The 72,089-nt window shown below is 35.4% G+C and overlaps 1 protein-coding gene and 3 non-coding genes across 4 annotated transcripts; all 4 read left to right on the forward strand.

The window, feature by feature from the left end:
* The first annotated feature begins 29,606 nt into the window (after positions 1-29,606).
* On the forward strand, positions 29,607-30,400 carry LOC116140568 (abscisic stress-ripening protein 1-like). The gene is made up of 2 exons (XM_031426184.1): positions 29,607-29,819; positions 30,197-30,400. The coding sequence occupies exons 1-2, from the start codon at positions 29,607-29,609 to the stop codon at positions 30,398-30,400; spliced, it is 417 nt and encodes a 138-aa protein (XP_031282044.1).
* Positions 30,401-40,295: 9,895 nt separating this feature from the next.
* On the forward strand, positions 40,296-40,367 carry TRNAH-GUG. Its single transcript has one exon. It is a non-coding gene; the product is annotated as a tRNA-His (tRNA).
* A 6-nt stretch (positions 40,368-40,373) lies between these two features.
* On the forward strand, positions 40,374-40,466 carry TRNAY-GUA. The gene is made up of 2 exons: positions 40,374-40,410; positions 40,432-40,466. It is a non-coding gene; the product is annotated as a tRNA-Tyr (tRNA).
* A 17,124-nt stretch (positions 40,467-57,590) lies between these two features.
* On the forward strand, positions 57,591-57,683 carry TRNAY-GUA. The gene is made up of 2 exons: positions 57,591-57,627; positions 57,648-57,683. It is a non-coding gene; the product is annotated as a tRNA-Tyr (tRNA).
* Positions 57,684-72,089: the final 14,406 nt, after the last annotated feature.

A 72,089-nucleotide genomic window follows, 5' to 3' on the forward strand; every position in this document is an offset into this window, starting at 1 on the left:
TAAAATTAGGTTCACCTGAGTCATTTCAAATTAATTGGATACCTTATGTGTTTTTGAAAGATTTAGAGAGATCAAAAGTAATCGAAAATTTTTGAGGAGTTTTTAACCAATTTGGAATGTAGACGTTTTGGATGAATTTGCAATCATTATAGTCTACCTATATTCAATATTCAATAATATATAGGAAAGGATTATCGTATTAACCATAATGTATGATACATATGGACTCACCTATGGTTGTGTGAACTATGGAGCATATCATTTGCATAATCGATTAATCGTAGATATCAAAGGAGATTTGAGCTGTTCATAGATGTGTGACAAATGGGGTCTCATGGGATTTTAAAAATGAATAGTTTTGAATCACATGATTGTAAAAAAATGAATCCCACACTAACTAGTGGGACTTATATAACACTTGGCATCTCCCAATTTATTCCTTTTGATTAATGTAAGAGTAGGAGGTGAACCTTTGATGTATCATGGGCTTCTCTATGAACTTATAAAACTAGGTTTGCTCATATTTTACATGTTAAGTAAATTATGATTTATGTAGAAACATATACCTGTTTCTGATTTGTCTGATGGTGTGTGCTTCTTTTGCGCTCAAAATTTGAGAATGACATTAAATATGATGTTCAAGTGAGCTTGCAACAGCATACAAGTTGAAATCACATGGAAAATGTTATTGTATTTGAAGCTGAAGGAAGTGCTGTAGGGAAGTTGAGAGTTTTGTAGGGTGGTCTCCTTTGGTGAGGGAGCAAATACAATGGTAGATTTACCGATAATATACTACTTTTACTTGGTGCACTGTGACAATAACTCATCTACTAACCACTTTATTACATGCTAAATTACATCTACTATCGGTTCTGTTTTCTTATTTGTGGTCTGATTTTCATCTTGGTAGGTAACCATAGAGGTGGATTGTCCGTTGGCATATAAAATTATCCTCTGGGTGACTGGGTGTAATGCTGCTGATCTTGTAATTTCTTGTCTGGAAAATTCCTCAGATAACTGAACTAGACGCTCGTGCAAGGATCATCTTTCTAGAGATAGAAGCTGTATATCTACTTTGTATTATGATAACTTAGTATTTCTTCTTTTGCCACCCTCTATCTTCTGTAGCTTGTAATATAGCAAGAGGTTTTAGTTAAAAATGTGTATAACATGTTCTCTCATTTGGATGGAAGTGAGAATGCTATTGTGTAAAACTTTTATTATGAAAGATAAAAGACCATTTTTAACATCATAGTCTTTCATTCAAGATTCTGTTAAGCATTTTGGCTTCAAACTATAAAATTCTCTTTTCAACTGTTTGCACTGTGAAGAAATATTTTCTTGTATATTCAAAATGATATGTACAATGAATTTATAGCAAAACAAAAAAACTAATCTAGGAAGTAAATTGTTACATTCCTATTATAATTCTATTTCCTATATTACAAAGAGAATAATTCTATTTCCTATTTTACATTTCAAATCTCCCCCTCAAGCTGGAGCATATAAATCATATGCACCAAGCTTGTTACAAATAAAGTCAACACGAGAACCCTTGAGAGACTTAGTGAGGATGTCTGCTAACTGGTCGTTGGAACTGACATAACTAAATGCAATATACCCTGATAGAACTTTCTCTCGACAAAGTGACAATCAATTTCTATATGTTTAGTCCTCTCATGAACACTGGATTTGAAGCAATATGAAGGGCGCCTGATTATCACAGAGTAACTTCATTTGTGATCTGACAAATCTCAACTCTTGAATTAGTTGTTTTAACCAAACCAGCTCACAAGTGCTAAGGCCATTGCACGATACTCTGCTTCAGCACTTGACCTTGCAACAACGCTTTTTCTTACTTTTCCATGAAACTAGATTTCCTCCAACAGAACACAAAATCCTGAGGTAGAACGTCTATCAGATGGAGAACCGCCCACATCAGCATCGAATATCCGACATATGCGAATGGCCCTTATTTTCATACAGTAAGCCTCTACCTGGTGCTCCTTGAAATACCTTAAAATCCGGACAACTACATCCCAATGACTATCACACGAAGTTTGAAGGAACTGACTCACAACACGATAGAAAAGGAAATATCCGTCGTGTGATAGTAAGATAGTTAAGTTTTCCAACAAGTCTTCGATACCTTCCAGGATCAGCAGAGGCTCCCCCTGTCCAGGTGAAATTTTAAATTGGATCCATAGGAGAGTCTATTGGTCTGCAATCTAACATCCCTGTTTCCTCTAGAATATCCATACATACTTCTCTGAGAAATAACAATACTAGATTAGATTGAGCGACTCTATGCAAGAAAGTATTTGAGTAGCCCTAAGTCTTTCGTCTGAAAGTGTTTGAACAAGTGTTGCTTAACTGTCCATGCCATCTTGATCACTTCCTGTAATAACAATATCATTGACATAGACAACCAGATAGATACACTACCTGATGATGTATGTCTATAGAAAACAGAGTGATAGACTCACATCAAATCATACCAAACTCTTGGATAACTGTGCTAATCGTCCAAACCAAGCACGAGAAGACTGTTTTAGACCATATAGAGAACGACTAAGTTTACATACCAACCAGACCCCCCTGACAACAAAACCAGGAGGTTACTTCATATAAATATCTTCCTGAAGTTCACCATGAAGAAAAGCATTCTAATAACCAATTGATGCATAGGCCATTTTGAATGGCAGCCATAGCAAAGAACAACTAGCGGAAGACATCTTAGCAACATGAGAAAAAGTGTCAAAATAATCTGTCCCATAGATCTGAGTGTATCCCTTGGCACCAAACGGGCTTTCAACCGATCAACCTTACCATATGGACCAAACTTTACAGTGTAAATCCATCGACAACCAACAGTCAAATGGCTCGGAGGTAAGGAAACTAACTCCCAAGTATGATTATGATGCAAAGCAGACATTTCTTTAACCATTGCCTGACGCCACCCGGGTGAGAAAGTGCCTCATGAACATTGCAAGGAACAAAAACAGAAGAAAGGTGGATACAAAGGCATAATATGAAGGATATAAACGTGATAACTCAAAAAATTGAGATGGGATGAGGGTTGCGTGTAGACCGCATACCTTTATGAATAGCAATAGGAAACTGATCAGCTGGAGACAGGACCGTGCATTGGAGGAATCGGCACAGGACCTGCAGTGACAGAGATCTCAGGAACGACAGCGGGAACATCAGAGCATCGTAAAAGGAAAAGACTGTTGTCGACAAGAAGAGTGGTATTAGTAGTAGACTGAGGTATCGAAACAGACAAGGTAGGAAAGCAACGTATGGATTGGGAGAACATCTACTACCGGATCATGACTCTACTGAGGATGAGGAAAAAAGAGAAGACTCAAGAATGTAACATCAGCAGAGATGAAGTAGCGATGTGTGGCGGGAGAATAACACTTGTACCTTTCTGGAAGACATGAATACCCTAAGAAAATACATTTCGTAGACTTGGCTGACAGTTTATCTTGACCAGGAGGGAAAATATGAACAAAACAGGTGCTCCCAAAGACACGCAAGGGAAGAGAAAATAATGGAGTATCAGGGAATAATATGGAGTGTGGAACCTGGTCTTGTAAGACAGAAGAAGACATGCGATTTATTAAGTAACAGACGGTTAGAACCGCGTTAGCCCAAAACCGGAAAGGGACGTGGCTATGTAAAAGAAGAGTGTGAGCAGTTTCAATGAAGTGTCTATTTTTATGCTCAGCAATGCCATTCTGTTGGGGACTATAATCATAAGAAGACTGATGAAGAATTCCCTGAGATGTCATGAATTTAGTAAAGGAATCAGAGAAATATTCACGAGTATTATCACTTCGTAATATACGAATGGTAGTATTATGTTGAGTTTTAATTTCAGCACAAAATGATGAAAATATAGAAAATAATTCAGAACGAGAGTGCATAAGAAATAACCAAGTGCAACGGGAATAGTCATCAATAAATGTAACAAAATATTTAAATCCCAAAGTGGAGTTAACACGACAAGGACCCCATACATCTGAATGCACTAACTCAAAGGGGGATGCAGCCCGTTTATTGACACACTTTGGAAAAGAACTACGAGTATGCTTTCTAAGCTGACACGACTCACAACTCAAGGACGATAATTTAGATAGACCTGGGATCATTTTCCTAAGTTTGGAAAGACTAGGATGGCCCAAACGACTATGAAGGAGATCCGGAGATAATGCATGCTGTAGATGGGATATGGAGATGATATAGACCATATGACTCACGTCCTGTGCCAATCATCCGTGCCGTGTCACGATCCTATATAACAACAGAGTCAGTATCAAAACGAATAGAGCAATTTAAGGAGCGGGTAAGTTTACTGACAGACACGAGATTAAATGGACATTTGGGAATATAAAGCTTTGCGCTCAAAATTTGAGAATGACATTATAATATGAGTTCAAGGAGCTTGCAACAGCATACAAGTTGAAATCACATGGATTAATGTTATGGTATTTGAAGCTGAAGGAAGTGCTGTGGGAAGTTGAGGATTATTTCGAGGGTGGTCTCTTTGGGATGAGGGAGCAAATACAATGGTAGATTTACCGATAATATACTACTTTTACTTGCGTGCACTGTGACAATAACTCATCTACTAACCACTTTATTACATGCTAAATTACATCTACTATCGGTTCTGTTTTCTTATTGTGGGTCTGATTTTCATCTTGGTAGGTAACCATAGAGGTGGATTGTCCGTTGGCATATAAAATATATCCTCTGGTGACTGGGTGTATGCTGCTGATCTTGTAATTTTTCTGGAAAATTCCTAGTAACTGAACTAGACGCCGTGCAAGGATCATCTTTCTAGAGATAGAAGCTGTATATCTACTTTGTATTATGATAACTTAGTATTTTCTTCTTTTGCCACCCTCTATCTTCTGTAGCTTGTACAATATAGCAAGAGGTTTTAGTTAAATAATGTGTATAATGTTCTCTCATTTGGATGGAAGTGAGAATGCTATTGTGTAAAACTTATTATGAAAGATAAAAGACCATTTTTAACATATAGTCTTTCATTCAAGATTCTTGTTAAGACATTTTGGCTTCAAACTATAAAATTCTCTTTTCAACTGTTTGTCACTGTGAAGAAAATTTTCTTGTATATTCAAAATGATGTACAATGAATTTATAGCAAAACAAAAAAAACTAATCTAGGAAGTAAATTGTATACATTCCTATTATAATTCTATTCCTATATTACAAAGAGAATAATTCTATTTCCTATTTTACATTTCAACTCTCCCCCTCAAGCTGGAGCATATAATCATATGCACCAAGCTTGTTACAAATAAAGTCAACACGAGAACCCTTGAGAGACTAGTGAGGATGTCTGCTAACTGGTCGTTGGAACTGACATAACTAAATGCAATATACCTGATAGAACTTTCCTCGAACAAAGTGACAATCAATTTCTATATGTTTAGTCCTCTCATGAAACACTGGATTTGAAGCAATATGAAGGGCAGCCTGATTATCACAGAGTAACTTCATTTGTGATACTTCGACAAATCTCAACTCTTGAATTAGTTGTTTTAACCAAACCAGCTCACAAGTGGCTAAGGCCATTGCACGATACTCTGCTTCGCACTTGACCTTGCAACAATCGCTTGTTTTACTTTTCCATGAAACTAGATTTCCTCCAACAAGAACACAAAATCCTGAGGTAGAACGTCTATCAGATGGAGAACCCGCCCAATCAGCAGAATATCCGACAATATGCGAATGGCCCTTATTTTCATACAGTAAGCCTCTACCTGGTGCCCCTTGAAATACCTTAAAATCCGGACAACTACATCAATGACTATCACACGAAGTTTGAAGGAACTGACTACAACACTGATAGAAAAGGAAATATCCGGTCGTGTGATAGTAAGATAGTTAAGTTTTCCAAAAGTCTTCGATACTTCAGGATAGCAGGAGGCTCCCCTGTCCAGGTGAAAGTTAAATTAGGATCCATAGGGAGTCTATTGGTCTGCAATCTAACATCCCTGTTTCCTCTAGAATATCCAGTACATACTTCCCTGAGAATAAACAATACTAGATTTAGATTGAGCGACTTCTATGCCAAGAAGTATTTGAGTAGCCCTAAGTCTTTGTCTGAAAGTGTTTGAACAAGTGTGCTTCAACTGTCCAATGCCATCTTGATCACTTCCTGTAATAACAATATCATTGACATGACAACCAGAGATACACTACCTTGATGATGTATGTCTATAGAAAACAGAGTGATCAGACTCACATCAAATCATACAAACTCTTGGATAACTGTGCTAAATCGTCCAAACCAAGCACGAGAAGACTGTTTTAGACCATAGAGAACGACTAAGTTTACATACCAAACCAGACTCCCCCTGAGCAACAAAACCAGGAGGTTTCATATAAATATCTTCCTGAAGTTCACCATGAAGAAAAGCATTCTTAAAACCAATTGATGCTAGGCCATTTGAATGGCAGCCATAGCAAAGAACAACTGACGGAAGACATCTTAGCAACATGAGAAAAAGTGTCAAAAAATCTGTCCCATAGATTGAGTGTATCCCTTGGCCACCAAACGGGCTTTCAACCGATCAACCTTACCATATGGACCAAACTTTACAGTGTAAATCCATCGACAACCAACAGTCAAAGGCTCGGAGGTAAGGAAACTAACTCCCAAGTATGATTATGATGCAAAGCAGACATTTCTTAACCATTGCCTGACGCCACCCGGGTGAGAAAGTGCTCATAACATTGCAAGGAACAAAAACAGAAGAAAGGGTGGATACAAAGGCATAATATGAAGGATATAAACGATGATAACTCAAAAAATTGTAGATGGGATGAGGGTTGCGTGTAGACCGCATACCTTTATGAATAGAATAGGAAACTGATCAGCTGGAGACAGGACCGTGGCATTGGAGGAATCGGGCACAGGACCTGCAGTGACAGAGATCTCAGGACGACAGCGGGAACATCAGGATCACCTGTTAAAAGGAACAAGAATGTTGTCGACAAGAAGAGTGGTATTAGTAGTAGACTGAGGTATCGAAACAGACAAAGGTAGGAAAGCAACGTATGGAATGGGAGAACATCTACTACCGGATCAGACTCTACTGGAGGATGAGGAAAAAAAATGAGAAGACTCAAAGAATGTAACATCAGCAGAGATGAAGTAGCGATGTGTGGCGGGAAGAAAATACACTTGTAACCTTTTGAAGATTTAGTAATCATTACCTTAACCCATCCCACTATAAATTGAGGACTTCTCTCTCATTTGAGGGATTAGATAATCTCTCTAAAATATAGCATACGCTCTCTCTCTCACTTGTAATCATTTGCAAATCAGCTCGCTGAACGCGACCTGATCACTATTATTAATACAATACCAGTGGACGTAGGATTTGTTTTCCTGATGAGCATCCAAACCACTTTAAACACTGTTCTCCATCTCTTTCACTCTCATTCTCCCATTCACGTGTGTCCTCTGGGCCAACTCAACATTTCACATGTGCGTTTGGTTGGTGTCAAAATCACGCATCAACAAAATAAAAGTAAAATTTCAAATTGAATGATGTTTTCGTCGAATAACGTTGTGATGAATGAAATGTGGAATTTTCAGGTTCTGCCAGACGAGTGGCTGTTGTAAGTGCTGGTTTTAGGTATGTTAATTGGTCTTTGCATTGCTCTGGTTTTCAGTTTTATGTGTTTGTTAAGTTTTTATGTTTTTAAATTTCTTAATTCGTACTGCTTATGCCTTACTTGAACTTATTTTTGTCACTTTAGACTGGTTAATGCATGTGTAGCTTAGATAAATCTTCTTGATTTTGTTAGTTTTATGAATGAAATTAGATATTAGAAAACTAAATAAATGAGAGCTCAATGTTCATACCCGTGGCCTCTACTATTTTATTTATAAAAAATTAGGTTCACCTGAGTCATTTCAGAATTAATTGGATACCTTATGTGTTTTTGAAAGATTTTAGAGAGATCAAAAGTAATCGGAAAATTTTTGAGGAGTTTTTAACCAATTTTTGAATGTAGACGTTTTGGATGAATTTTGCAATCATTATAGTCTACCTATATTCAATATTCAATAATATATAGGAAAGGATTATCGTATTAACCATAATGTATGATACATATGGACTCACCTATGGTTGTGTGAACTATGGAGCATATCATTTGCATTAATTGATTAATCATAGATATCAAAGGAGATTTGAGCTGTTCATAGATGTTTTTGAACATGTGGGTCTCATGTGGATTTTACAAAATGAATAGTTTTGAATCACATGATTGTAAAAAAAAATGAATCCCACACTAACTAGTGGGACTTATATAACACTTGGCATCTCCCAATTTATTCCTTTTGATTAAATGTAAAGAGTAGGAGGTGAACCTTTGATGTATCATGGGCTTCTCTATGAACTTATAAAACTAGGCTTATGCTCATATTTTACATGTTAAGTAAATTATGATTTATGTAAGAAACATATACCTGTTTCTGATTTGTCTGATGGTGTGTGCTTTCTTTTGCGCTCAAAATTTGAGAATGACATTATAATATGATGTTCAAGTGAGCTTGCAACAGCATACAAGTTGAAATCACATGGATTAAATGTTATGGTATTTGAAGCTGAAGGAAGTGCTGTAGGGAAGTTGAGGATTATTTCGTAGGGTGGTCTCCTTTGGGATGAGGGAGCAAATACAATGGAGATTACGATAATATACTACTTTTACTTGCGTGCACGTGACAATAACTCATCTACTAACACTTATTACATGCTAAATTACATCTACTATCGGTTCTGTTTTCTTATTGGTCTGATTTTCATCTTGGTAGGTAACCATAGAGGGGATTGTCCGTTGGCATATAAAATATATCCTCTGGGTGACTGGGTGTAATGCTGCTGATCTTGTAATTTCTGTCTGGAAAATTCCTCAGATAACTGAACTAGACGCTCGTGCAAGGATCATCTTTCTAGAGATAGAAGCTGTATATCTACTTTGTATTATGATAACTTAGTATTTTCTTCTTTTGCCACCCCTTATCTTCTGTAGCTTGTACAATATAGCAAGAGGTTTTAGTTAAATAGTGTATACATGTTTCCTCATTTGGATGGAAGTGAGAATGCTATTGTGTAAAACTTTTATTTGAAAGATAAAAGACCATTTTAACATCTAGTCTTTCATTCAAGATTCTTGTTAAGACATTTGGCTTCAAACTATAAATTCTCTTTTCACTGTTTGTCACTGTGAAGAAATATTTTCTTGTATATTAAAATGATATGTACAATGAATTATAGCAAAACAAAAAAAACTAATCTAGGAAGTAAATTGTTACATTCCTATATAATTCTATTTCTATATTACAAAGAGAATAATTCTATTTCCTATTTTACATTTCAACTCTCCCCCTCAAGCTGGAGCATATAAATCATATGCACCAAGCTTGTTACAAATAAAGTCAACACGAGAACCCTTGAGAGACTTAGTGAGGATGTCTGCTAACTGGTCGTTGGAACGACATAACTAAATGCAATATACCCTGATAGAACTTTCTCTCGAACAAAGTGACAATCAATTTCTATATGTTTAGTCCTCTCATGAAACACTGGATTTGAAGCAATATGAAGGGCAGCCTGATATCACAGAGTAACTTCATTTGTGATACTTCGACAAATCTCAACTCTTGAATTAGTTGTTTTAACCAAACCAGCTCACAAGTGGCTAAGGCCATTGCACGATACTCTGCTTCAGCACTTGACCTTGCACAATCGCTTGTTTCTTACTTTTCCATGAAACTAGATTCCTCCAACAAGACACAAAATCCTGAGGTAAACGTCTATCAGATGGAGAACCCGCCCAATCAGCATCGAATATCCGACAATATGCGAAGGCCCTTATTTTCATACAGTAAGCCTCTACCGGTGCTCCCTTGAAATACCTTAAAATCCGGAAACTACATCCCAAGACTATCACACGAAGTTTGAAGGAACTGACTCACAACACTGATAGAAAAGGAAATATCCGGTCGTGTGATAGTAAGATAGTTAAGTTTTCCAACAAGTCTTCGATACCTTCCAGGATCAGCAGGAGGCTCCCCCTGTCCAGGTGAAAGTTTTAAATAGGATCCATAGGAGAGTCTATTGGTCTGCAATCTAACATCCCTGTTTCCTCTAGAATACCAGTACATACTTCCTTGAGAAATAACAATACTAGATTAGATTGAGCGACTTCTATGCAAGAAAGTATTTGAGTAGCCCTAAGTCTTTGTCTGAAAGTGTTTGAACAAGTGTTGCTTCAACGTCCAATGCCATCTGATCACTTCCTGTATAAATATACTTGACATAGACAACCAGATAGATACACTCCTGATGATGTATGTCTATAGAAAACAGAGTGATCAGACTCACATCAAATCATACAAACTCTTGGAAACTGTGCTAATCGTCCAAACCAAGCACGAGAAGACTGTTTAGACCATATAGAGAACGACTAAGTTTACATACCAAACCAGACTCCCCCTGAGCAACAAAACCAGGAGGTTTTATATAAATATTTCCTGAAGTTCACCATGAAGAAAAGCATTCTTAATAACCAATTGATGCATAGGCCAATTTTGAATGGCAGCCATAGCAAAGAACAACTAGACGGAAGACATCTTAGCAACATGAGAAAAAGTGTCAAAATAATCTGTCCCATAGATCTGAGGTCCTGGCCACCAAACGGGCTTTCAACCGATCAACCTTACCATATGGACCAAACTTTACAGTGTAAATCCATCGACAACCAACAGTCAAATGGCTCGAGGTAGGAAACTAACTCCAAGTATGATTATGATGCAAAGCAGACATTTCTTTAACCATGCCTGACGCCACCCGGGTGAGAAAGTGCCTCAGAACATTGCAAGGAACAAAAACAGAAGAAAGGGTGGATACAAAGGCATAATATGAAGGATATAAACGATGATAACTCAAAAAATTGTAGATGGGATGAGGGTTGCGTGTAGACCGCATACCTTTATGAATAGCAATAGGAAACTGATCAGCTGGAGACAGGACCGTGGCATTGGAGGAATCGGGCACAGGACTGCAGTGACAGAGATCTCAGGAACGACAGAGGGAACATCAGGATCACCTGTAAAAGGAACAAGACGTTGTCGACAAGAAGAGTGGTATTAGTAGTAGACTGAGGTATCGAAACAGAAAGGTAGGAAAGCAACGTAGGAATTGGGAGAACATCTACTACCGGATCAGACTCTACTGGAGGATGAGGAAAAAATAGAGAAGACTCAAAGAATGTAACATCAGCAGAGATGAAGTAGCGAGTGTGGCGGGAGAATAACACTTGTAACCTTCTGAAGACATGAATACCTAAGAAAATAATTTCGTAGATTGGCTGACAGTTTATCTTGACCAGGAGGAAAATATGAACAAAACAGGTGCTCCCAAAGACACGCAAGGGAAGAGAAAATAATGGAGTATCAGGGAATAATATGGAGTGTGGAACCTGGTCTTGTAAGACAGAAGAAGGCATGCGATTTATTAAGTAACAGACGGTTAGAACCGCGTCAGCCCAAAACCGGAAAGGACGTGGCTATGTAAAAGAAGAGTGCGAGCAGTTTCAGAAGTGTCATTTTTATGCTCAGCAATGCCATTTGTTGGGGACTATAAACACAAGAAGACGATGAAGAATTCCCTGAGATGTCATGATTTAGTAAAGGAATCAGAGAAATATTCAGAGTATTATCACTTCGTAATATACGAATGGTAGTATTATGTTGAGTTTAATTTCAGCACAAAATGATGAAAATATAGAAAAATATTCGAACGAGAGTGCATAAGAAATAACACGTGAACGGGATAGTCATCAATAAATGTAAAAAATATTTAAATCCCAAAGTAGAGTTAACACGACAAGGACCCCATACATCTGAATGCACTAATCAAGGGGGATGCAGCCCGTTTATTGACACGCTTTGGAAAAGAACTAGGAGTATGCTTTCCAAGCTGACAGACTCATAAATCAAGGACGATATTAGATAGACCTGGGATCATTTTCCTAAGTTTGGAAAGACTAGGAGTGCCCAAATGACTATGAAGGAGATCGGAGACCGAAGACAATGCATGCTGTAGATGGGATATGGAGATGATAGAGACCCTATGACTCACGTCCTGTGCCAATCATCCGTGCCGTGTCCCGATCTGTATAACAACAGAGTCATATCAAAACGATAGAGCAATTTAAGGAGCGGGTAAGTTTACTGACAGACACGAGATTAAATGGACATTTGGGAATATAAAGCATAGAGTAATGCTAAGGAGGGGAGGGGTTTTGCAATCCAATAGCTTGAACATCGGCTTTAGACATTGGCTAAGTAACAGGGGAAAGAACCGTATTTGTAATCTGAGTAAGTAAACGAGGTTACCAGAAATATGATTCGAGCACCTGAATCTAGGACCCAAGGTCCTAAAGGTAAGACTGAGAAAGGCAAGCAACTGAATTACCCGTTTGAGTGACGGAGGCAATATATGAAGAAGACTGCTTACTAGCCTGATACTGTAAGTATTCATCATAATCAGTACCTATGAGAGTTAAGAGGGTTGAGCTGGATATAGAGGACTCAGAATGAAGATTAGAGTGATCAGCCTGAGCAATATTAGTAGCTTGGGTAGGTCGCCTTGTAACTTAAAACATTTCTCTCTAGTATGCCCCCACCGATGACAGTACAATACACTTGGGTCGATTTTCTCTGCCACTTTGATCGCCCTGTTCTGAAAAGTGTGGGATTGATAAACAAGGACTGAAGAGTCACCTGGGGAATGCACAGTAGTAGGTGAGGGAAACCGAGTAATCTGGCAAAACACTTCATCAAGGGAGGCACGGTGGATCGAGAAAGAATTTGATCTCGAACAGGTGCAAGATCTGGATGAGAGCTGCAAGTGTTAGGATATAAAGAACTTGTCTCGTTGAGCCAAATCTTCTGTCGTAGATTTACCAGTGGTAACAGCAGATTGAATTTGTCTTAAGGGAAGCCTTTTACCAAGGAAGTCCGACATATCATATCCTGTTGTTTGAGATGAACTAGGTTGGATACAATAAATATAAACGTTGAATGTCATTTGTATAGAGAAGTTAGCCTGACTCCAAATATCAACACAAGGCGGTAAGATTTATAAATAGGGTGAAGGGGGGATCAATAGTTTGCCATAACATATACACAACATAGCATCAATTTTAGTCCAGGAAGACTTATCTGACGTAATATCGACAGCTTTGGTGGTCAAGTGGATCCTCTAGACTTGACCCATACCTCATAATTCTAAGAGGCAGCCCATGATGATAATTAGCAGTCTAATTAATCGCTCAGTGGTGATGGGAGGGAGAGATACAAAGAAAAACCACTTGGATGGAAATGAGAGGCCGTTTTTTAAGAATCCATGAAGTCTTGAAACTGATAGAAACATAGAAACTTACGCTTGCTGAAAAACTGAACACTCGTCGAAAAACAGAAACGAGCAGAAGCTGACGGAAACACCTTGAAGGGGTTTGCCAGCGAGGTGGAGAGGAACAAGATGCCAGTGGTGGTGAGAAACTCACGTGCCAGAAAAACAGATCGCGCGTGTGAGGCGGCGCACAGTGGCGACGACGACGAAAACACCGGTTAGGACGACAGGAGAAGACGATCAATCCGTGTGATTGGACAGATATTCTGATCGTTGCTGGAAAAAAATCCGAGAAAGAGAGATTTTTTTTGAAATTCAGATACCAGCTCTGATACCATGTGAAGAAATATTTTCTTGTATATCATAATGATATGTATAATGAATTTATAGCAAACAAACAAAAAATAATCTACGGAAGTAAATTTGTTTCTTTTATTTTTTAATTCTATTTCCTATATTACAAAGAGAATAATTCTATTTCCTATTTTACATTTCAACAGTTACAAATTCAGTAATTGATTACTGAAATTCAGGTTACTTTGACAGGAGTTTAGTTCAATTTTATGATGGAATTTGATTACGTGAGTTTGGAGTTGTTGAGCTTCTCTATCACTTATTCTAAGCAATCACTCAAAGTTGTTTGGTAAATATTTCAAAGTTTGATTATAGCAAAACCTACAACAATTCAAAATACGCATGAGTAGTTACGGTTTGAAAGACTTGCTTCAATTTGAGTAAATGCATGCTAAGGGAAAAAAGAAGCCGATAAGATTCATGATATGTACAAATTATGGGTATTGAGAAGCTCAAACTTATAAGTGAGGGTAGGAGTGAGCATGGGTAACGGTTCTACCCAAAACCGAGGGTACCCACCCTTGATTCCGGCAGGAATCAGAAACCAGCCTATTAGGGTGGTTCGGTTCCGGTTCCAAATTTGGTGGAACGCTACTGTACGATTCCAGTTCCACCACTTCAGGAACGGAACTGGGAACCAAAAAAAATTATAGAAAATAATTTAAATCAAATCCACAATCACTGGCTTGCTGGGGCTTAAGAGAGTTGGTTGGGGAATTTGGTTGGCAGGTTGTGTACCAAAAAACTGCAAGTCTTCAAAACTTCAATACCAATTCAATCCAACCAAATCAACACAAACTATCAATTCAAGCACAATCAAACTCCAATCAACCACAGACACAAACTCCTTGTAAAAAACCCAAAATCAACCTCCATTAACCCAATTTCACCAAATCGCAAAAAACCCCAAGGAATTCATGGATGGCGAACGACGGCTAACTAAAGTTGCGACAATTAGGGGTTTTTTAGATGGGATGTCAGTGAAGCTTTGGTGGTGACTAGGTGGATTTTGACATCGGAGCAATCGGAAAAATGGCTTGAAGTGCAAAGATTCGCGGTGGTTGTCGATTCCGTGGGTTGATGGCGGGAGGAGGTGGGTGGCGTTTGAAGAGGAGGTTAAGGGGGAGCTAGTGGCCCTTGCGGCAGCCAAGTGAAGTGGTTGAACAAAGAGAAAGAAGAGAATAATTTACTAAAGAAAAGAGAGAAATAAAGTTTTGAAAAGAACAAAAAATGAAAGAGAAAAGAAAGGAGGGAGTTGGTGGGCCTTGCGGCAGCCAAGTGAAGTAGTGGAACAAAGAGAAAGAAGAGAAGAATTTATAGAAGAAAAGAGAGAGAGTTTTGAAAAGAACAAAAAATGCAAGAGAAAAGAGAGGAGAGAGAAAAATTAATAAAAATATAAATTTATATTATTTTTTTATTTTGTGAATAGTACCAGGTACCCTGCCTGGAATCGGAGCTTGTAGACATTTAAGAACCTGAACCGGTCGGTTCGGTTCCATGAGGTTAGGGCGGGTATCCGGATCCGCTCACCCCTAATCGAGGGGTATTAGGGTTTCAAAAATGGTAAATTTGTAGCATTAAATTAGTAGAGTAAACGACATTTTCCCACCCAATGTTTAGGGAATCTGCAGTTCCCACCTCTAGTTTCATAAATTGCAAAATCCTTAAATTAACACCATTACTTTTTTTCTCAAAATAACCACTACATCTCAAATATCTCTCAAATAACCCCTAGAGGATCCCAGCCAAGCCAAGAATTTGGCCTGGTTCCAGCACCATTGGACCTCCCCGACACTACTATCAGCATCCCTTTATCCTCTTCATTAAAACCCCTAATTTTTCCACTCGATTGCACCTCGGCGAGGTGCTAGAATTTGTCTGGAAAGGTGCGACAAAATGCGAAAACCTAAGGTAGAGGCGACGGCGATCAACAAGCAATTGCGGTTGGCGATGTTAGGGGTTTTGATGGGGGAAAGCTGGTGCTAGCTTTGGTGGTGTTGGGGGTTTCCAGTGCCAAGACCTGTCGAAATTTGGATGAAACGCCAACTGAAACTAAGAGCGGTGGTCAGTGATTGGGGGGTTCAATCAGGCGGGGAGGTTAGGGGTTTTGATGTGGGGGTTGAGGGGATTATAATGGTGGTGTCAAGAGAGGTCGATTGTGTTGAGAACAAGCTGGAATGGCCTAAAATCGTTGGTAGGGTGAATTTGAGAAGTTAATGGTTATTTTGAAATTTTTCGGTGAGGTGAATTTGAGAAGTAAAGGGTTATTTTAAAATTTTCATCTTTGAAATGATAATTTTACCATTTTAACTGTTAAATTAAATATTTATCTATTAATTTAAGGGTGAGAATCTATAATTTATGAAACTAGGGGTAGGAACTAGATTCGGCAAACCTTGGGTGGGAAAATGTCGTTTACTCAAATTAGTAATTTATGGAATGGTACACGTACCATCTTGTAGGTTTAAAAATTCACATTGAAACGAATATGTTATCCAACGGTGTAAGGTCTACCTTATAAAATTGATATCGTTATATCGGGAAAATGTCTTCTGTACGGTAGTAAGAGAATATATTCATTTACTTAGAATATGTACTTTTCAATTTAGTCATTGATCAGGAGAAAGGTTCTCATATCGAATATTTGGTTGTTGATTTGATAACCGAATGCAAATGTATCAAGGTAAAATGATTGAAGTTGACACTACTTCTGTACTTCAAACCTAATGAGATAAATGATAAAGAAGAGATTTAAATTGCACGGTAACCATATTGTTGAAAGGTAGCAACTTTGTTGAATCTCTGTTTGTTGGGTAATCATGATGCCTTGCTAGAGGCCAATCTTGATTGGTGTACAGATATCTAATTAGTTGGTGCTTAATTATGAATCTGGTCACTGCCAACATAATAAAGAGCCCATGGGTCACACAAGGAGAATAATGAAATGAAGGGTAATTTTTTCTTTTGGAAGAAATGGGCGTTTTGGTAATTTTGTAGTGCGATTAAATTTGCTAGGGTTGTTGGCAATTTCAATATTTATATTGAAGTTATTTTAGCAAAATTGTAAATATATTAATATTAATATAAAACATTAATATTAATATGGAATATATTTAATTAATTTAAAATATACTTAAATACCATAATTAAATATATGAATAAATATATATTTATATATTTATTTAGATTATATTTAATAGGAATGCTATTTCAGATACAACAAAGCTACGGACACCGAAAAATTTGCATCGAAAATGTGTACCGGCCTACGTGTATCAGGCGTCTGATTTTTTTATCAATTTTTTTTTCTAGTGAACGGCCGTCCATCAAATTTGAACGGCCGTTCACTCACATGGACCCTTGTCCATATTATATGGACGGGCATCCCCATTTAAAGGACGCCCGTCCATAAGTAAAATGGAATAAAAAATTTTTGTAAAAATTAGGGATGGCCGTTCATCCATTATGGACGGCCGTCCCTTCATTTTGGACGGGCACCCATAAATAAGGGACGCCCGTCCTTAACCAAAATATGAAAATAAAAAAAATAAAAATCTGTGGACGGCTGTCAATAAATTTTGGACGGCCGTCCCTTACATTTGGACGGGCGGACACCCGTCCATACTTTAAAAAAAAAAAAAAAACACCTTTCTTCGCTCTTCTTCTTCTTCTTCGCCAAGCCAAAAACCACAGCAACAGCTCTCACAACATAGCTCATTGATCTCCATGGATTCTTAACCCAACAATGCTTAGGAATAGCCGCTCTAATATCAAATAATTTAAAAGGAGGAGGCGCAGCAGGGTCAAACTCACCACCATCTTCTTCTTCGCTGCAGTCAAAGACGCCACCGTAGTTTGCCTTCTCGTATGGTCCGCAGCGTCTCTCAGTTTTGGGATCAAAAAACACGGGTTGGAAGAAGGTTGGTATAAAGGAGGAAGTATTTTTATAGCTCTCCTTTTGACTGTAATGGTTTTTGCGCTTAGCAATTTTGTTATAGGCGCTGAATCCAACGAAAGAACTCCATTACAAGCTCGGGTTGACAAATAAAGCTCCTGCATTGGAAGAGTAGGTCTCTCAGCGGCTTTCTTGGTTCTTTTATATCTTTTGGTTCATTTTTTCACTGGGAAATTAAAAGATCATGTGAATGGAAAGAAGGAGTCCAATGGTAGTAAAACTTATTTCCATGGTACACAAAAGCAAGCACTAACTTACCTGCAAATCACTTGACAAGTCCTTCACGACTGTAACTGTTGATCGACTGTTGCCGGTAGCATCTTTGAAAGCCTCCATAATGAAACGTAAAAACCCTTTTGCAGGTAGCTGAGAGTGAGACCTCCAGCTAATATCATGGTTGTTGCCGCTGATTCCATTAGTACTGGGATTTCTTCCCTGCAGCACCATGGGATTTCTGTTACTTTCTCGATTGACAGGTAAGTCTCGCTAAAATTCTAGGCAAAGAAGAGTTAAGGCAGAAAAGTCTGTTCAATGTGTTAGTAAACGGTCCCGTATACGCAGCAGAAACAAAAATTAATATATAACAGGATCGTTTACATGAGCCAAGATCAAGGGTATAATTTTACAATTCATATTANTTTAAGTATGGACGGGATTCTATTCCTAATGAATGCCCGTCCAAACATTCTTTTTTTTTTTTTTTTTTAAAGTACGGACGGCCGTCCAAAATTTATGGACGGCCGTCCCCAACTTTTTTTTTTTTTTTCATATTTTGAATAAGGGACGCCTGTCCAAAATGAAGGGGCGGCCGTCCCTAATTTTTATAAAAAAAATTATTCTATTTTACTTATGGACGGGCATCCTTTAAATGGGGATGCCCGTCCCTGGTATATGGACCCCCGTCCATATAATATGGATGAGAGTCCATGTGAGTGAACGGCTGTCCAAATTTGATGGACGGCCGTTCACTAGAAAAAAATTGATAAAAAAATCAGGCGCCTAATACACGTAGGCCGGTACACATTTTCGATGCAAATTTTTCGGTGTCAGTAGCTTTGTTGTATAATTTTTATAAACCAAAAAAACTCAACTACTCATATTTCACTGTAAATATTAAGCAATTTTATAACAAAGTTTGGAAAGTGTCATTTTCCAATAAACCCTTTCTAGAATGGCTACTGTTTGAACCCCACATATTTTATAAACAAATCAAGTGGCAACCAAAAACAGGGGGCATTTTATTAAAAGACCAAATCAAGTTCAAATTTAATTAAAAGGTCATATAGTTTTAAAGTGTTAAGTAAATAGTTTTACTATTGATTAAGGTTAACTAAACATGATTCGTGGTTAATTAGGATTAATAAAGTATTGTGTAATCTTTTACACCTTTTTCTTCTTCCTCCCGCCATTAACACACCTCCCTTGGTTGTTGTTTCTTCTAAGCTTCATCTACATCTTCTTCTTCCTCTCAATCTTCTTCTTCGTTTACATCTTCTTCTTTCTCCGCCATTAACATCTTCTCTGCCAAAGATCTGCCTCCTCCTCCTCCTAACATTTCGTCCAGGTATATGTATCTCCTTTTTGCATTTTAAATTTCGATTTACAAAGATTTAATGATGGGTTGGATTTGGGTTATGATTTTGATTTAGTTGTTTTGGTTGTTAGGTTGTGTTTGATGTAATGCAAGTTCAAATGAGTGAAATTTGTTGAATATTTTCTTACATTGTGGGTAGCTAGGGGTGGTAGCACCAATTGTAGATGGAGATAACCGAAAATGTGTTTTGGATCTGATGGATCGCTTAAGCGATCTGGTATGTGACAGAAGATCACTTAAGCGATCTGCTATAATTCTAATATATGGCAATAGATCGCTTAAGCAACCAAGGGTAAAAGTAAAGAATCGCTTAAGTGATTGTGCACCTGGGGTGACTTGATTTTGCCTTAGACTTGATCGCTTAAGCGATCATGAATCGCTTGAGCGACCAAGGGTAAAAGTGAAGAATCGCTTAAGTGATCTTGATTCTAGCTTGTATGTGATCGCTTAAGTGACTAAGGCTAAATATACTGGATCACTTAAGCGAGACTTGAAATCACTTAAGCGATCTAGTATATTCGGATGATCTTTATTCTGCCTTTGGCAAGATCGTTTAAGCGATAATATACATCACTTAAGCAACTAAGGCTAAATATACAGAATGGTTTAAGCGAAATCATACATCGCTTAAGCGATCAAGGGTAATTTACTTTGGTACTTTAAAAACATTAAAATTTGTATTATTTTAATATTTCTTTTCCATGTTTATCTACACATGTTAAAAAATTAGTTTAATTAAAATATAATTTTAAAAAAATCAATTAAGTGATATAAATAATCAAATCAATTGACACAAGACAGATCATAGTCCATTGAACTAATCGTACAGTTAAAATTCAAGCTTATTTCAATCTATTCCCCCCACATCGTACAAGATTTGATTGCATTTTGGTCAATAAAAAGAGCAAAATAATCATTCTCAAATACATCATCCATATTTGTGAAATGAGGTATGTTTCTACTAACGTGTCACACTAGTGTGCTATGACATTCATCCATATATCATACGGTTGTAAATAATCTTCTTACATGGCCTTAATATGTGTTGATGGAATTAGGTTGCAAATAATCCCTCTTAATATATGTGTTAATAACTGATATACGTTAACATTAACGTTAATCCAGTGTTTATAAGGTTTCATTGCTTAAGCGATAAAATAAATTGCTTAAGCAATAAATCGCTTAAGCGATCTTGTGAAAGGCATAATAAAGATCATCCGAATATACTAGATCGCTTAAGCAATTTAAGGTCTCACTTAAGTGATCCAGTCTATTTAGCCTTAGTCGCTTAAGCGATCACATACAAGCCAGAATCAAGATCACTTAAGCGAATCTTCACTTTTACCCTTAGTCCTTAAGCGATGCATGATCGCTTAAGTGATCAAGTCCAAGGCAGAATCAAGTCACCCTAGGTGCACGATCACATAAGTGATTTAAGGTCTCGCTCAAGCGATTCTTCACTTTTATTTATTAGTCGCTTAAGCGATCTAAGATCGCTTAAGTAATCAAGTCCAAGGCGGAATCAAGATCACTTAAGCGATTCTTCACTTTTAGCCTTGGTCGCTTAAGTGATTAAGTGCAAGACAGAATCAAGATCATCTCAGATGCACGATTGCTTAAGCGATTCTTCACTTTAAACCTTTGTCGCTTAAGCGATGATGGATCGCTTAAGCGATCAAGTGCAAGGCAGAATCAAGATCATCCCAGATACACGATTGCTTAAGCAATTTATGTATCGCTTAAGCGATTGTTCACTTTTAGCCTTGGTCACTTAAGCGATTTAGGATCGCTTAAGCGATCAAGACCAAGGCAGAATCAAGATCATCCCAAGTGCACTATCGCTTAAGCGATTGTTCGCTTTTAACCTTGGTTGTTTAAGGGATCCTAAATCGCTTAAGCGATCAAGTCCAAGGCAGAATCAAGATCATCCCAAGTGCACACTCACTTAAGCGATTTATGTATCGTTTAAGTTATTCTTCACTTTTAGCCTTGGTCGCTTAAGCAATTTATGATTGCTTAAGCAATCAAGTCCAAGGCAGAATCAAGATCATCCCAACTGCACGATCGATTAAGAAATTGTTCACTTTTAGCCTTGGTCGCTTAAGCAGTCAAGTCCAAGGCAAAATCAAGATCATCCCAAGTGCACAATCGCTTAAGTGATTTAAGGTCTCGCTTAAGCGATCAAGTCTAAGGCAGAATCAAGATCATCCCAATTGCACGATCGCTTAAGCGATTCTTCACTTTTAGCCTTGCCGGAATCAAGATCATCTCAGGTGCATAATCGCTTAAGCGATTTAAGTTCTCGCTTAAGCGATATATATAGTCGCTTAAGCGATCATGGGCAACTCTTGATCGCTTAAGCGATATATATAGTCGCTTAAGCGATCATGGACAACACATATTATTTCCAGCTTGTCTCCTGAATTTTGACAAACTAAAATCACCAAAACATATTAATTTCATCTTTGCTCCTGAATTTGACAACCTAATTGCATCAACACATTAATACTATTTAACAAGAATACTAAATAAACTCAAAGTCAAAAGAGGGAAAGAAATATTGAATTGCTTTTGTACAAATCTGAAATGTGTCAATTTCATTCAATTACAACATTATAAACAACAAATAAATGTCTTATATACACCCAAAATAAAAGCAGCGTCGGCAGCCTCCATCCTCCCTCTTTATCATTCTCTTCAGCCCCTTCCTCATCCTCCAAAATTATCTAGCACACCTTCAGTATCAGCAACAGCCTCTTCATCTTCTTCTATAGCACCCTTCCAACATTATCCAGCCTTGGTCTTGACCACAAAGCATACATAACACCACAACCCAAGTATCAACAGTCTGATGCCTAACAACACCAACTGATCCAATTCAAGATAATCCAATTATTCAAGACAACCCAATAAGAAATGCATTTCACATAAACTACAAAACTCTAAGTCCAACTTCCATACCTTTTGATGACAGTATCAACAATGACTTGGATTGGGTTTTGATCAGTCAAAAGGGATCTATATGCCCATGGAAGCATTCAACAGCCAAGCGCCCCTAAAAGTTGCTCGTTGTTTCATCATTCAACCTGTCCATTGAGGTGTTGGTCATGTCGAACTCAATAAATTTTAGTGCATATGCCCTACAATCAACACTATAATAGGAGGAAGACATTGGCATTAGAATCAGCTTATAGAATAATTGTATTATGTAAGTTTTATACAAAATTTATCTCGAGTCATTTATCGGAATGGGAAGGCGCTTGAGTGGTCACTTTCCTGTCAGTAGTTCATCACCTCAAGTGCTGAAACATCCCCCTATTGCGCAACAACCGTGGGAACAATATACACAGCGGTTGCAACTCCATCTCCAACTGTCTCTCTCGACAAATACTTAAGTTGTAATCAAGGATCTGCAGCAAGCCCTTCTCTAGTAGTCAACCGACGGTTATCCAATGCATATCCTTGATGTTCATGATGCAGTACATTCTTTTAACGTTTGCCCAACTGTTGTCATATTTGGGCATTTCCCCCTGTACATACTGCATCATCCTCTCATCAAACCAAAAATCATCAAGGACACCATCGAAGTCATCTGTGGCCAATTTTTTTCCGCTTGTTGCACCTTTACCATTGGCCTTTTTCATTAAAGTGTCATATGTAGTTACTAGGCTTTGGCCAAAGGCCACATCGATGATGGCATAGTGCGGATACAAAATATCACCATTACTACCTTGTTGTAGCCTCATAAGTGTCAATACCTCATCAATGTGCTGCATCAAATAAAAATAACATAATAAGTATACAATACCTCATGGAAAACATAAGCAAAAATAAGGAAAAATAAGGGAAAATAACTCCTGAGTCGTCGAGCCACTTGCCCATTGTCAACATCTTTTCAAACCACTCCCGGGGATAATCTCTGGTCTTGCACTTCACACACCCATCACTTCTAGAATCATTGTAATAGGCATAGAAGAGTTGTTTCCTTTTCCTCATCTATTAGCATATACAAATCGACATTTAACTCCTCCGTTTTCACTTGCCAACTTTCTTCACCTTCTTTCTCACCCTCCTCCATTTTCACTTCCCCACTTCCTTCGCATCTTACCTCACCCTCCTCCATTTTCACTACCCCATTTCCTCCGCGTTCCTCCTTACCCTCCTCCATTTTTGCTTCTCCACTTTCACGGACTTCCTCATTTTTTTACTTCGTTTTCCTCTTCTTCCATGTTGTGTGAGGAGATTTTACGTGCCTACTCTTTTGGCTCTCTCTTTTATGCTCGGGTTGTACTTCAACCACTTTCAATACCCCACCAACTTCCTCCTCCCTCTTACCAACTTTATGCGCCACCCTATCAACTTTCTCCTCCACCCTTTTCATCCGCTCTTCTATCTTCTCAAACCTCTCATAAACGACTATTGTAAAATTGTCAAACAGACTGTTTATGAGGTCAACCACCTCATTCTCCTAACCCCGATGCCTTGGCAAAGTAGTATTTGTTATACCGGTTTGCCAATTGGGTGGAGGCGTACGAACCTCTTCATCTTCCTCCTCCTCCTCCCTCCCGCCGATTAGAGCTTCATCACCCTCAGCCTCAACAGCATTCTCAAGCAATGGCCCTGCAGCTACACTCATATGCGTGACCCCTTCTAGGTCCTGCATTAGGCGGTCTATCCCTTCTAACTCTGAATGCATATACCACACTAGTCTCTGCATATAAAATCTGGTCAATTGACTTATTAACTCTCTGTTCTGACACTGATGGACATCACTGGAAAGCTTTCAACATGAGTAGAACTAGTGCAACATACTCGTTATTGCTTGCTGGTGATGATGACCATCTGTTTTAGTCCGAATCCTCCTGATTGCATCTGCTGCAAATTTCTGGGCAAATACAGGAGAGTCCTTATTAACGCTTGCTAGAAGCTCAGCATGGAATTTGCTTACGAAATCAGGGTTATCCGCTACAAAATTTTCCCTTCAGAAATCTAAATGCTCTAATTGCTCATTGATTGATAGGCTTGAAGTGAATTCATTTATACGTCAAGCTCAAAGTGCTGGTCTTAAGAACATATCCAATGAGTTTCTTGATTGTATCTCAAAATTGACTAGCAAGGTTTGGAGTTCCCTAATACATGGGTACCTGCACTTACAAGTAATTAAAGATCCCATTAATTTCAGCTAGATTGATAAATCTACTAATGTATCAAATTTTCGCACTCATTCAAACAAAACCAATAAGGTTCATGCTGTTGGACTGTGGAAATTATTTCCAGGAAGAAATCACCGAGGTATATGAATGAAGAAAGGGTGAATATCTTTCTGCTTGGTATTCATTGTTTATTTTATGGAGGATATCTTGCAAGCACATGTTATGGTGAGTATTCCCATTTGGCTTCTCGTATTCAAATGTTTTATATGATGAAGATAATTGATTCATGAAAGAATCTAAATTGAGACGAAATGTCATGTATGAATTGCTTCTGTGCATAAAACCAAGAGTCTTCCTAGTTAATTAGAATTGCCTTCTGGAATTTTAGTTTGCCATTGCTGTATATTAGATCGATAACTTCACAAATATGTAGAGTGAAGAACCATTATTAGGTGATTGAGTGATTAATTATGACTCTTGAATGTATTATTCAAGAGGTTTTAAGTTTAATCTACCTCAACCCCTAATAGAAGTGGTCATTGAAAATTTATTCGGTTGTTAATTTTAGAATCTCGAATGATTAATTGAAATATATGTAAATTGATTTGAACACCCTGATTATATATATATATATATACACACACACTTGTCACTTATACGCTTGTTTTATGTATTTATTTTCTTTTTTCTTCGTCTGGTTACAACCATAATTGATTCACATATTTTGAAATATATACCGATAAAATCAGATTTTATTGGAGTCAATTCAAAGTTCAAACACTCTATAATGATTACGAACATCTTTCCATGATTCAAAAAGTTAGTGTTTCACTGTAGAAGATTTTTTCTTGATTTTCATGTTGCACTATTAAACTACTTATAACTTCAATCACATCAATGATAAAATAATTGGCCTAATTATTGTAATTTCAGGACTGGAGACACTTGTACAATTTTGTAAGAATTAGGTTATTAATAATACTAACAAAACACCAACATTGTTGGCATTTTTAGCCTGATCTATTGACACCTCATCAAAGCTATGAAAACAATGGGGCCTGGGCTACTGACTGTTCTCATGCCTTCTTTATCAAATAGATAAACTGTAACGGAGGCACAATGGTGGGGGACGACATTGACAAACTTTTTTTATTAATTTTTTTTGTAAACGTAAAATATCAATTCATAATTAATGAACTCATAATAAATCTCGTTTGTCAATAATGAGTCACACATAATCAAATATAAATTAATTAATTATGAACTATTATACTATTTTTATAAAAAAAAATTATGAAAAACGTTTGTCAATCTCTCTTTATTCTTTATAAAAATGATGCATCTCATGAGGCATATATTATAAATGTATGAGTCTATCTTTAAGACATTTAAAAGACATCATCAAAAGACCCAAATATATATACTAAAATCTTTTTTTTTTTTTTTTTTTATAACAAGGTGTCTGACTAGTTTATGCACATTCTCAAATAATCTTTGGAGCTTATTGAATATCTTTCAAAATATAAACTTAATCTTTCAAAATAAGTCAATATGATAAATTATCTCAAGACTCAAAATCTATTAAACACTTTATAAACCTTATGTCCTAAGGTAAATAGTAAATATAGTAATTATCCCAAACCTAAAAGGCAAATAAAGGGAGTAAAACCTTTGGTGCTCTAAATTGAAGAAACCAATGTCCATTAGATACCGTGAAAAAAAGGTTACCCGAGCAACGTAATAACTCCATGGCAATGGGCTCACCCTACCACCCACTACCGAAAAATAAAATCTCATAATTGTGATATAGCCCACTTATCCATCTACATTCACCAGATCGCACGAAACACAAATAAACAAATTATGATCAAAACTTTTGACTAGCAGTTAGACGTGTCGGCATTCTACTTGCCACACTTTGATCAATCTATCAACGACACAAAGCTTATGGGGGTCCCAGCCCCACTAGCCATTAGCTGTCAATCGTTTTCCCGAATATAAACGTGGCCACGCGATCTTGGTTAAATGGGGCCCGTACTTTGTTACCCCAATCCAAGTCTAAACTCTCGTATTTAAAATGCCTCACAAACCTGTACACGTACCCCAAAATACTTCCACCTCCCAACTTTGTGGGTTCATTACAAGACATAATACCGTTAATTATTTGGATAATTTTTCATTATTTTTTCTGTAAATTTTGTTTAACATTGAAATTACAAATCCAATGTCATATTCTATGGTTTTTTTTTTTTTTATATAAATTTAGGATCAATTATTTGTTTTCCAAAATATTTAGAATTTTTTAATTGTATTTTAATAATTCAATTTTAAAATACTTTAACGTAATATTCAAAGTTTATTTTCAGATTGAAACCATTGAAAATGTGTTCTTACTTATTTCAAACAGCATATTTTTATAACATTTACGTTTTGTTTTTTTTTTAATTTGTTATTGGATTGTTTTTATTTTTTTGAAATTTTCAAAATATATATATCTTTTGATGGGGTCCACTTTAATTGTGGTAACATTATTACACATAAATGATATTGACATCTTATCTTTGCTCAAGACCTCATGTTATCCCACACTAACGTAGGGGACATCTAGCTATTGATGAATACAAACAAACAAAACTAAATTTAAAAAAAAAATTACATTATAGATTAGGGGAATTTATATTTTCACACTAGAAAAAACAGTTATTAAAATACAACAACCCGAATCATTCTATCATGTCGAAACTTGAAAGATACTGTATTCTTTATCTTATAAATTATAAAAATTATATATATATATATTTAAATATTCGAAAAAAGAGTTTACATGAATTACTCAATTTAATGAATTAATCAACACCTAATCAAATTGTAGTCGAAGAAAAAAGGGAAAAGTATGAATCACTTACTATTAGGTATATATGCTTCTCGTATAAGTTGATGATATATAAATTTTTTTTTTATTATCCACATTCATATCTAATTGGATATTGTTTGATTTAAACTAGTTCATACATATACCCATTTTGAGTTTCCATCAACATTTTAAATGAATTCAAATTCATTCATTAACTACGTGAGATATTGTAACCAATTATTTTAATCAACTTTTGCGGTACAATAGTTTTAATGTAAAAATTTATATAAAAAACTTTGTATATACAATATTATTATTTAATATTATTTAATTTAAGTAAATTTAAAGGAAGAATTAGTCTTGAGTCTTGCCGACAGAAACCCCAACTGCCATTGCAAAAGACCCTACCACCGGCCATGAGCCATCATATGAAATGTGAAGCGAAAAAAATGGAGCAATCTCAGCCTAACTTTATAAACCTTCCTTTTTTTAGGAAAAAAAAATCTGATTGAAATTCACGTCCCCTGTGTTAAATTGTAATTTAATACTACGAAAGTATTGGTTGCAAAAGTCTTCAAACACTTTACATGCAACACATGGTACCTTTTAGACCGGTCGATTCTCCCATTTATGAGATTCAATATTGTTTGGGTAAAATTCACTTAATCATCAGTCATCACTCACGGATGGATAAATTTAACCTTTTTTCTTTCTTTATTTTATTAATAATAATTCACAACACTGTAAATTAATTTAGCGTACGGGATTGATTTTTAATAATTAAATTGAAGTACGCTACTTCTATAGGCCAAATTTTATAACAATTTATTATGCGTTAAATTATGTATGTATCAAAAATAATATTGATACTTTAACAATAATATAATTGCGATTTTCAAACACAGATGATACATTGTATGCGAAATTCCAGGCAAAATGCCCACTATCACTATCTTGGCATGTGTGAAGTATTACAAATAATATAAATTCTTTGATTTCACCATTAAAACTTCACAGTTAAAACAGAGTCAACTCCGCAGATGTTACAAAAACTTGCAATCAGAGTATCAGTCAACTACGATAGAATTGAATAGGAGTTATACGTGATCATAGATAATCAGATTAGAGTATCTATAATGCAAGAACAAATAGACTTTTAAAGTAATTCGACGAGTTAGAACCAAAACCAACGTCCATTATTATATTATTACTTATGTGTGCCTTATACACATTGGTGATTACAAGAAGGAAAACACGTAATGACAGCTAAGACTCTTCCTAAGTGTTTCTTGTGCTAGTATAAATAATAGATCCCCCAAAATGAAGGTGGTGTCTCCCTTTTATGCACACCACTAACATTGGTTAGGGGTTGATTTACAAGGCGGATTACACGCATAATTCCCACTATCTGGATCTGAGTCAGCCATCTACCCATATTTAAGTCTAAACACCCATGCTTAACCTTGATGAGTTTTTTGTGAAGTATTTGTTATGAGAGCGACACGTGAGACAATTCTAAGTTTCTAGCTGCTAGATCCTGATAGTTATCTAAACAGGTGGCACGAACTGGCCATCGGAAAATCATGCACAACAGTAAACATACCAAAGATAGTTAGTTTAAAGTAAATTAATGATTTTCAAAAATTATAAAAATCAATTGAATATCAAATCCCAATATAAAAATACATAAACTAGTTGTGACCTTTAGATATAACGATACTTCTCAAGAAGCATAAAATTAACCTATTACAAACTCTTAAAAGAAACACGTTTATTTCACGCGTCAAATATATTATAATCAAACACTTATTAACTGATTTACTTGGATATTTATTACATTAGATAAAAAATTAATATCATCCACCAATTGCAAACAATAATAAGCCCAAAAAATGCATATATAACAATTAACCACCGAAAAGGTTGTCCCCCATCTCATGTGGTTTATATAACACACAAAAAGTTCTAGTGGTCTATTAATATCCAATCGACACGGTTTGTCATTTCGGATTTCTAAAATTAAAAAATAACACACAAATAAATATTATTGTCACAAACTTTACACGATAGCAAGAAAAATATTTACAAATTTTCCCACCAACGCTTATAAATACCCTCACTTCCCAGCTTGATCACACACCAAAACTCAAATTTCTTTTAATTTTATATTCTTTGTAAAATTTCTTGTATCAATTACTCTTTGCAATCAAACTTTTACTTCACCATGTCTGAGGAGAAGCACCACCACCACCACCTCTTCGGCCGCCACAACAAGGACGAGGACAGGCCGGTCGACGAAGGCGCCGTCTACTCCGAGACCACGCCTACAGCAGTGATAATGCTTACGGTGGCGACGGAAACCACCCTACTCCGGATAATGCTACGGTACTGGCGGGAACACAGCTACTCCGAGACTGCTACGGCAGGTGCCTCCGCGGTCTGACTATGGTGATCAGCGGAAGGAGGCGTTATTACAAGAAGGAGGGAAGCACACACAGCATCTTGAGCCACCTAGCGAGCTCGGAAACTGCTGCAGCCGGTGCTTACGCTTTGGTATAAATAACTTTCCACTCACTATCTTTCTTTTTTTTTTTTTTTTTTTTTTTTTTTTTTTCTCTAATTCAGAAATCTCCCACACTTGTTCTCAAGCTCGGCTTTTGGTATGATATTTTTCACTTCATATCTTCTTTTTTTCTTTAAGTTTAATTTGATTGATAATTTGAAACAATATTCATTCTCTCTCTGCGAAAAGAGACAGTAAAAATTGTATGATTTATTTGATGACTGATTGTGTGTATATTGAAAATATTTAAGCATGAGAAGCACAAGGAGAAAAGGACCCAGAGCATGCCACGACAAGACAGGATCGAGGAGGAGATTGCTGCGGCGGCTGCTGTTGGAGCCGGAGGATTGCCTTTCATGAGCACCATGAGAAGAAGAGGACCAAGGAGGAAGATGAAGAGGCTCATGGCAAGAAGCACCACCACATCTCTTTTAAGTGTTTTGCTACTTGCTTAGTGAACTAATTATTGTTAATTTTCTGTATTTTGTGTTATTTTGTTTGTTAATTACGTATGTATGTACGTTTTGTACCAGTAAGCAACTGCCCTAAATAATTCTGTGTGTTTGGGTCACTTTGTGAGTGCTCTACTGGGGGTGATTTGAGCATTTGCCCTTTGTTATGTGATGTTTATATATAATGATATTTCAGATGTTTTGTTATATAAATATTTTACTTCATTCCCGTTTCATCATTCCACTAGTAAAATGAATAATCACAATTACTATATTAATAACCTTTATATATAAAGGCATGCCCATTTTCATTATTTACTATATATTTAGCTTACAACAAAATTTAGTCAACTTTAAAAAAAAATGATAATTTAACTTTTAAAAATAAATGATAGTAGTAATACGTATATAGACCAATAATTAACAAAATAAGTTACTAGGAACCACACAACAATAATTTACCCATTAATCTTTAACATATTTGTTCACTGATACTCACATCTTTTGGTAATAACATTGTCAGAACCAAACACACCCTAAAAGTATATCCATGGATACCCTAATTTCTAAAGTGCATTATTGAGGATTATGATCAATTGTTAACTGAATAAAATACAAATCAAGCTAATACTTAATTACAACCTATTATGATACACACTTTGAAAAAAAAAACAAAACGTTCGCATCAGAGAATAATAAATAAATAATAAAATATTAAAAAAAAGGTGGAAAGAGTCATATGACTTTTATTGCAATGATTGATGGAAATTGCAGTTGTCACTAAGGTTAATGAGAAGTGTTAGTGAGATTATATTATTATTATTAAAACAGAAACAGACATCATGTCATTTTACCAAATAAAATGAACCCAATTTTAATTTAGTGGCCGTAATAAATTAATAATACAAATATATACAAAACACCTCACCAATTAATTAATAGCACCTTAATATTATGGCCAGCATTTGAATGTTAGGTATAGCCACTTTAATTTCCTGCATTAATAATCATTATATCTTATCCCATTAAGCAAAGATAAACCCCACTCAGATTTACCCTTCTATATTCAAAGTAGTTGATTTTTTGATTACCATTTGACCCTAAATTAACCTTTGAGTTTTTCGCTTAAGACGAATCACCTCAGCTTGAACATCAATTTTTACTTGTGAGAGTCTTATATATGTTTACTAAATTAGCTTTACATAGATAGATTGATTCCGTGAATTGTCGATTTCATTACATTTCACAGTATATATATACGTAAGAGATCACTTGTATCTTATTTTTCCTGTTGGGATTTTAATGTTATCGGCTCAAAATCTGGTGAAGATTGGAGATGAGATTTGAAATTGCAGGTTCTTGTCACTCCAAACCCAGTTAGTGACCCACTTCACCGAATCAATCATTCTTCTTTTTGTTTTCTTGTTTGGATATTCTGGCATCTGCTGCTTTAGATTCCTCCACTTTTGCTTTCTTTTTTTCATTAGAAATGAGTTAAACTGTTTTCGAAAACAGTTTCAGATACAATTATAAAAATTAGTGTAAAATTAGAACATATAATCATTGAAAGTTGTTTTCACAAGCTTTCCATAGTTTTTAATATGAAAACCGTTTTAAAGATTATATCAAATATAAATATTAAGATATATTATTTTATTTTTAAAAATTTTGTTTGATACCAATCATTTTTTTTTTTCTTTGAAGAACTACAAGTAATACAGCAATAGCAAAAATTATTTCATCACAGAGTTTTGGAGAAGTTATTTTACTTTGTCGAGATTTCTCTATCACTTGTTGAAGCTTATTCGATTCAGATCAATTTCGCGGACAACCAACGCTCCCGTCAGTATTTGGCGGCCCAAAAGAAGCATCCATAGCAATTAAGTTTTTAAACTTGAACGTATTGATTTTTATTTCATTTTTTTTTGAATGATAGAGGTGTTCGGTCAATTTACACACACTTTAATTAATTTTTAGGACTCTGAAATTATCAGTCAGATATAACCTTCAACAACTATCCCTATTAACAACTAATGAGGAACTTAATGATGGTTCATAAATGATAAATTATTCACTCAATTTAAAATTACTATAAAAAAGCTACAATTATATAATTAGAACTTAAAATTTTAATAATAAGAAACTGATATAACTCAACCCTTTATTATTATTATTATTTTGCATGTAAAACTATATTATGATTACCAAAGCAAATTACTATTCTAAGGAACCAAGTCCATAGAAAGAAGCTGTTGCGCTGCTCAACCACCCTAGCACTAGCAGCCTCCGCGACGGCGCCCATGTGGCGGTTCACTATCACAGTAACCTTGAAGCACATCACTCTCTTCAGCGGTAAACCCTAGCGTGCCGATCATGGCTGGCCAGCATTGGTGACTAATGGTTCGTATGGCTTGGCAGCAGCCAGGGCCGAGATTAGTCTCCCCATTAAGAAAGAACATTATAAGCTCGCCGGAGCAAGATTGAAGCTGTGTCAAAGAGTCCACAGCTCGATGATTCATTATCCAGTTTGAGTCGAGCCAGACAGGCTTGACCTACTACTGTTCTCAAAAATGGTCGAGCTTCGGTTATGGACGCAATGGACAAAGCAGGAGAAGAGTTAGGAAGAAGAGCTTAGAGTGGGAGGTGGTGATGATAATTTTAGCCATTTTGTGTTGTGTGTGTTGTGTGTGTGTGAGAGAGAGTTTTGAAGCGTTTTATTTATAGATGGAAATTATCGAGAATTTAACGTATCAGCAGGGTGGGGGGGTGGGGTGGGGGATCCAAGAGTCTGAAATGATTTAAGGAAGTTATTAATTATTATTGAAAATTGAAACTCCTAACAGAGGAAGCTGATGAGATCATCATAATTAAGAAAGGCAACGACGTGTTCCACCAAGGTTTGGCCACCAACTTTCCCACCCTTCAAGTTTAAAAATGGCACTTTCCATCATTTATTAGGTTTTGTTATGTTTTTTATTAATTTTATTAAAAATATAAAAATACTCTTAATATTTGTTTATAAATTTTTCATTATTTTTTATTAGTCAAATAATCAAATATTAAAAAAATAAAAATAAATTAACATTGTCTAAAAGTTAGAGTAATGCTACCAAATTATTAAGTTAAATGTTTTATTATTTATAATGTCATCATATTTCATCACTATTATTCAATAATCTACTATATTCATATGTTTTTAATTTTTACTAATTAACATAAAAAAACAATATTCCAAATTAATAATACGAAGGAAAAAAAATTTACACTTGAACGAATAATAATCAAGTAAAGACTTTGAATAACCAAATTTAATATATAATAAACTAATAAGAAATAAACTATTTAGGGTATTTTTGTCTTTTCAATTAATATTAGCAGAAAACACTAACATAATCTAACAAAGGGTGGAAATAGTCATTTTGAAATTTGACGGGTGGGAAAAGTGTTGCACCAAACCTTGGGTTGAAAATGTTGTTCTCCCTTAAGAAAAAGTAAGACCAAAAATATTTACCACTTCAGGTTGAGTAGAAGTAATCTGTAACTTAGGTAAATGAAGGGAAACTTAAAATCATAAAACTAATTACGCTCATTGGTGTTTAAAAAATTTAATTACTTATTTATTATGATATAGAAATAACCAACAAAAAGATAATTGTCTAATTATATTTTCTATTTTTTATGAAACACTGAGAACTCATTTTGGCCTAAATTATGAAAAATGTTGATGCCTGATTTTCATCATAGGAAAATTGGCAGAGCATATTTTTTTCCGCTGCAAGACTTAGGGGGTGTTTGTCTAAGCTTATGAAAATTAGCTTATAAGCACTTTTCATAAGCTTATAAGCAACAAGTGCTTATAAGCTAATTTTAGCTTATAAGCATTTGAAAGATACTACATTAAACAAGGTTATACTAGGAATTTTAAATTAAACAAGGATATGTGGTAATATACTTGGTCAAACTAGCTTATAAGCAGAGTGCTTATAAGCCCAAAAAAAAAAGTACCTCCCCCCCAACTTATTTTTTTTGGCTTATAAGCTTAACTTAAACTAAAAAATGTTATAAACAAACAGGTCAGCTTAATTTTAGAGCTTATAGCTAGTTTGACCAGCTTATAAGCTTAGACAAACCCTCTTAGTGTTTACTTTAAAACTCTCATGTTTTTATTATAGATTGGGAGTAAAAGATATATTCCCACCCAAGGTTTGATGAAATCCCAAGTTAGTACCATTGGTTCCATTTATTCCAAATTCTCATCCTTAAAGTGACGGAAAAACGTTTGATGTAACGGTAAGGGGGTAAATTGGTCATTTTATATGGGTGGCACACGTTAGCAGACCACCCCTCTAACAGTCCTTCGACGCACATTAGCAGCCGTCATTCCAACGTTTTTCGCTCTTTTTCGGCGATTCTTCCACCCAAATCACCTTTGTCACCACCATTTGAACCCTCATCCTCCCTCTACAAAACCATACAATTCAAACCCCTATCATACTCGCCGATCTCCGCCACGACAACGAAAAATGGTTGATGAACACGAACTCTCGGCTGGCGAATGACGACGAAACGGTTGCTAGGGACATAGGGTTTTATAGATTAGGGACGGTGGTTGCATTGGTGGTGTCCAATTGGATTTTCACCACCGGAATCCGGTAAGAACACCGAACCCTAAGCTTAACGGTGCCAACGATTGGAGAGGTAAATGAGTCAGAACCAGAGGGTTTTGACGACGGACTATAGGGAAGGTGATGGAGGTGGCCGGGGGTTCGACGTCATCGGAAACAGCCCAGATCAGGCTGTTTCCAGTGAGGGTGTATAGTGATCGAGGTGTTTTGATATAATTTAAAAATAAATGGCAAGTTTTGTAATTCTACTAATTTAGGAGTGAAAATATAATTTATTAATTTAGGGTTAAGGGTTTATGGTAATTGCACTCTCATAACCCTAAAATTCATAACACTGTTCTTTAAGGGTGGAAATCTAGAATAAATGGAACCAATAGTACTAACTTGGATTTCGTGAAACCTTGGGTGGGAATATGTCATTTACTCTAAGATTGGAATATGCATGTTTCGGTCGCCTAAGTCCTAAGAGTGTGCCCCAAGTCTATCAGATAAGGAAGGTTGGATGGGCCGTGTCACTTAAAATATCTTTATCTTAAGTACTCCTTACCTAATCTAGATTTCTATACAAAGAGGTTACCAAATCAAAGGTAATCACTCACACATAAAATGACAACATAACACAAGTTTTATCATTTTAAAATCCTAAATATCTGAGGCTAAAGAAGACTAGCTGTATGGCAGAGGTTAGCTATTTAGAGTGTCATCCGACATATTCTAAGGCTAAAGAAGACTATATTGTATGGCAAAGGCTAGCTATTCAGAGTGTGTCCATACTTATCTGAGGCTAAAGAAGACTGACTGTATGACAGAGGCTAGAGATTGGAGTTGTCAACCGTATGTTGACTCGAACTTAACATACTAAAGCGTTTCAGAAAGGTGTTTGTTCTTTACTGTAGATGTGGGAATTTGGCTCAGGCCCAAGGGAGAGGGACGGGGCCCATTATTTTTAACCCATCCCCCAACAAACAAATTTACATAAACCCTCAGAGTCCTTCAGGATTTGGGCTCGCTCTTTGAGGGCCCAGGCCTAGAATCGACTGGACCCGGCCTTGCCACCTCTCAGTTTCGGGGATTTTGTTAGGGATTGAAGTTGTCATTCGTACGTTCACCGGGGTTAACATGCTCAAGGGCATTTTAGGAATTTCGAGTTTAGTAAAAAATTCTGCATCAAAAAATTTAGAGTAATCTATGTGCACTAACCAATTATACTAATCCAAATACTAACACTGAAAATTTAAATTTTTTTTTAGGGAGAATTTCAAATTTCCAATGTTATTACTTGAATTAGTACACATTGGTTAGTGCATATAGTTTTTATCAAATTTTAATAGTGAATTTTATTTTTTACAAAAAACAGTTATTGAAGAAAGAAATATTTAATATTCCAAACCTAGTTACTAGTTAGAATTAAGTTGGACCCTTAGATTACTGACTAGTAAGTAATTATCCATGGCGATTCTTTTTTCCCCACTCAATTCAATTTTAAATTTTTAATCACTTGGGAATCCAACAGTTGTTTCCCAATTGAAAGCCATTCTTCTTGGGGTGGTATCTAGGGTTTAGTGTTTAACACCAAAAATTGTGGAGGAAGTGATTGATGGAGGCCAACGAGATATCATCAAAGAAGGGACTCCATTCGATCCATATTGCGTGAAAAAAGATGGATTTGAAGAGTTTTGAGGAGAAAGAGATTGCTTGCATTTTTTATTTTAACCCTTATGAGTCTGCTGTTTTGCCCTCTCCTATCCCAAGGGTCATCATCATCCTCATATGTCAAGACATCTCTTCATTGCCGAAAAAGGCCAGGTTTTTATTTAATTCTTTTTCCGTTGATTGGAAATTTTTATTTTTTTTTTTCTGAAGTCGGTGATTTTGATTATTGTTAGTAGGTTGCTTGCAGAGATTACCCACATTCAGACATTTGTGTTTGAAATTACCATTTGAAACCACCCCTCACGAGAAATACTGTAAATCGGTAATCAAGTTTAACTTTAATTAATCCTTTGTTATTATTTGTGTAGTTAATGATTATGATAATTAGAAAAAATAATTTTTAAAAATTATCTTGCTTTCAATTTTTGATTATATTATATTTGAAATTGTGTTGGATATGAATCTGTTTTCAGATAATTAAAGAAAAGTGTGAAACCGACTTTTATCATTTTTGATATCGTTTTCGAAAATATTTCGACTCATTTCAACTAAACACATTTTCATAATTACATTTTCGTAAGATTTGTTGTATTGTTTTTTAATATCAAACAAACCTTAATCAAGAGTTTTTGATGATGAGATGCAGTGTTACTGTTAGTTTGCGAATTGGCTGCGCCATGCAATTTCTGGACAAAACCTGTTGAAGCTAAGGATGGAAGTAAAATGGCGCATTGTGATGCCTCAGAGAAGCGATCGCAGTCCCTGAGGAGGGTTTTGACGAAACAAAATCTGCAAATCAGAAATAGAAACAAGAATTAACCTGACTACTTGTTGATGACATTAGACAATGTTTAGTTTGATCGTAAAAATTGGGAAATGCCCTTTTTGGCTATTGTAAAATCAAATTCATTCTTGAATTTGGATTTTGGGTAATTGAAATGTCACAAAAACATTTATTCTCTTCATTTAGTTATTTCTTCGTATTTATTTGCCTTGAATGGCTTTAATTTGTTTTAATTGAATACTCTGATATTAAATACACAAAATTGTTAGTATTACAGACATTTATTATTGAATTTCAAAATATATAATTGATGACTTTCTTATTTTTTTTCTTAAATATCAAACTCGATTTTATAACATCTTTTCATGTAGAAAGCATTTTTTTTAATGTGATTAATGTGTTTGGAGAACAATATTATTAGGTTTGAGATATTTAAACTTCAAATTCAGTATATGTTCTATTAGTTAATTTGAATATTCAAAATTATAATCTAATATTTTCCTACCATATCTAAAATCACTTATCATGATATTATAATTTAATCTGTATTTATTAAATTGATTTTCTTTTAATCATAATCTGATACGTCATTTTGTAAAAAAAAACTTTATAAAAGTTTTATAAATATAGTATTATTCTAGTATAATTAAACAAATTTAAGTTATTTTCATATAAAAAACATTTAAGTTTCATTACTTTTTGACATTGACTTGAAATAATTAATTCGATTTTTAAGTGTTGTATATATTAAGAAATTACCTCAACGCACCAAGGTCGTCCAACAGTGCTGTTCAGCAATTTTTCGGCGCATGTTGAGCATTATTCCGAATATGAACCAAAATTTCAATCTTAATTAATTTAAATAAAACATACTTAAATATGGTGCTTATATATAATCAAGTCCACTATACATAAAACCGAAGATTTTCTAATTTTTGATTCACTGTTTATATAGATCAAACCAAATTTATTAAACAAATACATAACTTCAGACCCACAAAACAGAACACAATATTATATAATTAATCACTCTGACTCAATGCAAACACAAAATCAATAAAAACGTAAAATTAAAAATAACAGCCACACATAATTATTCAAATAATCTTATAATAACCAAAGAAAATCCAAATCCCAAGCCATGCATGCATGCACTCATGGAACCTGAGTCCTCATCCTCATCGTAGAAACCCTAGCGAGTCCAACGGCCTGCTGCGGTGGAGATGTTCATGAACACAATAGCCTTCGAGAATATCTCCTTCTTCAGCAGTAACCCCAGAGTATCCATCATGTTCGGCCAGCACGCTTCGCGATTATACGAATGGCTTCGCACATCCATGGCCAGGTATGTCTCGCCGTTCACAAAGAACAGTATAATTTCTGAAGAGCACGCTTGAAGCTGAATCAAGGAGTCCCACAATTCGATGGCTGATCGTTATCATTAGCCCCATCCAATTTCAAACGTGCGGCGAGAGTTGATGAGCTAAGGTTCAAAGTGCCGTGCAGTGGCCACTGGAAGCCAGGAACAAAGCCGAAAAACAGCGATTAAGAAGAGCTTGGAGTGGTAGAATAATATCCCTTGTGTGGGAGTACTGGTTAATTGATTGATTAATTACTAAATGGCTTGGTGAAGCTAGGTTTTATAGAGAGTTTTGCATCATTTGACATAATGTTCTTGAACGTTATGAGGACTGAAAACCTGAAGATTAATTAATTAATTTAATTGCTTGTGGTTATGGGAAGTTGATGAGGCCATCCATTTATTGTAATAGTATTAAACTGTTGATCATCATATCGTTCAAAGCAAATCTGTATAGCTTTCTTTTAATTATCATTATCATTTGTTGATGAGCCATCCAATTAATTAATTAATTACACAAATTGAATTATTAGACTTTTCTCTCACCCATTTCTGACCTTTCATTATCTTCTTCGTAATTTCTTTGGGCAGTTACCTATTCAACCCTGAATTAAGTATGAATTGATTATATAATTATTAGTACACAATAACAAAATTGGTGTCTCTTGTTACAGCAAGTATTTGATTAAATTAACATGAATTTCGGTTAATACGTTGTCACAAAATTTAAGATCAAATTTCTGTTAAGAACAGAGATATATAACATGAAACTCAGTTCCCTGATTCTTATGTGGTTGAGTATAAAATTATTACATTTCTCTATATACAACGATGGTTAATTTGCTTGCTCAAACTTAATTTGTAGGTATGTTATGTTAGATTTTTGGGTAAACGAGGGAATCCAGATCAGTTTGCGCGTACCTCAACTAATCTTCGGAATCTATTAAACACCTTATAAGTCAAATGACCCAATAAGTTACAAAGTGATAGATGACCTTTAGATTTAACCCAAATGCTCAATGAATAACGACAACATCTTTAACCTTAACAATCCCTTGTAATTCATGTTATGTTAGTTTTCTTCTTTTAATAAATATAATTATGAATCCTCTTGAGGGTCACTCTTGATCTTGATTAGCTACCCTTCCTTTCTCAAACAAAGAATTAAAACTTAAAACAAATAAGTTAAATTACGAACCCAAAGGAAGATCTAAACCTTTTTCTTCTCCTACCCTTTGAACATTCTTACGCTTGTGGTAACTTTGCCTCAATTTCTCAAAGTCATTGGTTCAAACTCACGCTTGGGCAAATTTAAGAAACAAAATATGTTCCTAATCATTAAAGTATGCTTCTCGGAATTAGTCACATTAATCAGGAGAGTCTTGGGTTAAGTTTTGTTTTACCAAATTCCATGGGGGGCTAGATTGAATGTTGGTTTATTCGTTAGTATTTTTGAGAATCCATCATTCAACAAATGTGGCTGTAGTTTAGTGGTAAGAATTCTACGTTGTGGCCGTAGAGACCTGGGCTCGAATCCCAGCAGCCACAGCTTTTCCGACCTTAGCTCAGTTGGTAGAGCGGAGGACTGTAGTGGGTACAACCCTTGGCGGCTATCCTGAGTCGCTGGTTCGAATCCGGCAGGTCGGACCTTTTTCTGATTGTTTACTGAGATCGGATATTTTTTTTTTTTTTTTTGATTGTTTACTGAAAGTGGAGGAGAGAGAGTGAGAACTGTACACTGCACCGAAATATTATTCCTATTCCATTTCACTACATAGGCACCTACACTCCTACAGCATTAATTCCATTGCTTCTTCTTCATTCAGAATTAAAATAGTTTGATAGGGTGTAAGTTTATATCTTCTTCATATCACAGGTATATTTTTAGATTCTACCCAGTACACAAATCACTTCACATGTTAATTACAGTGGGAGAAATAGTTGTTCTGGGCCCAGTTCTTCTTGAATTTGGGCTGGAGCTATAGAGCATAAAGGGGCCTTTATTCACATCAAATGTAGTATGGCCTGGCTTACATAATTGCTATGCTGGTATTGTCTCAATTTCTTTTTTGACTTGTTGGTGAATGTAATTTGCTCTGTTTCATTCGGCATTATGACACTTAATAACACAAGTTTAATATAACAACATACTACTTATATTCCTGACAATCCTTCTCTATTTTCTTGAAACCAGAGAGATTTATGACAATGAAGCTCTATTTCTGATTCTACACACAGTCACAACATAAATGTGTGAATTTATGTGTTAATAAACAAAGGACTAATATTAAAAAGTAAAACTTCTGCCTTCAATTATGCAGTTGCAGGTAATTGCTCTACGCATTTACACCAATATCATCAAAAGTTCAAATATTTCTGGTAATTTTATTTATTTATTTATTTGAGATTTTAAGATCAAATTACTCTATGAAGAAGGTTTCATTATCTTTTCTTTTTCTTGCTTTGTTTCTCTTTTTTCCCATCTTAGGAAGAATAAAGATAAAGCATGAAACTCAATTCACAGAATCATGTGATCCAAGTACTAAAATACCAATTTCTCAATGCACAAAAAATGCTTTACTTGTTGCTTCTTCAACATTGTCGTAAGAAGAAACTCTTTGTTGTTTTATTCTACCTTTAAGCCGCCGGCCCTCGATTTACCAAATCTAATTATGAACCCTTGAGGCTTAACTCGTGATCTTCGTCACCTAGCCTTTCTGAAGATTAAGAAAATTACAAATACCAATTTGAAGATCTTGACCTTTTCCTTCTCATAGGTGTTCATCATTCTCAGACTTGTGGTGACTTGACTTCACCTCAATTCTCTCAACCTTGGTTATTTAATAAACAAATTTTACTTTCTAATCATTAAAGTGTGGTTCTTGGAATTAGTGACATTAATCAGGAGAGTCTGGGCTAGATTTTGTTTAATCAAGCTCCAATGCATCGCACGTGGAGACCTGGGCTCCGACACACCACCCACAACAAAAGTTAGTCAAACCCTGGCTCAACTGGGTCAATTTTACTATTATACCCCGTAAGTGTCACTTTTTGAAACCTGTGTTTCTCGATATTTTAAGCCTTAATAATAGTTAGGCTACTTATTTTCATGGCCGAACGACATGTTCCCACCCAAACTTTGCCTCAAAGCAAGTTAGTACCCAAAAAATTTCAAAACAACAATACCCACTTTACGTCCACGTCTTTTAGTGAATTCCGTCTATAGTAACTGAAAATACTAAACACTCTTGGGTGCGTTTGGCTCCCTGTTTTTATCCATATTCCCATCCTATTCTCCAAATAATGTTTGCGCCACTATTCCAGAAATATTACCCTATTTTTTTAATTACATTTAGACCCCATAAAGTTTTAATTTCACTAAATACCCCCTAAAATTTATTTTTTAAAAATTAACAAAAACCCCCCCCATCAACCCAATTTGTCAGATTCCGGCAACCACCGCCGGTGTAGCCGGATCTGTACAACGCTAAATTTCGACCATAAATGGCCGGAATTACACCGATCTGCCGTCAGTGACGCCAAAGAAATGGCCGTCGTTGACGGTCAACGACGTCCACTTGGTCTCGTTACCGAAAACGACGGCCACATCTTTGGCCGTCGCTGACGCCAAAGATGGCCGTCGTTTGGCCTTTCCGACCGTCGACGCCATAACAGCCCTTAGATCTGGCCTTTTCCGGCCGATCCTGGTGGATCTGGCCGAAAAAGCCATAATGATGCGTTAGCACAGATCCATCGGTCTGTGCCGTAACAATTTTCCTACTAGATTCCGACGGTGCGGCCGGAATCTGACACTGCAGGTGGTGGGGTGTTTTTGTCATTTTATATAGTAGATTCTTTATTAAATTAGTAAACCTATGGGCTGTTTCATAAATTTTTCAAATTTACCTCGTAATACTCCCCTATCCAACAATCCAATATTATCCTCAAAATCCTATCCAAAATACTACATCAAACGCACCCCTTATTATTTTCTTCTTTCTCCTCTTTTCTTCTTCTACCCTTTTTTCTGCACCACCGCTTTAAACGCATCTCCTTCTCCATGACAACAAAAGTGCCCCACCAACAACCACCACCACCCCGGCAGTAACCACCACAACAACAATCGTCCCGCCAACAACCACCACATCAACAACCACCCCGACAGCAGCCACCACAACATTAACCACTCCAACAACAGCAAAATGTTCTTACAAATATTGAAGATTAGCCAAAGATCCAAGCTCAGGGACAAGAAATCATTGGAGTCCATAATTGCCAGGATCCCTTCAAGAAGCAAATTGAAATTTCACTTTCAAGTTAAAAAAATTGAGTTCTCAAATAGCCAAATCTAAACTCAATAATCTTTAAATAAACTAACGAAAGGTGGAATATACATACAGCCTTGTGACTTTGTTATCATCATTGCCTGTAACGTGAAGCCAGGTGCATGGATCAACAAATGCTGCATCCCAGCTTTGAAACCCACCGTTTGGATCAACCAAGGCGTATGTCAAAGCAGAAAGAGCGTCCACTATTTGGCAAACAATTTAACAATCACTTAAGCAAATATCATAGATTCATCGCATTATTAAAGAGCTGAAGATCAAATTTCAGAGAAAAAGGGTGATATTTCAATAATTTATACAGGGAGCATGACTGAATTGAACTGCTAAGAAAACTTCAAGGGTGGTTAATGTTGTGGTGGCTGCTGTTGGGGCGCTTGTTCATGTAGTGGCTGTTGTTTGGACGATTATTGTTGTGGTGGTTACTGTCGGGGTGGTGGTGGTGGTGGTTGTTGGTGGGGCACTTTTGTTGTTGCAAATGAAAAAGCTGAAATCTCGGAGAAGGAGATGTGTTTAAAGCAGTGGCGAAGAAAGAAAAGAGGAGAAAGAAGAAAATAATAAGGGCGTTTTAGTATTTTCAGTTACTATAGATGGAATTCACTAACAGATGTAGACAGAAATTTGCCCTATTTTCATCCTTCAGGTTTGAAGTATATAACTTTGCCCCAGTTTCATGAGATACAAACACTAAAGTCTTATTAGATGACCGTTTTTTTTTTAAGCTTTATTTAGAGAAATTTTATATATTAATGGAATGTCAACTTTTCCCTTATAGCGTTAAGAAAGTAGGCTAATGACACTAACGTCAATCACTTAATAAGATTGAAGTATTTGTATCCCATAATACTAAAACTGCAACATTTATGAAAAGTTATGGATGAAAGAAATATCACTTAAATAATTTTTCAAGTAATATGTCACTGTTTTTAGCATTACGATGTATTTACAATATCATTTTTTTTCATTTACACATCAATACAACATAAGATAATACATTACTTGAAAGCAAAATTTTACAATAATTCTTGAAATATGTAGTATTATTCATACTAACCACACATACCATATTCCGAATTCTACGTTTATTACTATTATTTTTTATTTTTTATAATTGGGATGTTTAAACTAGTTTGTGCGTATCTCAGTTTATCCCTAAGACTTATTAAACACCCTGTTAACTCAATGTTCTAAGTAAGCCATGAATGTGTTAAATAACCTTAAGGTGATTTGAATCTAAAAAGTTAATGAATGAAACAAACTTTTTTGATCACCAAACCAATCTCTTGGGGTTATTAATTTTCATTATTTTGGTTAATTTGTTTTAAAACTTTGAAAAACCAAAAAAAAAAAAAAACCATTACCGAATTAATATCTAAAAAGTACCCGCAAATTATTCCCGCGTTATTTTTTCCCTTAAAATACTGGCGGGCTTTTCCAGTTCCCAATTAAATTTAAATCCCACCGACCAAACACTAATTCAACTTAACAGATCATCAATCAAACTATATTATAAGGCCATAAAGAAGACTATATTGTATGGCAAAGGCTAGCTATTCAGAGTGTTGTCCATACTTATCTGAGGCTAAAGAAGACTAGACTGTATGACAGAGGTAGAGATTGGAGTTGTCAACGTATGTTGACTCGAACTTTAACATACTAAAGGGCGTTTCAGAAAGGTGTTGTTCTTTACTGTAGATGTGGGAATTTGGCTCAGGCCCAAGGGAGGAGGGACGGGGCCCATTATTTTTAACCCATCCCCAACAAAAACAAATTTACATAAAACCTCAAGAGTCCTTCAGGATTTGGGCCGCCTTTGAGGGCCCAGGCCTAGAATCGACTGGAACAGGCCTGCCCACCTCTCAGTTTCGGGGATTTTGTTAGGGATTGAAGTTGTCAATTCGTACGTTCACCGGGGAGTTAACATGCTCAAGGGCATTTTAGGAATTTCGAGTTTAGTAAAAAATTCTGCATCAAAAAATTTAGAGTAGCTATGTGCACTAACCAATTATACTAATCCAAATACTACACTGAAAATTTAAATTTTTTTTAGGGAGAATTTCAAATTTCCAATGTTATTACTTGAATTAGTACACATTGGTTAGTGCATATAGTTTTATTCACAAATTTTAATAGTGAATTTTATTTTTTACAAAAAACAGTTATTGAAGAAGAAATATTTAATATTCCAAACCTAGTTACTAGTTAGAATTAAGTTGGACCCTTAGATTAATGACTATGTAAGTAATTATCCATGGCGATTCTTTTTTCCCCACTCAATTCAATTTTAAATTTTACACTTGGGGAATCCAACAGTTGTTTCCAATTGAAAGCCATTCTTTGGGGTGGTATCTAGGGTTTAGTGTTTAACACCAAAAATTGGTGAGGAAGTGATTGATGGAGGCCAACGAGATACATCAGAAGAAGGACTCCCATTCGATCCATATTGCGTGAAAAAGAAGATGATTTGAAGAGTTTTGAGGAGAAAGAGGATTGCTTCATTTTTATTTTAACCCTTATGAGTCTGTGATTTTGCCATCTCTCTATCTCCAAGGGTCATCATCATCCTCATATGTTCAAGAACTCTATCATTGCCGAAAAAGGCCAGGTTTTTATTAATTCTTTTTCCGTTGATTGGAAATTTTATTTTTTTTTTCTGAAGTCGGTGATTTGATTGTTAGTAGGTTGCTTGCAGAGATTACCCACATTCAAGACATTTGTGTTTGAAATACCATTTGAAACCACCCCTCAGAGAAATACTGTAAATCGGTATCAAGTTTAACTTTAATTAATCTTTTGTTATTATTTGTGTAGTTAATGATTATGATAATTAGAAAAATAATTTTTAAAAATTATCATTGCTTTCAAATTTTTGAATATATATTAATATTTGAAATTGTGTTGGATATGAATCTGTTTTCAGATAAAATTAAAGAAAAGTGGTGAAACCGACTTTTAATCAATTTCTGTACGTTTCGAAAATATTTCGACTCATTTCAACTAAACCATTTCATAAGATTACATTTTCGTAAGATTGTTGTATTGGTTTTTAATATCAAACAAACCTTAATCAAGAGTTTTTGATGATGAGATGCAGTGGTACTGTTATGTTGCGAATTGGCTGCGCCATGCAATTTCGGACAAAACCTGTTGAAGCTAAGGATGGAAGTAAAATGGGCATTGTGATGCCTCAGAGAAGGGCGATCGGCAGTCCCTGAGGAGGGTTTTGACGAACAAAATCTGAAATCAGAAATAGAAAACAAGAATTAACTGACTACTGTGTGATGACATTAGACAATGTTAGTTTGATCGTAAAAATTGGGAAAGTGCCTTTTTTGGCTATTGTAAAATCAAATTCATTCTTGGAATTGTGATTTTGGGTAATTGAAATGTCACAAAAAATATTATTCTCTTCATTTAGTTAATTTCTTGTATTTATTTGCCTTGAATGGCTTTAATTTTGTTTAATTGAATACTCTGATATTAAATACACAAAATTGTTAGTATTACAGACATTTATATTGAATTTCAAATATATATATGATGACTTTCTTAATTTTTTTTTTAAATAATCAAACTCGATTTTATAACATCTTTTCATGTAGAAAGCATTTTTATTTAATTTGAATTAATGTGTTTGGAGAACAATATTATTAGGTTTGAGATATTTAAACTTCTAAATTCAGTAATGTTCTATTAGTTAATTTGATATTCAAAATTTAATCTAATATTTTCCTACCATATCTAAAATTCACTTATCATGATATTTAATTTATCTGTATTTATTAATTGATTTTCTTTAATCATAACTGATACGTCTTTGTAAAAAAAAAACTTTATATAAAGTTTTATAAATATAGTATTATTCTAGTATAAATTAACAAAATTTAAGTTTATTTTCATATAAAAAAAACATTTAAGTTTCATTACTTTTTGACATTGACTTGAAATAATTAATTCGATTTTTAAGTGTTGGTATATATTAAGAAATTAACTCAAGCACCAAGGTCGTCCAACAGTGCTGGTTCAGCAATTTTTCGGCGCATGTTGAGCAATTATTCCGAATATGAAACCAAAATTTCAATTCTTAATTAATTTAATAAAACATACTTAAAATGGTGCTTATATATAATCAAGTCCACTATACATAAAACCGAAGATTTTTAATTTGATTCACTGTTTATATAAGATCAAACAAATTTAATTAAAACAATACATAACTTCAGACCACCAAAACAGAACACAATATTATAAATTAATCACTCTGACTCAATGCAAACACAAAATTCAAGTAAAAACGTAAAATTAAAAATAACAGCCACACAATAATTATTCAAATAATCTTATAATAACCAAAGAAAATCCAAATCCAAGCCATGCATGCATGCACTCATGGAACCTGAGTCCTCATCCTCATCGTAGAAAACCTAGCGAGTCCAACGGCCTGCTGCGGTGGAGAGTTTCATGAACACAATAGCCTTCGAGAATATCTCCTTCTTCAGCAGTAAACCCCAGAGTATCCATCATGTTCGGCCAGCACTGCTTCGCGATTATACGATGGCTTCGCAACATCCATGGCCAAGGTATGTCTCGCCGTTCACAAAGAACAGTATAATTTCTGAAGAGCACGCTTGAAGCTGAATCAAGGAGTCCCAGCAATTCGATGGTGATCGTTATCATTAGCCCCATCCAATTTCAAAGTGCGGCGAGAGTTGATGAGCTAAGGTTCAAGGTGGCGTGCAGTGGCCACACTGGAAGCCAGGAACAAAGCCGAAAGAACAGCGATAAGAAGAGCTTGGAAGTGGTAGAATAATAAGCCTTTGTGTTGGGAGTACTGGTTAATTGATTGATTAATTACTAAATGGTTGGTGAAGCTAGGGTTTATAGAGAGATTTGCATCATTTGACATTAATGTTCTTGAACGTTATGAGGCGAAAAGCTGAAGATTAATTAATTAATTTAATGCTTGTGGTTATGGAAGTTGATGAGGCCATCCATTTATATGTAATGTATTAAGCAACTGTTGATCATATAATCGTTCAAAGCAAATCTGTATTTAGCTTTCTTTTAATTATCATTATCATTTGTTGATGAGCCATCCAATTAATTAATTAATTACACAAATTGAATATTTAGAACTTTCTCTCACACCCTTTCTGACCTTTCATTATCTTCTTCGTAATTTCTTTTGGGCAGTTACTTATTCAACTCTGAATTAAGTATGGAATGATTATATATTAATTAGTACACAATAACAAAATTGTGTCTCTTGTTACAGCAAGTATTTGATTAAATTAAACATGAATTTCGGTTAATACGTTGTCAAAAATTAAGATCAAATTTCTGTTAAGAACAGAGATAATAAAAACATGAAACTCAGTTCCCTGATTCTTATGTGGTTGAAGTATAAAATTATACATTCTCTATATCAAACGATGGTTAATTTGCTTGCTCAAACTTAATTTGGGTATGTTATGTAGATTTTGGGTAAACGAGGGAATCCAGATCAGTTTGCGGTACCCAATAACTCTTCGGAATCTATTAAACAACTTATAAGTCAAGACCCAAAAGTTACAAAGTGATAGATGACCTTAGATTTGAACCAAAGGTCAATGAATAAACGACATCTTTAACGTTAAACAATCCCTTGTAATTCATGTTATGTTAGTTTTCTTCTTTTAATAAATATATTATGAATCCTCTTGAGGGTCACTCTTGATCTTGATTAGCTACCCTTTCCTTCTCAAAAAAAGAATAAACATTAAACAAAATAAGTTAAATTACGAACCCAAATGGAAGATCTAAACCTTTTTCTTCTCTACCCTTTGAAAATTCTTACGCTTGTGGTAACTTTGCCTCAATTTCCTCAAAAGTCATTGGTTCAAACTCACGCTTGGGCAAATTTAAGAAAAAAAAATAGTTCTCTAATCATTAAAGTATGCTTCTCGAATAGTCACATTTAATCGGAGAGTCTTGGGTTAAGTTTTGTTTTACCAATATCCAATGGGGGGCTAGATTGAATGTTGGTTTTTCGTTAAGTATTTTTAGAGAATCCATCATTCAACAAAATGTGGCTGTAGTTTAGTGGTAAGAATTCTACGTTGTGGCCGTAGAGACCTGGGTCCGAATCCCAGCAGCACAGCTTTCGACTTAGCTCAGGTGGTAGAGCGGAGGACTGTTGTGGGTACAACCCTTGGCGGCTATCCTTAGGTCGCTGGTTCGAATCCGGCAGGTCGGACCTTTTTCTGATTGTTTACTGAGATCGGATATTTTTTTTTTTTTTTTCTGATTGTTACTGAGAAAGTGGAGGAGAGAGAGTGAGAACTGTACACTGCACCGAAAATATTATTCCTATTCCATTTCACTACATAGGCACCTACACTCTACAATCAATTATTCCATTTGCTTTCATCAAGAATTAAAAATAGTTTGATAGGGTGGAAGTTTATATCTTCTTCATATTCACAGGTATTTTTAGATTCTACCCAGTACACAAATACACTTCAACATGTTAATTACAGTGGGAGAAATAGTTGTTCTGGGCCAGTCTTCTTGAATTGGGCTGGAGCTATAGAGCATAAATGGGCCTTTATTCACATCTAAATGTAGTATGGCCTGGCTACATGAATGCTTGTGGTATTGTCTCAATTTCTTTTTTGACTTGTTGGTGAATGTAATTTGCTTGTTCATTCGGCATTATGACACTTAATAAACACAAGTTTAATATAACAACAATCTACTATATTCTGACAATCTCTTCTCTATTTTCTTGAAACCAGAGAATTTATGACAATGAAGCTCTGATTTCTGATTCTACACACAGTCAAAACATAATGTGTGAATTTATGTGTTAAATAAACAAAGGACTTAATATTAAAAAGTAAAAACTTCTGCCTTCAATTATGCAGTGCAGGTAATTGCTCTACGCATTACACCAATATCATCAAAAGTTCAAATATTTCTGGGTATATATTTATTATTTATTTGAGATTTTAAGATCAAATTACTCTATGAAAGAAGGTGTTCATTATCTTTTCTTTTTCTTGCTTTGTTTTACTTTTTTCCCATCTTAAGGAAGAATAAAGAAAAAGCATAAACTCAATTCACAGAATCATGTGATCCAAGTACACAAAAATACCAATTTCTCAATGCACAAAAAATGCTTTACTGTTGCTTCTTCAACATTGTCGTTAAGAAGAAACTCTTTTGTTTGTTAATTCTACCTTTAAGCGCCGGCCCTCGATTTACCAAATCTAATTATGAACCCTTGAGGCTTAACTCGTGATCTCGTCAACTAGCCTTTCTGAAGATTAAGAAAATTCAAATACCAAATTGAAGATCTGACCTTTTCTTCTCATAGGTGTTCATCATTCTCAGACTTGTGGTGACTTGACTTCACCTCAATTCTCTCAACACTTGGGTTAATTTAATAAACAAAAATTACTTTGCTAATCATTAAAGTGTGGTTCTTGGAATTAGTGACATTTAATCAGGAGAGCTTGGGCTAGATTTGTTTATCAAGCTCCCATGCATCATGCACGTGGAGACCTGGGCTCCGATCACACCACCCACAAACAAAAGTTAGTCCAACCTGGCTCAACTTGGTCAATTTTACTATTATACCCGTAAGTGTCACTTTTGAAACCTGTGTTTCTCGATATTTTAAGCCTTATTAATAATGTAGGCTACTTGATTTTCATGGCCGAACGACATGTTCCCACCCAAACTTTGCTCAAAGACAAGTTAGTACCCAAAAAATTTCAAAACAACATACCCACTTTACGTCCCACGTCTGTTAGTGAATTCCGTCTTTAGTAACTGAAAATACTAAAACACTCTTGGGTGCGTTTGGCTCCCTGTTTTTATCCATTTCCCAATCCTATTCTCCAAATAATGTTTGGCACACTATTCCAGAAATATTACCCTATTTTTTTAATTAAATTTAGACCCATAAAGTTATTAATTCACTAAATAACCCCTAAAATTATTTTTTAAAAATTAACAAAAACCCCCCATCAACCCAATTGTCAGATCGGCAACCACCGCCGGTGATAGCGACATCTGTACAACGGCCTAAATTTCGACCATAAATGGCCGGAATTACACCGATCTGGGCGTCAGTGACGGCCAAAGAAATGGCCGTCGTGACGGTCAACGAAGTCCAAATCTTGGGCGTCGTTGACCGAAAACGACGGCACATCTTTGGCCGTCGCTGACGGCCAAAGATGGCCGTCGTTTTGGCCTTTCCGACCGTCGACGGCCATAACAGGCCCTTAGATCTGGCCTTTTCCGGCCAGATCCGGTGGATTGGCCGAAAAAAGGCCATAATGATGCGTTACGGCACAGATCCGATCGGTCTGTGCGTAACGAAATTTTCCTACTAGATTCCGACGGTGGCGGGGGCGGAATCTGACACTGCAGGTGGTGGGGGGTGTTTTGTCATTTATATAGTAGAGTCTTTAATTAAATTAGTAAACTCTGGGGCTGTTGCCGAACCTTAACTTATAAGCTAAAAAATGTTATAAACAAACAGGTCAGCTTAATTTTAGAGCTTATAAGCTAGTTTGACCAGCTTATAAGCTTAGACAAACACCCTCTTAGTGTTTTACTTTTAAAACTCTCATGTTTTATTATAAGATTGGGAGTAAAAGATATATTCCCACCCAAGGTTTGATGAAATCCCAAGTTAGTACCATTGGTTCCATTTATTCCAAATTCTCATCCTTAAAGTGACGGAAAAACGTTTGATGTAACGGTAAGGGGGTAAATTGGTCATTTTATATGGGTGGCACACGTTAGCAGACCACCGCCTCTAACAGTCCTTCGACGCACATTAGCAGCCGTCATTCCCAACGTTTTTCGCTCTTTTTCGGCGATTCTTCCACCCAAAATCACCTTTGTCACCACCATTTGAACCCTCATCCTCCCCTCTACAAAACCATACAATTCACAACCCCTTATCACTCGCCGATCTCCGGCCACGACAACGAAAAATGGTTGATGAACACGAACTCTCGGCTGGCGAATGACGACGAAACGGTTGCTAGGGACATAGGGTTTTATAGATTTAGGGACGGTGGTTGCATTGGTGGTGTCCAATTGGATTTTCACCACCGGAATCCGGTGAAGAACACCGAAACCCTAAGCTTAACGGTGCCAACGATTGGAGAGGTAAATGAGTCAGGAACCAGAGGGGTTTTGGACGACGGACTATAGGGAAGGTGATGGAGGTGGCCAGGGGGTTCGACGTCATCGGAAACAGCCCAGATCAGGCTGTTTCCAGTGAGGGTGTATAGTGATCGAGGTGTTTTTGATATAATTTAAAAATAAAATGGCAAGTTTTGTAATTCTACTAATTTAGGAGTGAAAATATAATTTATTAATTTAGGGTTAAGGGTATTATGGTAATTGCACTCTCTAAACCCTAAAAATTCATAACACTGTTACTTTAAGGGTGGAAATCTAGAATAAATGGAACCAATAGTACTAACTTGGGATTTCGTGAAACCTTGGGTGGGAATATGTCATTTACTCTAAGATTGGAAATATGGCATGTTTCGGTCGCCTAAGTCCTAAGAGTGTGCCCCAAGTCTATCAGATAAGGAAGGTTGGATGGGCCGTGTCACTTAAAATATCTTTATCTTAAGTACTCCTTACCTAATCTAGATTTCTATACAAAGAGGTTACCAAATCAAAGGTAATCACTCACACATATAAATGACAACATAACACAAGTTTTATCATTTTAAAATCCTAAATATCTGAGGCTAAAGAAGACTAGACTGTATGGCAGAGGTTAGCTATTTACGAGTGTCATCCAGACTATATTAGGCTAAAGAAGACTATATTGTATGCAAAGGCTAGCTATTCAGAGTGGTGTCCCTACTTATCTGGGCTAAAGAAGACTAGACTGTATGACAGAGGCTAGAGATTGGATGTCAACCGTATGTTGACTCGAACTTTAACATACTAAAGGGCGTTTCAGAAAGGTGTTTGTTTTACTGTAGATGTGGAATTTGGCTCAGGCCCAAGGGAGGAGGGACGGGGCCCATTATTTTTAACCATCCCCCAACAAAAACAAATTACATAAACCCTCAAGAGTCCTTCGGATTTGGGCTCGCTCTTGAGGGCCAGCCTAGAATCGACGGACCCAGGCCTTGCCCACCTCTCAGTTTCGGGGATTTTGTTAGGGATTGAAGTTGCAATTCGTACGTTCACGGGAGTTAACATGCTCAAGGGCATTTTAGGAATTTCGAGTTTAGTAAAAAATTCTGCATCAAAAAATTTTAGAGTAATGCTATGTGCACTAACCAATTTATACTAATCCAAATACTAACACTGAAAATTTAAATTTTTTTTTAGGGAGATTTCAAATTTCCAATGTTATTACTTGAATTAGTACACATTGGTTAGTGCATATATTTATTCAAAATTTTAATAGTGAATTTATTTTTTACAAAAAACAGTTATGAAGAAGAAATATTTTAATATTCCAAACCTAGTTACTAGTTAGAATTAAGTTGGACCCTGTGATTACTGACTATGTAAGTAATTATCCATGGCGTCTTTTTTCCCCACTCAATTCAATTTTAAATTTTAATCACTTGGGGAATCCAACAGTTGTTTCCCAATGAAAGCCATTCTTCTTGGGGGTGGTATCTAGGTTTAGTGTTTAACACCAAAAATTGTGGAGGAAGTGATTGATGGAGGCCAACGAGATATCATCAGAAGAAGGGACTCCCATTCGATCCATATTTTGCGTGAAAAAGAAGATGGATTTGAGAGTTTGAGGAGAAAGAGGATTGCTTCATTTTTTATTTTAACCCTTATGAGTCTGCTGATTTTGCCATCTCTCTATCTCCAAGGGTCATCATCATCCTCATAAGTTCAAGACATCCTATCATTGCCGAAAAAGGCCAGGTTTTATTTAATTCTTTTTCCGTTGATTGGAAATTTTTATTTTTTTTTTCTGAAGTCGGTGATTTGATTTATTTTAGTAGGGTTGCTTGCAGAGATTACCCACATTCAAGACATTTGTGTTTGAAATACCATTTGAAACCACCCCTCACGAGAAATACTGTAAATCGGTAATCAAGTTTAACTTTAATTAATCTCTTGTTATTATTGTGTAGTTAATGATTATGATAATTAGAAAAATAATTTTAAAAATATACATTGCTTTCAAATTTTTGAATTATATATTAATATTTGAAATTGTGTGGATAGAAATCTGTTTTCAGATTAAAATTAAAGAAAAGTGTGAAACCGACTTTTAATCAATTTTGTATCGTTTCGAAAATATTTCGACTCATTCAACTAAACACATTTTTCAAGATTACATTTTCGTAAGATTGTGTGATTGTTTTTTAATATCAAACAAACCTTAACAAGAGTTTTGATGATGAGATGCAGTGTTACTGATGTTTGCGAATTGGCTGCGCCATGCAATTTCTGGACAAAACCTGTTGAAGCTAAGGATGGAAGTAAAATGGCGCATTGTGATGCCTCAGAGAGGGCGATCGGCAGTCCCTGAGGAGGGTTTTGACGAAACAAAAATCTGCAAATCAGAAATGAAACAAGAATTAACCTGACACTGTTGATGCATTAGACAATGTTTAGTTTGATCGTAAAAATTGGGAAAGTGCCTTTTTGGCTATTGTAAAATCAAATTCATTCTTGGAATTTGGATTTTGGGTAATTGAAATGTCACAAAAACATTTTATTCTCTTCATTTAGTTAATTTCTTCGTATTTATTTGCCTTGAATGGCTTTAATTGTGTTTAATTGAATACTCGAATTAAATACACAAAATTGTTAGTATTACAGACATTTTATTGAATTTCAAAAATATATAATTGATGACTTTCTTAATTTTTTTTCTTAAATAATCAAACTCGATTTTATAACATCTTTTCATGTAGAAAGCATTTTTATTTAATTTGAATTAAGTGTTGGAACAATATTATTAGGTTTGAGATATTTAAACTTCTAAATTCAGTATATGTTCTATTAGTTAATTTGAATATTCAAAATTATATCTAATATTTTCCTACCATATCTAAAATTCACTTATCATGATATTATAATTTAATCTGATTTATTAAATTGATTTCTTAATCATAATCGATACGTCATTTTGTAAAAAAAAACTTTATATAAAGTTTTATAAATATAGTATTATTCAGTATAATTAACAAAATTTAAGTTATTTTCATATAAAAAAAAAATTTAAGTTTCATACTTTTTGACATTGACTTGAAATAATTAATTCGATTTTTAAGTGTTGGTATATATTAAGAATTACCTCAAAGCACAAGGCGTCCAACAGTGTGGTTCAGCAATTTTTCGGCGCATGTTGAGCAATTATTCCGAATATGAACCAAAATTTCAATTCTTAATTAATTTAAAAACATACTTAAATAATTGGTGCTTATATATAATCAAGTCCACTATACATAAAACGAAGATTTTTAATTTTTGATTCACTGTTTATATAAGATCAAACCAAATTTAATTAAAACAAATACATAACTCAGACCCACAAAACAGAACACAATATTATATAATTAATCACTTGAATCAATGCAAACACAAAATTCAAGTAAAAACGTAAAATTAAAAATAACAGCCACACATAATTATTCAAATATATTATAATAACCAAAGAAAATCCAAATCCCAAGCCATGCAGCATGCACTCATGGAACCTGAGTCCTCATCCTCATCGTAGAAACCCTGCGAGGTCCAACGGCCTGCTGCGGTGGAGAGTTTCATGAAAACAATAGCCTTCGAGAATATCTCCTTCTTCAGCAGTAAACCCCAGAGTATCATCATGTTCGGCCAGCACTGCTTCGCGATTATACGAATGGCTTCGCAACATCCATGGCCAAGGTATGTTCGCCGTTCACAAAGAACAGTATAATTTCTGAAGAGCACGTTGAAGCTGAATCAAGGAGTCCCAGCAAATCGATGGCTGATCGTATCATAGCCCCATCCAATTTCAAACGTGCGGCGAGAGTTGATGAGCTAAGGTTCAAGAGTGGCCGTGCAGTGGCCACATGGAAGCCAGGAACAAAGCCGAAAGAACAGCGATTAAGAAGAGTTGGAAGTGGTAGAATAATAAGCCATTTGTGTTGGGAGTACTGGTTAATTGATTGATTAATTACAAATGGCTTGGTGAAGTAGGGTTTTATAGAGAGATTTGCATCATTTGACATTAATGTTCTTGAACGTTATGAGGACTGAAAAGCCTGAAGATAATTAATTAATTTAATTGCTGTGGTTATGGGAAGTTGATGAGGCCATCCATTTATATGTAATAGTATTAAGAACTGTTGATCATCATAATCGTTCAAAGCAATCTGTATTTAGCTTTCTTTTAATTATCATTATCATTTGTTTGATGAGCCACCAATAATTAATAATTACCACAATTGAATATTAGAACTTTCTCTCCACCCATTTCTGACCTTTCATTATCTTCTTCGTAATTTCTTTGGGCAGTACTTATTCAACTCTGAATAAGTATGGAATTGATTATATATTAATTAGTACACAATAACAAAATTGTGTTCTTGTTACAGCAAGTATTGATTAAATTAACATGAATTTCGGTTAAAGTTGTCACAAAATTTAAGATCAAATTTCTGTTAGAACAGAGATATATAAACATGAAACTCAGTCCCTGATTCTTTGTGGTTGAAGTATAATATACATTTCTCATATCAAACGATGTTAATTTGCTTGCTCAAACTTAATTTGTAGGTATTATGTTAGATTTTGGGTAACGAGGGAATCCAGATCAGTTTGCGCGTACCTCAACTAATCTTCGGAATCTATTAAACACTATAAGTCAAATGACCCAATAAGTTACAAGGTATAGATGACTTAGATTTGAACCAAATGCTCAATGAATAAAGCGAACATCTTTAACCGTTAAACCATCCTTGTAATTCAGTTATGTTAGTTTTCTTCTTAATAATATAATTATGAATCCTCTTGAGGGTCCTCTTGATCTTGATTAGCTACCCTTCCTTTCTCAAACAAAGAATAAACATAAAAAATAAGTTAAATTACGAACCAAATGGAAGATCTAAACCTTTTTCTTTCTACCTTTGAACATTCTTACGCGTTGTGGTCATTTGCCTCAATTTCCTCAAAAGTCATGGTTTCAAACTCACGCTTGGGCAAATTTAAAAAACAAAATATGTTCCTAATCATTAAAGTATGCTTCTCGAATTAGTCACATTTAATCAGGAGAGTCTTGGGTTAAGTTTTGTTTTACCAAATTCCATGGGGGGCTAGATTGAATGTTGGTTATGTTAAGTATTTTTAGAGAACCATCATTCAACAAAATGTGGCTGTAGTTTAGTGGTAAGAATTCTACGTTGTGGCCGTAGAGACCGGGCTCGAATCCCAGCAGCCAGCTTTTCCGACCTTAGCTCAGTTGGTAGAGCGGAGGACTGTAGTGGGTACACCCTTGGCGGCTATCCTTAGGTCGCTGGTTCGAATCCGGCAGGTCGGACCTTTTTCTGATTGTTTACTGAGATCGGATATTTTTTTTTTTTTTTCTGATGTTTACTGAGAAAGTGGAGGGAGAGAGTGAGAACTGTACACTGCACCGAAAATATTATTCCTATTCCATTTCATACATAGGCACCTACACTCTACAGCATATTATTCCATGCTTCTTCATTCAAGAATAAAAATAGTTTGATAGGGTGTAAGTTATATCTTCTTCATATTCACAGGGATATTTTTAGATTCTACCCAGTACACAATACACTTCAACATGTTAATTACCGTGGGAGAAATAGTTGTTCTGGGCCCGTTCTCGAATTTGGGCTGGAGCTATAGAGATAAATGGGCCCTTATTCACATCTAAATGTAGTATGGCCTGGCTACATGAATTGCTATGCGGTATTGTCCTCAATTTCTTTTTGACTTTTGGTGAATGTAATTTGCTCTGTTTCATTCGGCATTAGACACTTAATAAAACAAGTTTAATATAACAACATATCTACATATTCCTGACAATTCTCTCTCTATTTTCTTGAAACCAGAGAGAATTGACAATGAAGCTCTGATTTTGATTCTACACACAGTCACAAACATAAATGTGTGAATTTAGTGTTAAATAAACAAAGGACTTAATATTAAAAAGTAAAAACTTCTGCCTTCAATATTAGCAGTTGCAGGTAATTGCTCTACGCATTTACACCAATATCATCAAAAGGTTCAAATATTTCTGGGTAATTTATATTTATTTATTTATTTGAGATTTTAAGATCAAATTACTCTATGAAAGAAGGTTGTCATTATCTTTTCTTTTTCTTGTTTGTTTCTACTTTTTCCCATCTTAAGGAAGAATAAAGATAAAAGCCTGAAACTCAATTCACAGAATCATGTGATCCAAGTACTAAAAATCCAATTTCTCAATGCACAAAAATGCTTACTTGTGTTCTTCAACATTGTCGTTAAGAAGAAACTCTTTTGTTTTTAATCTACCTTTAAGCCGCCGGCCCTCGATTTACCAAAATAATTATGAACCCTTGAGGCTTAACTCGTGATCTTCGTCAAACTAGCCTTCTGAAGATTAAGAAATTACAAATACCAAATTGAAGATCTTGACCTTTTCCTTCTCATAGGTGTTCACTTCTCGACTTGTGGTGACTTGACTTCACCTCAATTCTCTCAACACTTGGGTTAATTTAATAAACAAAAATTTACTTTGCTAATCATTAAAGTGTGGTTCTTGGAATTAGTGACATTTAATCAGGAGAGCTTGGGCTAGATTTTGTTAATCAAGCTCCAATGCATCATGCACGTGGAGACCTGGGCTCCGATCACACCACCCACAAACAAAAGTTAGTCCAACCCTGGCTCAACTTGGTCAATTTTACTATTATACCCGTAAGTGTCACTTTTTGAAAACTGTGTTCTCGAATTTTAAGCCTTAATTAATATGTAGTGCTACTTGTATTTTCATGGCCGAACGACATGTTCCCACCCAAACTTTGCTAAAGCAAGTTACCCAAAAAATTTCAAAACACAATACCCACTTTACGTCCCACGTTGTAGTGAATCCGTCTATAGTAACTGAAAATACTAAAACATCTTGGGTGCGTGGCTCCCTGTTTTACCATATTCCCAATCCTATTCTCCAAATAATGTTTGGCACACTATTCCAGAAATATTAACCTATTTTTTTAATTACATTTAGACCCATAAAGTTATTAATTTCAAAATACCCCCTAAAATTATTTTTTAAAAATTAACAAAAACCCCATCAACCCAATTTGTCAGATTCCGCAACCACCGCCGGTGATAGCCGGAATCTGTACAACGGCCTAAATTTCGACCATAAATGGCCGGAATTACACCGATTGGCCGTCAGTGACGGCCAAAGAAATGGCCGTCGTGACGGTCAACGACGTCCAAATCTTGGTCGTCGTTGACCGAAAACGACCGCCACATCTTGGCCGTCGCTGACGGCAAAGTGGCCGTGTTTTGGCCTTTCGACCGTGAAGGCCATAAAAGGCCCTTAGATCTGGCCTTTTCCGGCCAGATCCGTGGTGGATCTGGCCAAAAAGGCCATAATGATGCGTAAGGCACAGATCCGATCGGTCTGTGCCGTAACGAAATTTTCCTACTAGATTCCGACGGTGGCGGCCGGAATCTGACACTGCAGGTGGTGGGGGTTGTTTTGTCATTTTATATGTAGAGTCTTTAATTAAATTAGTAAACCATGGGCTTTTTCAAAATTTTTCAAATTACTCGTAATACTCCCCTATCCACAAATCCAATATTATCCTCAAAATCCTATCCAAAATACTACATCAAACGCACCCCTTATTATTTTCTTCTTTCTCCTCTTTTCTTCTTCTACCTTTTTCTGCACCACCGCTTTAAACGCATCTCCTTTCCATGACAACAAAAGTGCCCCACCAACAACCACCACACCCCGGCAGTAACCACCACCAACAACAATCGTCCCGCCAACAACCACACATCAACAACCACCCCGACAGCAGCCACCACAACATTAACCATCCAACAACAGCAAAATGTTCTTAAAATATTGAAGATTAGCCAAAGATCCAAGCCAGGACAAGAAATCATTGGAGGTCCATAATTGCCAGGATCCCTTCAAGAAGCAAATTGAAATTTCCCTTTCAAGTTAAAAAAATGAGTTCTCAAAAGCCAATCTAAACTCAATATCTTTAAAAACTAACGAAAGGTGGAATATACATACAGCCTTGTGACTTTGTTATCATCATTGCCTGTAACGTGAAGCCAGGTGCATGGATCAACAAATGCTGCATCCCAGCTTTGAAACCCACCGTTTGGATCAACCAGGCGTATGTCAAAGCAGAAAGAGCGTCCACTATTTGGCAAACAATTTAACAATCACTTAAGCAAATATCATAGATTCATCGCATTATTAAAGAGCTGAAGATCAAATTTCAGAGAAAAAGGGTGATATTTCAATAATTTATACAGGGAGCATGACTGAATTGAACTGCTAAGAAAACTTCAAGGGTGGTTAATGTTGTGGTGGCTGCGTTGGGGCGCTTGTTGTATGGGTTGTGTGGGACGATTATTGTGTGGTGGGTACTGTCGGGTGGTGGTGTGGTGGTGGTTGTTGGTGGGGCACTTTTGTTGTTGCAAATGAAAAAGCTGAAATCTCGGAGAAGGAGATGTGTTTAAAGCAGTGGCGAAGAAAGAAAAGAGGAGAAAGAAGAAAATAATAAGGGCGTTTAGTATTTTCAGTTACTATAGATGGAATTCACTAACGATGTAGACAGAAATTTGCCCTATTTTCATCCTTCAGGTTTGAAGTATATAACTTTGCCCCAGTTTCATGAGATACAAACACTAAAGTCTTATAGATGACCGTTTTTTTTTAAGCTTTATTTAGGAAATTTATATATTAATGGATGTCAACTTTTCCCTTATAGCGTAAGAAAGTAGGCTAATGACATAACGTCAATCATTAATAAGATTGAAGTATTGATCCCATAATACTAAAACTGCAACATTTATGAAAAGTTTGGATGAAAGAAATATCACTTAATAATTTTTCAAGAATATGTCACTGTTTTTAGCAATACGATGTATTTACAATATCATTTTTTTTCATTTACACATCAATACAACATAAGATAATACATTACTTGAAAGCAAAATTTTACAATATTCTTGAAATAGTAGTATTATTCATACTAACCACACATACCATATCCGATTCTACTGATTACTATTATTTTTTATTTTATAATTGGATGTTTAAACTAGTTTGTGCGTATCTCAGTTATCCTAAGACTTATTAAACACCTGAACTCAATGTTCTAAGTAAGCCATGAATGTGTTAAATAACCTTAAGGTGATTTGAATCTAAAAAGTAATGAATGAAACAACTTTTTTGATACCAAACCAATCTCTGGGGTTATTAATTTTCATTTTTGGTTAATTTGTTTTAAAACTTTGAAAAAACCAAAAAAAAAAAAAAACCATTACCGAATTAAATCTAAAAAGTACCCGCAAATATTCCCGCGTTATTTTTTCCCTTAAAATACTGGCGGGCTTTTCCAGTTCCCAATTAAATTTAAATCCCACCGACCAAACACTAATTCAACTTAACAGATCATCAACTCCCAAAATTATTAAAAAAAAAAACAATAATTAATTAAATACTATTTAATGACGTCAAAACTAATCACAAAAAAGTCTCTCGTGGCAGCAAATAGAGAGCGACAGACAAATGACCGTAACAGTGCTGACTCTTTGGGGTCCCACTTCGCGTGAGGTTATCAATTCAGATCTCGTGGTCCTTGTTCAACGAATACTCTGAAATTCCTCTTTTGGTAATTTTTCAATAGTTCCACTTCCACCGACGAAAACTAGGAACAGCTGGCTAGCACTCAATTTCGTATGGGACCTTCGTGGACTTCGTCATGATTAGTTTTCATGGCCCACATGCTTACGTGCACGCGATCTTTATAACACGTGGAGATTAAGGAAGAAATAAATTTCGTTAATCCGTCGTGATTAACATTAATCATAAGCATTAGCGTACCTCTCCAAATTGCAGCTTCTAGATTAAGATGTGTTTATCGTGTTTAAACAGGTAATTATGATATTACTTAAAATAAAAATATTTTAATTAATAAATTTATTTCTTAAGAACTTAATGTTAGTATTTTTTTTCTTTCCATTGAAAATCAAAAAGCTTTACTTGAAAAATAATTTTTCCTTATTAATTTCATCTCTATTAATTGTTTTTATTAGTATATATTTTCGAAAATTAGAAAATGAAAATTAATTTATTGTAAAAACAAATATATATATATATATATATATTTTTTTTTTTTTTCCTCTTTTGAACAGCTATAATTTGTTAGGTGAAGGCGTGAAGCCATCAGATTTTGACTTACGAGTACGCATTGGAATTATGATAGTTAGAGTTGATTTTGGATTAAAAGTGGCTAAGCTTTCTAATCAAGCCAAATCAATCCAATTAATTAATTATTTGATGAGTTTAATTTGGTGTGCTAGTAATTAAGGAATTATCTGTGATGCTTACATGGCATGTACGTCACCATAGATCATTCCATGTGCATATTAAATTGTGGGGAAATTAATAGTTGATTATTACTTTCTAGAGCAAACGACATGTTACCACCCAAGGTTACGCGAAATTCAAAGTTCCTACCCTACTTTCATAAATTACATATTATTATATTTAAATTAATAGAAAATTATTTAATAGAATGATCAAAGGTAAAATGGTCATTGACTCACCCCTCTCCCCCTCATTTCTCTTCCATGTCCGATTACCCAAACCAATAGTGGATCCAAAAATTTCTGTTAGGGTGGACTAAAGTAAAAATTAATTATACATTAATACTTTTGTCCATTAATATTTTTGTTAGGGTGGGCCAAAATATATAAATTATACATATTAATATTTAAAAAAAAAATTTCACGGCCCACCCAAAAAGTGGCTGAATCCGCCCCTGACCAAACCACCAGAAGACAACCCATCCAATCTGGGTCTGTAGGTAAGTTTGTGGTGGAGACACCTCAATCCAAACTTCTCAATCTTCTCAAAAGCATCAATGGCTTCTTTAACCCTCATAGCTCCTGTATATCTCCTCGAAATTAAAGCAACAGTTTCTTTTATTTAACAACCCTTTACGCTTCTTTTGGCTCACTAATTCCCATATAATTTTGAATTGTTTAATCTTTCTAAGAATTCAATCAAAGCATCTAGGCATCATGTTTAAACCCTTTTTGCTTCTCAGTCCACCTAAAGAACGACAACGTCAGCACACCCGCATTGCTCAGTCTCTTAAAAACCTTAGGAACAAGCGTTGGAGACACCTTAATTGAAGTGTTAATTAGAGACGAATCTCTATTAGAAGTGTTGTATGTTACTACTTTATAGATTCTTTAGTGATTTTATGGCTTAAAGTCTCTGTTTTGGCATCTGCGTGTTGTTGCACAATGTGAAGAAACTCGTGGATTTGGTTTGAAATGCCACGGTTTGATCTGTAGAATGTGAGATGAGTGATTTGTTAGTAGTTTGTGGTGGTTGTTTGGTGGCGGCGGGGCTGACTTTGGGGTTTAGAGGGATTGTGATGGTGGTGGTGGTGGTGGTGAAATCAAAAGTCAGGGTAGTATGGTAATAGCACCATTTGTAGCTGTGTCGTCAACCATCATAATTCATTAACATTATTAACTTGAGGGTGGGAATCTCGAATTTATGAAACCCAGGGTGGGAACTTTGAATTTCGCTTAACCCTAGGTGGGAACATGTCGTTTACTCTTACTTTCTAATTAGCTAATGATTCAACCGACAAAAATGTTAAGCATCCAAAGCAAAAGCAGAAGTTTCCAATTCCCATTATGGTGTCAAAACACTTGCTTATTTTAGGTCAATTTTGGAATTTTTTTTCAAAATTTCCATGTCATTTTATTTTCTAAAAACGAAAAATGAAAAAATTGATCCCATTTTTATAAAATCATGGTAAATTTTATATGTATATTGTGAAGAAATACTTTGTTTTTATTACATATTTCACAATAAAATGTACAATGAATTTATAGCAAAAAACAAAAATTAATCTAGGGAGTAAATTGTTATATTCCTATTATAACAGATCTAATTCTTAATAGCTTTGATCCTAACCTAATATATAAGATAGTCTTTAATGAGAATAATCATATTTCCTATTTTACAATGAGAATAATCCTATTTCCTATTTTACACTTCAACACTCCCCCTCAAGCTGGAGCATATAAATCATATGCACCAAGCTTCTTACAAATAAAATCAACACGAGAACCCTTGAGAGACTTAGTGAAAATGTCTGCTAACTGGTCATTGGAACTGACATAACTAGTTGCAATACACCCTGATAGAACTTTCTCTCAAACAAAGTGACAATCGATTTCTAGGTGTTTAGTCCTCTCATGAAACACTGGATTTGAAGCAATGAGGCAGCCTGATTATCACAGAGTAACTTCATTTGTGATACTTCGACAAATCTCAACTCTTCAATTAGTTGTTTTAACCAAACAAGCTCATAAGTGGCTAAGGCCATTGCACGATACTCTGCTTCAGCACTTGACCTTGCAACAACCGCTTGTTTCTTACTTTTCCATGAAACTAGGTTTCCTCTAACAAGAACACAAAAACCTGAGGTAGAACGTCTATCAAATGGAGAACCTGCCCAATCAGCATCTGAATATCCGACAATATGTGAATGACCCTTATCTTCATACATTAAGCCTTTACCTGGTGCTCCCTTGATATACCTTAAAATCCAGACAACTGCATCCCAATGACTATCACGTGGAGTTTGAAGGAACTGACTTACAACATTGATAGAAAAGGAAATATCAGGTCATGTGATAGTAAGATAGTTAAGTTTTCCAACAAGTCTTCGATACCTTCCAGGATCAGCAAGAGGCTTCCCTTGTCCAGGTGAAAGTTTTAAATTAGGATCCATAAGAGAGTCTATTGGTCTGCAATCTGACATCCCTGCTTCCTCTAGAATATCCAGTACATACTTCCTCTGAGAAATAACAATACCAGATTTGGATTGAGCGACTTCTATGCCAAGAAAGTATTTGAGTAGCCCTAAGTCTTTCGTCTAAAAGTGTTTGAACAAGTGTTGCTTCAACTGTCCAATGCCATCTTGATCACTTCCTGTAATAACAATATCATCGACATAGACAACCAAATAGATACATTGCCTTGATGATGTATGTTTATAGAAAACAGAGTGATCAGACTCACATCAAATCATACCAAACTCTTGGATAACTGTACTAAATCATCCAAACCAAGCACGAGGAGACTGTTTTAGGCCATATAGAGAACGACGAAGTTTACATACCAAACTAGACTCCCCCTGAGCAACAAAACCAGGAGGTTGCTCCATATAAATATCTTCTTGAAGTTCACCATGAAGAAAAGTATTCTTAATATCTAATTGATGCATAGGCCAGTGTCGAATGGTAGCCATTGCAAAGAACAACCAGACAGAAGACATCTTAGCAACAGGAGAAAAAGTGTCAAAATAATATGTCCCATAGATCTGAGTTTAGCCCTTGGCCACCAAACGGGCTTTCAGCCGTTCAACCTTACCATCTAAACCAACCTTTACAGTGTAAATCCATCAATAACCAACAGTCGAATGGCCCAGAGGTAAGGAAACTAATCCCAAGTATGATTATGATGTAAAGCAGACATTTCTTCAACCATTGCCTGCGCCACCGGGTATGAGGAAGTGTCTCATGAATAGTGCAAAGAACAGAAATAGAAGAAAGGGTGGATACAAAGGCATAATATGAAGGATATAACTCAAAAAATTGTAGATAGGATAAGGGTTGCGTGTAGACCGCATACCTTTACGAATAGCAATGAGAAACTGATCAGCTTGAGACAAGACCGTGGCATTGGAGGAATCGAGCACAGGACCTGCAGTGATAAGGGTCTTAGGAACAGCAATAGGAACATCAGGATCACCTGTAAAAGGAACAAGACTATTGTTGACAGGAAGAGTGATATTAGTAGTAGACTGAGGTATCGAAACAGGCAAAGGTGGAAAAGCAATGTATGGAATTGGTAGGATATCTACTATCGAATCAGACTATAATGTAGAATGAGAAAAAAATGGAGAAGACTCAAAGAACGTAACATCAGCAGCGATGAAGTAGTGATGTGTGGCTGGAGAATAACACTTGTAGCCCTTCTGAAGACATGAATACCCTAAGAAAATACACTTTGTAGACTTGGCTGACAGTTTATCCTGACCAGAAAAGAAAATATGAACAAAACATGTGCTCCCAAAGACACGTGGGGGAAGAGAAAATAATGGATGATCAGGGAATAATATGGAGTGTGGGACCTGGTCTTGCAAGACAGAAGAAGGCATGCGATTGATTAAGTAACAAGCGGTTAGAACAGCGTCAGCCCAAAAACGGAAAGGGACGTGGCTATGTAAAAGAAGAGTGCGAGCAATTTCAATGAGGTGTCTATTTTTACGCTCAGCAATGTCATTTTGTTGGGGACTATAAGCACAAGAAGACTGATGTAGAATTCCTTGAGATGACATGAATTTAGTCAAGGAATCAGAGAAATATTCACGAGCATTATCACTTCATAATATACGAATGGTAGTATTATGTTGAGTCTTAATTTCAACACAAAATGATGAAAATATGGAAAATAATTCAGAACGAGATCGCATAAGAAATAACCAAGTGCAACGGGAATAGTTATCAATAAAGGTAACAAAATATTTAAATCCCAAATTAGAGGTAACACGACAAGGACCCCACACATATGAATGCACTAACTCAAAGGGGGACATAACCCGTTTATTGACACGCTTTGGAAAAGAACTACGAGTATGCTTTCCAAGTTGACACGACTCACAACTCAAGGACTATAATTTAGATAGACTTGGGATCATTTTTTGAAGTTTGGAAAGACTAGGATGGCCCAAACGATTATGAGGGAGATCCAGAGACTTGGAGACAGTGCATGCTGTAGATGGGATATGGAGATGATAGAGACCCTGTGACTCACGTCCTGTGCCAATCATCTATCCCGTGTCGCGGTCCTGTATAACAACAGAGTCAGTATCAAAACGAATAGAGCAATTTAAAGAGCGTGTAAGTTTACTGACAGACACGAGATTAAAGGGACAATGGGGAATATAAAGCACAAAGTTTAATTCTAAGGAAGGGAAGGGTTTTCCACAACCAATAGCTTAAACATCGGCTTTAGACCTATTAGCTAAAGTAACAGAGGTTAAAGATGCAGTATTTGTAATCTGAGTAAGTAAACGAGGGTTACCAGTAACATGATCCGAGGCACCTGAATCCAGGACCCAAGGTCCTAGAGCGGAAGACTGAGTAAGGCAGGCAACTGAATTACCTGTTTGAGCGACGGAGGCAATGGACGAAGAAGACTGCTTACTGGCCTCATTCATAATCAGTACCTGTGAGAGTTAAGGAGGGCTGAACCTGCACTGTAAAGGACTCAGAATGAAGATTAGAGTGATCAGCCTAAGCAATATTAGTAGCCCGAGTAGGTCAACCATGTAACTTAAAACATTTCTCTCTGATATGCCCCCATCGATGACAGTAACTACACTTAGGTCGATTTCCTCTACCACCTTGATCGCCCAGTTCTCTTTTAGTAAAAGTGTGGGATTGAGAAACAAGAACCAAAGAGTCATCAGGGGAATGCACTGTAGTAGGGGAGGAAACACGAAGTAATCTGGTAAACACTTCATCAATGGAAGGCACAATAGATCCAAAAAGGATTTGATCTGGAACAGGTATAAGATCTGGACCTAGAGCTGCAAGTGTCAGGACCATAAAGAACTTGTCCCATTGAGCCAATCTTCTACCGCAGATTTACCAGTTGGTAACAGCAGATTGAATTATGTCTTAAGGGAGGCCATCTTACCAAGGAAGTCCGACATATTCATATCCTATTGTTTGAGATGAACTATGTTGGACAAAAAGAATATAAACGTTGAATGTCATTTGTATAGAGAAGTTTAGCCTGACTCCAAATATCAACACAAGAGCGGTAAGATTTGTAAATAGGGTAAAGGGAGGGATCAATAGTTTGCCATAACATACTACACAACAGAGCATCAATTTTAGTCCAGGAAGACTTATCTGATGTAATATCGGCAGCCTTGGTGGTCAAGTGATCCTCTAGACCTTGACCCATACACCATAATTCGACAGAGGCAGCCAGGGATGAATAATTAGCAGTCCCAATTAATTTCTTAATGGTGATGGAAGGGAGAGATAAAAAAGAAAAACCACTTGGATGTGACTGAGAGGCAATTTAGGGGGATCCATGAAGAAGATTGGAGTGTTTTGAAGCTGACAGAAACGACGATGAGGAGACGATCAGTCTGGTATGATTAGAACAGATCCTGATCGTTGCTAGAGAGCAGTCGCCAGGAAAAAAAAAACCAAGAAAGAGAGGAAAAAAAATTGGAACTTCAGAGATCTGGCTCTGATACCATGTGAAGAAATACTTTGTTTTTATTACATATTTCACAATGAAATGTACAATGAATTTATAGCAAAAAACAAAAACTAATCTAGGAAGTAAATTGTTACATTCCTATTATAACTGATATAATTCTTAATAGCTTTGATCCTAACCTAATATAGAAGATAGTCTTTAATGAGAATAATCTTATTTCCTATTTTACAATGAGAATAATCTTATTTCCTATTTTACAATGAGAATAATCCTATTTCCTATTTTACACTTCAACATATATAAACAAAATATTACATATTTCATGTTTATCTCGTAACAACATTTCAAAACAACTTATTTGAATCTGATTAATCTATTTTATTACCTTTATTTTTTATTTTTTTGTGTTTGAGAATGTTCGGGCCAACTTATGCACACCTCAACTAATCTTCCGAGACCTTAGAACTATCAACCAAGTTAGAGTTCCAATGGCTACCCCTATTAGCAACTGAGGAGGGATTCGAATTCAAGACCTCTTGAGTAATACACTCAAGAGTCTTTATTGAACCACTCGACCACCCAAAGATAGTTGAAACCACTCGACCACCCAAAGATAGTTTGCTTTAAAACTAAGAACGAGTGCAATGGCCAACTAATGGAATAATTCTACTTATAGCTAAAGGTACCTCATCTATCTTCTAAATTAGTCTATAATTGATCTAAAGTTTAGGGCCTAACAAATATGTATTGATTATGTTAACTAAAGTAGAAAGGGCTAAATAATAACAACTCAAAATGAGTAAAATAGAGAAAGTGATAAATGCACTTGATGATTTTTTAATGCAGAAGATATAATTATAAAGTACAATTGATTTTATTTCAATTTACTTAACTATTAGCCATCAAATGTTTGAATGACTACCCAAAATTTTCATAAATTTTCTAGACTTCCATTGAGGAATAATCGGTTTATCTTGAAGTGGAAATTACCCAAAACTTATTGGGTTCCTTTTTGTGATTATGGGACGATTGGACCATTGTAGACTTGAGTTCAACAAAAGATTTCTCAAAAAGCCGAATCCCCAGATCCACGTTTTTCACAGTCATGGACTCCTTTTGCTTTTTGTCCTATTTTATTTGCCCTTTCCTCTTCTACTAAGTTTTGTCTCATAAACTACAATGGTCTGTTATCAACTCATAATTTAATTTTACAAAAAACTACAATGGTCTGTTATCAACTCATAATTTAATTTTACAAACAATTCCTTTTGAGATGTTAATATAACAATTTTTAAAGAATAGTAATGTTATCAACTTATTAGAAAGTGATACCTTATTGCATTATTAGGTTTATCAAATTAGTCTTTGCATCAACAAACTTTATTGAAAACTTTATACTACAAAAGTAATGAAGATAATAACATCACCGACACTCTTGAGCTACAAACTTGTGATCAATATAATTCCATATTGACCAAAAATTTTGTAGCCATATAAAATTATGGAATGTCTATAATATCCTCCAAAACCTTAAAGTTAACGATTGCATAAACCTCCAATGGTCGTCCTGTTAACAGTCCTCTTGAGTAATACATTTAAGAGTCCTCAGTCATCTACTGATAGTTTTTTTTTTTTTAAATCGGGAGTGTCTTGAACTAACTTGCGTGCACCTCAACTAATCCCTGAAGTTATAAATCAATCTTTATCACTACTTTATATAGTTTTAACAAATTGAAATTGATTTATATAATTAAACAAAAAACTAATCATGACTTATAAGAATTCTATTGAAATTTGTATAAACATGATTGATAATTGTCACCTAAAATTTGAAAAATTTAATAAATAAAAGACAAATCGTCGGTGGATTAAGGACAAGCTGCAAGTTACACTGAATACCTTCAATAATACAACAATCCCATCCATTAGAAAATTGAAAATATCAAATGCCACGTTTCTGTTGTTAACTTTAATGCCAAATTGACATCAATATAAAGCGACCCTTTACCTTCTATAAGACTATTTCATATTCCCCTCAGATTATTTTTTTAAATCCTCTTTTGTACATATTATATGATCAAAATGGTTGTTGAAATTATTATAATTAAATAATTAGATATATAATCTCATATATTTTTTTTGAGATTTTATTAGCATGCGCATTAAATCTAATAGGTTTGATATTTTTATTCACGACTTTTCTAATAAAGGAATGTAATTTCTAACATTCCTTTTTAGTATTAGTATTATTTAAATGAAATAATTATAATTAAATAATTATATTATTGAATGACATTCTTCGTCGTTCAAAATAGAAGTATCAAATAATTTTATCTCAACATCTAATCAAGACCTGAATATCTTAAATATCTATAAAAGAATTATCACTATAACCTAATTATGAAATAGTGATGATGAGGAAATCGAAGATCGTTAACTCTAGTAAATGAGATGTGTTTTTATGATATTTAATTATTTAATGGATAGTTCATAAATTTCGTAAATGTCTCGGATCCGAATCACATAAATCAATCGCTCTAATATCATTATTGAAGATCCGAAAATTTTAATATTATACTTTTTATATTTTAAACAGATTAAATCGTTGATGTACCAGCAGCACAGCCTGCCATTATCAGAATTGAATTAATGAGAGTCAGGATTTATTGAAAATTATTATTATTATGATGAATAAATAAATAAAAATAATTAATATTAATTGTGAAAGAAAGAGGCAAGAAGGGTCCCAATCTAAGATACGTTTGGTCCAAAAATTAAAATAAAAAAGACAGGCCACCCGAAAAAGAGGCATCTTTTGACCCACTTGTTCAATTTTAATTTTTGCAATTAAATTAGACTATGCTCATCTGACACATTTCAATTCACAAATATCTCTGACATTCCTCTTGATTTTTTCTTCACATATCTTTGCATCTATTCTATTTCCCACTGAATTGGGTTAAGGTTTTTGGTTTCTTGCTGGGATTGTAACGTTTGCCCATTATAGTTAGTTAACGTTGATTATATGGATTAATCAAAACAATCACGGACCGATTTAATGGTAAAAGAGTAAAAGATAATTTAACATGATCGAGTTCTCACAATTACTAATAAGAGTGATTACTATAACTCTTATATAATTAGTAATTTTAGGATTCTGAAAAATCAATTAAAATATGCTGAAACTGATGTAAATACTTCTTATCATTAAAAAAAAAAAAAAAGAAAAAAGAGTTTGTCACCTGGCTATAATAAGTATAGGAAAAGCCTTTTGTGGAAGTATAAAATATTACTGATCAACCACTGTTATTTAATTAAGATTCTTCTAAACCTGATTACGCAGTTGGATTACATAAATAATATCTTTTATTTTCGATTATAAAATTGAAACACTCTGTG

This window comes from Pistacia vera, unplaced genomic scaffold, assembly GCF_008641045.1.
Source record: "Pistacia vera cultivar Batoury unplaced genomic scaffold, PisVer_v2 Contig111, whole genome shotgun sequence".
In the NCBI taxonomy this organism is placed as follows: domain Eukaryota; kingdom Viridiplantae; phylum Streptophyta; class Magnoliopsida; order Sapindales; family Anacardiaceae; genus Pistacia; species Pistacia vera.

What these genes read in the sequence shown, in the direction of transcription:
- LOC116140568 (XM_031426184.1), top strand. Translation starts at nt 29,607, where the DNA reads ATGTCTGAGGAGAAGCACCACCACCACCACCTCTTCGGCCGCCACAAC. An exon ending in CTACGGCAGGTGCCTCCGCG is followed by an intron (nt 29,820 to 30,196) that starts GTCTGACTATGG and finishes AAAATATTTAAG; the next exon opens with CATGAGAAGCACAAGGAGAA.